The sequence below is a fragment of the Mytilus edulis genome, chromosome 2, assembly GCF_963676685.1.
Source record: "Mytilus edulis chromosome 2, xbMytEdul2.2, whole genome shotgun sequence".
NCBI classification, from domain to species: domain Eukaryota; kingdom Metazoa; phylum Mollusca; class Bivalvia; order Mytilida; family Mytilidae; genus Mytilus; species Mytilus edulis.
This window is the reverse complement of record NC_092345.1, coordinates 88,651,131-88,709,904: the sequence shown is the minus strand read 5'-3', so window position 1 is coordinate 88,709,904 and position 58,774 is coordinate 88,651,131. Positions and strand designations below refer to the sequence as shown.

Below are 58,774 nucleotides of genomic sequence, written 5' to 3'. Positions count from 1 at the left end.
TTTGGTTAAACAAGACATAATGATGAGTTAAATTTTAACAGTTCCATTGGACTGTAAATATTTATTTAGCTACTCTGTGTGAAAAGAAAAGAAAATATAAAAATCGCCATGATATTCAAAGTCAACATGGAAAATATCTTCACATTTTAAAATATGTTGGAGCTATATATATGCTATACAAAGTGAAACAGACACATTACACTCAGTTTCGTATCGATTTAAAATAGTTCTTTACTGATACTCCAATACTTCACTTGCCTGTTGTCATCCATCATCGACACTTTTTGCAAGTTCCGTTTATACTGTTCAAATTTGTCAAAAAATCCTCCATATAGTTCTATATTAGTTTATTCATATATTATAATGGGGCCGGATCGACTTGGGGCCGGATCGACGTGGGCCGGATCGACTTGGGCCGGATCGACTTTGGGCCGGATTGACTTGGGGCCGGATCGGTTTGGGGCCGGAACGACCGGATACCCCTTATAAGGCCTTATAACTAAAACATGGAATACTAACCCCAATCTTCAAAAATAAAGGGTTGTCAACAGATGCAAAAAATTACCGAGGTATCACTGTACTTCCAATTATCGGGAAAATACTAGAAATACTCCTCAGACAGCTGATCCGAGACATTATTGATATTCTTCAAAATCGTCTACAAAGAGGCTTTACTCCCGGAGTTTCTCCACTATACAGTGCTCTCATACTATTAGAATCAATTGCAGAATCCATGGACCAAAAACTACCTATTTTTGTTGCTCTACTGGATGCTAAGGCTGCTTTCGATGTCGTCAACCATGATAGCTTGCATCGTAAACTCTTCTTATCAGGAGTAGGTGGAACACTCTAGCTCTTAATACGCCAACTTAGTACTTATGCCATAACCTCCATCAAATGGAATGGTTTAATATCAAATCCATTCCCTGTTCACCAAGGAGTACGACAAGGTGGAATTCTCAGTACCGAACTCTACAAAGTTTATATAAACGACATTCTAGACCAACTGGAAAATAGCGGTCTGGGTTCCTACATTGGGAATATATATTGTGGTTCGCCGACCTGCGCTGATGATGTCGCCCTGGTTGCAAATTCACCTTCAGATCTCCAGTCAATGATAAGTACAGTTGAAAACTACAGTATTCAGGAAAAATATAAACTCCAACCCACCAAGAGTCTTGTACTGAAAAATGTGCCCTCCACACGAAATACAGACTTTGAATTTGAGATTAATAATACAGCTATGCTTCAGCCAAGCTCGGCTCTTCATATAGGAATTAAACACAGCTCTGACTTAAAGAAAACAATCAATATTCATATTGAAGGAAATATATCTAAAGCCAGACGGACAATGTATAGCCTAATGGGTGCTGGTCTTCACGGAAAGAATGGTCTCAACCCAATTACTTGTCTACATATCTTTCAAATATATATCCTACCTGTCCTTATTTATGGACTAGATATATTACTTCCAGACAAAAAACACATAGAGCCATTAGAAGTATTCTATAGGAAAGCAATGAAACAAATCCTATCACTGCCAAATAATACTGCAGATGCAGCTGTCTATACTATGACAGGAGTAATTCCAATACAAGGAACAATACATAAAGCTGTCATAAATATTTATAACAAAATATGTGGAATGGAATCCTCAATAGAAAAGGAACTAGCTGAACGACAACTACTTATGTCTGGTTTCAACTCTCAAAGCTGGTTCTCAAAAGCAAGATGCATTCTAGCCCAATATAATCTACCTTCAGCTCATGATCTAATGCTCAATCCGATCAACGCAAATCGATGGAAAACACAAGTAAAAAAAGCAGTTGACAGTGTCTGGCATGATCAATTGAGAACAAAAGTATCCCTATATAGTTCTCTCAATTATCTATCCACTAACAATATACTCTGGCGAAACACTCATCCTTGTCTTGCAAGTGTAGGCACATCATCTCAGGATATAAGTCGTCTTCAAACAAAACTAAAGCTCCTTACAGGCACCTACTATCTTCAAAGCAACAAAGCTTCATTTAATCAAAATAGCGTAGATCCAACCTGCTTACTATGCAAAGAATCCGCAGAAACGGTAGATCACTTCCTTCTGGAATGTAAGACTTTGCATGATATCCGCATACCATACCTGCATGAACTTGAAAGCTTTCTTTGTAGCTTTAGAAACTGTACCAAATGCTTTAATCTTACTAACGTTGTAATAGACGCACAGCTCATTTTAGATCCGAGTCACTTATTATGTGCTTGTGGTTGCAGATGCAAATGCACTGACAATTGTTTCATGGTAGAATACATATCCAGAAAATTATGCTATGCGTTACATGCCAAGAGAAACGAACTCTTAAAGACCTTACCGTCTAGCAAGAGCAAGAGTCAAAGACTGTAGCCAACGTACACCCCACGCGGCGTACATTTATATTTATATTTTTTATATTTTCAAACTAAGTGTGTATAGACATATATATTCATTGTGAAGTGCTCCTTTGAAGGAGGGATTTCCTAATACAGATACAGATACAGATACTGGCAGTTTTAAAAATGTAAAACGGTTTTGTTTTCTTATATGATTCTCAATGTATGTCTATCTTATGTGTTTGATTGTATGCAATGTGATGAAAGCTCCTTAAAGGGTCCTTTAATTGGAAAATGAAATTTCGTATATTCTTATTCTTATTTTCATATGCATAGTCAGGCTTGTAACGATGATGGTTAGATGTCCAATGGAGGAGGAGGGAGTAACAGCACTATATATAAAGAGAGCAGAAGTGCCATGTAAGTGGCCTGACATTAGGTGAGGTTTGACATGATAAATGAGTGGTATATTGTAAGTGTAGAAAGTGTGGTGAGATGAGTTCCAATTTCTTTTTAGTACGTTTAGTTGTCGTGCAGCTTTTTTGAAAATATTTGAAATGTGAGTGTTGAAATCCAGTTTGAAGTCTGTTGTTACACCAAGAAGTTTCACTTCGTCGTCACATTTAATATTGAATCCATTTAGGTTGAAGACCATATTTTGAGTGTGTGTTTTCTTACCTATGGCAATTGCCTGGATTTTTTCTGGGTTTGCCTGCGTTTTGTTGAAAGAGAACCATGTGCATGAGATAAGGGAGTTACTATCTTCCTCTAAGGGTTTAATTACTGATTCCAAAGTAGTATCTGTTTTTGATAGGGTGTTATCATCAGCATAGTTATATAAATCACAGTGTTTGACAAAAAGACAGATGTCATTTATGAATACATTAAATAATACAGGGCCTAGTATAGCCGTATCCATGAGGAACACCTTTATGAATATCTTGCATTTGACTGATACTCAGACCTAAAAAAAATATAACAATTAAGTCTACAAAAGACAGTTGTGGTATTTTTCTAAGATTCTTCAGAGAACTTGGGAAAATATATTTATTCAAAGCAGGGCTATATCTACCTTAAAAAAAACTTCTTGTTGGTCTCGCAACAGTAGTCAATGAAGACAATTTGCTTAAAAGAAATCAGCACAATATAGTTATAGGTTGCTATATATATATATATGAATTAATTAGACCGATTTGTTTCTGTCTCCTATGTCCAAATTCTTCCCACATTTTATTTTCTTGATTTTGCCTTTTTTTTTAAATTTTTGCAAATCGAAAAAAAATCAATCAAAATGATAAATATAAAATATGAAATGGCAAAAAGACACACGAAGAGACATATTATTCGGTCTATATACACTGTATATGTGCATTTACTGTAAATCCTGAGTTATTTGATTCATTAGAAAGTCCAATCTAAAGCTGTGTTGTAGTGAGGCTTTGGAGGTGTTTTTTTTTTATGTTTCAGCAGACAATTCAATTTTGAAAAAAAAAATAGATCATAAAAGAAGTTTTAGATGTTAATTGCAAAGTAATTAATGCTGCGTGTAAAGCTGAACTTGGCAGGTTACCATTGCATGTGGTAAAACAAATCTCATATTATTGTATTTGTATTGTATTTTGTTTGCCATTATTTTTCCAGTCTCTGTTCGTTTTGTTCGTTTTTTTTCCTTTGAAAACCTCCGCTTCTTTTATTTCAAGTTTCGAGCTTGGGATTATACAATTATCTATTAATATCACAGGTTTCCATTTGATATTCTCGTCATAGCTGGTCATAGCTGACAGTATAGGCAACCTAAGATGTCTTTCCAAACACACCTTCTTTTGACCTTTTTACGGACAAGTAATCACTGTTAACTTGATATTCAAAATAATTTTTGTGATGATTTCTGCACAATCATTTTTGTTTCTAATTCCGATTTAGACTATTAATCATGATGAAAACCCATTGGACCGAAGGAAAATATAAATCTTGACAATATTCGCTTCCTTCACCGACACCGATTTATAATTTCTATCTCTTCACAACATCCTGTCTTTCTTGTCTGTGCTTGTGTAGTTGGAAATTTAAATTTTATCAGATTTCTATCGAAAAAATGGACTGTAGGTTATCAAGTACAATACAAAAACTGTAAACCTTACTATACATATCTATTGAATCAACTGAATACGCTTTTATATACCCCAAATCCAGTATCAGTATGCATAAATCAATGTAGCCATATGCACTACCTGCCACATAGGCAGTTTCGTGAGGTATCGGGTCCGTTCGCCATGATAACTTGTTCGCCCTACTTTGAACCAAAAATATTCAGGGCATTAGTTTAGTTTAAACATATTTTATTGTCCCAAACCATTGACAATAGGATTAGACACAAGTTCAGGGCATTGAAGTTGAATAAACTTGTTCAGATACAATGTATTTATCAGGGCGAACATGTACATTTTTTACAAGGCCTAAGGGTGAATTAGGACGAATGCACATGGATTCGTTTTGTCTGTTTGAGATACACAGCAGCAATTCTTATTATTTAATTTAACAATAGTCTACAAAACAACACAGTAAATACATGGTGTTGAATGCATTGCCTGTATCCATGAAATACATTCAGTCAACAGGCCATTCATCTGTTCGTGTGCTTTCAAGACATAATGGACTTCCATGTTGTTCATTCAATTCATTTCAAATCAAACCTAAATATTTATGATTGGCATGTCTCATAACAAATGAACATTAGCTCTTTGAGCTGTTATTTCCGACAAATACATGTACACTGCACATGTACATACATTTACACAATAATCATACACAATACTAATATTAAAACATTGTAGAACATACATTTCATGCACATTTAGGCTGAACTAATTTAAATACTATTATATTATATACATGCACGAGCAATAAGCTAAAACATTGTAAAACCAACATAAAAACTAAAGCACAGCAATCACAAATTATAACATGTATAATAAGCTAAGCGAACAAGCAATCTGAGAGTATTGCATTGCAATACAAGTATTACTGAAAAATTATTACACCAGGGTTTTCGATATCACAAACTAGTCAAAACATTTACTAAATTTTATCATCGGTATAAGGACATCATTCGTAAATATAGCTCAACATGCAGACTTCTTATACGTTCAGGTATTTCACATCTAATTTTTTATGGAAATATTCTTTTTAAAGCACAAAGGTGAAAGTATTCACCTCAAAAACTAACAAAACCTTTGAATAGACTTATTAAGAAGGGATATAGTTACGATACTGTTGTCAGGTCATTAAAGATTGCATATTTTGGCGTTAATATTGATTCACTTATAAGGTCTTTGCATCGGAACTAAACACATTTATCATTGTTTATTCAAAAACCAGTTGTTGGCATGACACAGGTTATGATCTTCTCATATATGTTATGATGGTATGATACTAAACCCCTAACGGGAAGGATTGTGCCTGATGTTCATATGATGAAATCATAATCTTTCAGTCAGTTTAATTGAAGTCTGGAGCTCGCATGTCAGTTAACTGCTAGTAGTCTGTTGTTATGTATGTATTATTGTCATTTTGTTTATTTTCATGGTTACATCTTCTGACATCAGACTCGGACTTCTCTTGAACTGAATTTTAATGTGCGTATTGTTATGCGTTTACTTTTCTACATTGGCTAGAGGTATAGGGGGAGGGTTGAGATCTCACAAACATGTTTAACCCCGCCACATTTTTTGCGCCTGTCCCAAGTCAGGAGCCTCTGGCCTTTGTTAGTCTTGTATTATTTTTAATTTTAGTTTCTTGTGTACAATTTGGAAATTAGTATGGCGTTCATTATCACTGAACTAGCATATATTTGTTTAGGGGCCAGCTGAAGGACGCCTCCGGGTGCGGGAATTTCTCTCTACATTGAAGACCTGTTGGTGACCTTCTGCTGTTGTTTTTTTCTATGGTCAGGTTGTTGTCTCTTTGGCATGTTCCCCATTTCCATTCTCAATTTTACATAGTCCCCTACCTGTTGAAATTAATTGTACTGGAACAAAATGTCAACTTGATCTTTAATTAACTTGTCATGGTGTTAACTATTTAATTAATATCAAGGCAATATCTTCAAGCATTACGAAAAAAAGGGTGGAAAACTGTTTTTTTATGTGAATTTTTTAAGTCCACGTGCCAATGGTCTGTAACTTGTCACGATAAAACTATATAACAATTATCAAATCAGTATCTTCAAGCATGACAGAAAAAATGTGGAAAAACTGGTTATTTGAGTTCAAGTCCAAGAACAATAACTCGGCACAAAATTATCAGACTGGTCTGGAACACAACTCGCATTAGAACTGTAACTTGTCATGATAAAACAAATTGTCAATATACATGATATATACCAAATATTAAATAAATATCTTCTGCACATACACCTTGGAACTTGTATGAAAACAATTTTTAAATGGTATTACATGTACACCTAAATAGGCAGCAGTGCAGCTGTTAACAATGAGTCCACTATAAAAGGCCCTAAGATTAGAACATTAAAAATGTGATTGTCATTTATTCAATCATTCAATGCTATAATTTATGTAATATTCATTTTTGTTATCATGTACACAACCTTTGACACAAATTCTCATTTCTTGATTAATAAATTGAAAAAATATAACAACATCTTAACATTATTCATGTTATTTGTAAAGATTTGAAAAACAATCAATACATGTTTTTCTAAAACAATTTGTATTTGTTTTTTGTAGAGTAAGGCAAGAACTACAGTCTTAAAGGAAAGTTTCAAAACTTGTAATTGAAACTGACAAGATTGATTTCCGGCAAGACAAGTGATGCCACAATACACAACAGAAGTATTAAAATGAATAACGATGAAGATGATGAAGTTAAACCAAGTGTATGTGAGTTATGTGATAAGTGTTTTTATGACAGCGCTGAACTTGACAAACATTACAATGAACACACACTAGATACTACAGAATATAATGTAGAAAATCAGAAAACAAAACCAGAATCATTGTTTAAATGTGGAATTTGTGGCCAGAATTTTAATAGTGGTGAAGAATTATCAGACCATTCAGTAACACATATTCCAGATGAAATCTATACATGTGATATATGTAACAAGCCGTTTTTGACTAAGGAGGATATAAGTAATCATTACAACACAGCTCATGATAATGATAAACCTTATAAATGTGAAATATGTGGCAAAGGTTTTATACTCACTAAAACTTTAGAAAAACACAGGCAGATACATATCACTGGTAAACCTTATAGATGTTCAGAATGTGGGAAGGGGTTTACAGAAAATGGAGCATTGCAGAGTCATTTGAAAATTCATTCTGGAGAAAAACCTTATAAATGTCAGGTTTGTGGGAAGGCTTTCCGTGAGAGTGGCACTCTAGTCATACACACACGCATACATACTGGGGACAAACCTTATAAGTGTGAGCTGTGTGAGAGAGGATTTGTCACCAGTAGCAGTCTTAAAGCTCATAAAGAAACACACACTGGAATCCGCTCACACAAATGTGAATATTGTGGATTGAAGTTCAGACAGAGGGCGGGTTTAAAGATTCATTTGCCAAAGCACACTGGTGAATATCTTTATCGTTGTGAAGTTTGTGATAAAGGTTTTGCCCTGAAAGGTAGCTATAACATTCATATGAACATGCATAAGGGAGCTCTGATTTACAAATGTGACCAGTGCGACAAAGCATATGCTGCTAAACATATGCTCAAACTTCACCAACATATGCATACTGGGGAATTCCCATATAAATGTAATCTGTGTGGAAAAGGTTTCCTCGGAAAAGGAAATCTAACATGCCATCTACGTATACACAGTGGTGAGAAACCTTTCAAGTGTGAATTCTGTCCAAAAGCCTTTGCCATCAGTGGTAACCTACAGCAGCATGTCAAGATACACACCCGTGAAATGATGTTTAAATGTGACATCTGTTCTCACGAGTTTGTCACAAGTGTATCATTACGTAAACATGTGCGCGTTCACACGGGTGAAAAGCCTTTCAGATGTGAAATCTGTGGAAAAATGTTTGCACAAAATGCAAATCTCAAAAGACACAAAATTATACACACAGGAGAAAAGGAGTATAAATGTGACATCTGTCATATGGAATTTAATATGCCAACAAATTTATACAGACACAAACGTGTCCATTCAGAAGAGCGCAAATATGAATGTACCCACTGTAATAAAGCATTCAAAAGTAATGGTAACCTTCAGCGCCATATGAGAATTCATACAGGGGTAAAACCTTTTCAGTGTAATACATGTGGAAGAGAGTTTGGCCATAGTGAAAGTCTACAGCGCCATACAAGAACCCATACAGGTGACAAACCTTATAAATGTGACACTTGTGGGAAATGTTTTGCCGATAATGGTTGTTTGGCCAGACATAAATCCGTCCATGATCCAGCAGGCAAGAAATATAAATGTGATATTTGTCATAGATACTTTGTTCTGAACTCTAGTATGAAGAGACACAAGAAAGAGGTCCATGGTGTAGCTGATGATTCTAGTCTAGAAGATCAAACATCAAATGGTATCAGTTATAACAGTGATGCTACTACAGAGGATGAAAATGAAGAAGATATTCTCAAATACACTTCTAAAAAGATATTAAATTTTAATGAAAATTCTATTAAAGTTGAACCTGATAATCATGATATTCACGATAATCATGATGATGAGTAATGTGATTGACGTTATACAATAAAGATACATGTACAATGATGTAACTATAGGATTATAAAAAAAAATTCAGCATAAATCATGTATACATGGTATATGTGTATCTAAAATTATTTATTTATTAATTTTCAAGTTATAAATGAGTTTTGAAAATTGCACACATTTATTTGTAACAACATCTTGAAGTTAAAGAAATGGTTTAAAGATTTTTACGTCAGCATTTTAATAAAATATTTATTTAGAGATTGAATCTTATCATTATCATGATTATATATATATAGTCTTTATCTACTAGAAGCTGTGTACATGTACATGTAGGTGTCCTAATTAATTGAAGCCAGTGCTTGCAAAGCCTTTCAACAATGTTCAATGATTACTTTCTAGGCTGTTAAAAATACAGACATGAAAGATATTCATTATTTTTCGTCAAACAAGAGTTGTTTCCCATGTGTGAAGGATTGCATTCTTCAGCCATTGTATAATTGTATTTGACCTAAGAATTTAACCATATGCTTATAGGGGGAAATTATATAGATTTGAGATAATTTATAAAAGAATAATGAATAGTTTTCATACTGTCATAAAATGCATCTGAATTCTGGTTATGAACTAGCTACATGTATAGATCATTATCGCTTTTTCATGTACTTAGTGTATTTTTCCTTTGATCTTTTGCTATGATAATTTTTCATGTAATATGCTTTTTGCTTCAGATCAAAAATTATTGCTATAAACCAAAAGCCCACATGATGTTGTCAATGTTAACATCACAATATCATAGGCAAAATAGAGATAACAAATGATTAATGGTTGAAGGCCGTACGGTGACCTAATACCTATAGTTGTTAATGTCTGTGTCATTTTGGTCTTTTGTGGATAGTTGTCTCATTGGCAATCATACCACATCTTCTTTTTTATATAGCAAACTTGTGGATGTTTCGGTAGGACTGAGGCTGAGAAACTCCCTCTCTTTATAAGAAACCATTGATAATCTAATCATATTAAACATGTTAAATACAATCCTGAAGTCTAAATAAATTAAGGGAAAAGTGTCCAACATTTTCTCTATAAACTACATGTATATGATAATAACAATTGCACATTATTTAAGAAATAATTCATGGGGGCTTGAATATATCTTGATTTTACCACGGGTTGGCCCTTTGAAAAATATTTTACTCTGAGCGATAGCTGTGGGTAAAATATCGGCATAAAAGGACAACCTGTGGTAAAATCTTGATATATTCAAGTCCCCATGAATTATATTGATTCCATTAGGACAAATACAACAATTCTTTTAGATTGAAGCGCTCCAGGCGGAGGCAAATATTTGCCGTTCACATGAATAAACGCACTATTAAATTGGCGTAAAGGAACGGAGCAAACCGAAATAGTGACATGGTCAAACTATTTTCAATAAGATAATTTTGGATTACACCACATTTAAGCATCATTTGTTTACGTTTCTTTGTTGTGATGATTTTCGGTTTCAAAAGTGTGAATTTTCTGTAAAATGCTTAAATTCTTACGTCATCATAATATGACTGCGGGTAACTCATTCTAAAAAAAGCATATCATGTGGGAGTACGATTAGAACAGCCAAGGCAATATATTCATATTTTACCACGGTTTGTACTCAAATCGTTTGAAGGACGTCATGTTAGAATTATGATTATTATTAGGGAGCTACCATTTGATTTTTATGGGAGGGCTAGGATGAAATTTGAAAAAAATAGGCAGGACAGGAGTTTTGAGTAAAAAAAAGGCAGGATGAGACACTTACAAAAAAAAAAGTCAGGACGACAATTTAGGTAAAAAAATGTCAGGATAAACTAAAAAAAAAAGGCAGGACCGAACAGAGTGAAAAATAAAAAGGCAGGACAGAGATTACAGCTAAAAAAAATGCAGGACAAAATTTTTCATCCTAGCCCCCCCCCCCCCCCCCCCCCCCCCCCATAAAAATCAAATGGTAGCTCCCTTAGATTATTCTGATAGATATTTGTTGTGCATTTATATTTATTGTTAGAATATAGGAATATTGAATTTGTTGATTGTAGTCATTGTTACAGATTGGATTACATATTGAATCTTATACATGTTATATACTAGATATGCATTTTATTCATGTTATAGAACTACATGCAATGAAAATATTTTATTTACATTTATTAAATGCTGAAAATTTTATGGGTCATACCTGTATTGGTAACATTTTAGGTGAAGCTGATTTGTATATGTTCAAATGCATATTGGTGTTTTTAACTTTTATGAATGCATGCAAAGTTTGAAAGTTGTGTGTTTTAGTTTGTTAAGTAAAATATGTTCTGTTGCTAGTTAAAATTGTCTGATGAATCACTGCATCCTGCTCCTTTTAATATCATGAATATTAGTTAATTCAATGTTGAACATAATGTCTACTGTTTATTTTATCTTATTAGGTTGTGCTTCTTTTTCATTAGAGCCTTTTTATCATTTTTATTCATTAATAATGCTTTCAAAAATGCATGTTTATGTATTGAAAATACATTTTTCAACTTGTTCATTTTGTTTTTATTGTATTTTGATATTTGTACATTAATTACCTGTTATCTTCCATGTTGCACATGTAATACATAAATACATGATGAATGACTTATTCAAATATAACCAATATCATGAATATGTTTTGAGAAGTTTTGATACATTTACATGTAGGAACATTTGCAATGCACAAGTTCTATCAATCATGTTAAGCAACAATGTTTATTTCATTTTCATGTATTAACTCAATCATGTCAATTATTACAACTTTTTAAACAATGAAAGAGGATTAAGCATTCCTTAATTAATTTAGATATAATGGATGTACATGTATCTTCATTTCTATCATATATGTAAGCATGTGAAATGTCTGACATTTTCATTAGAAAAAGAAAACTCAAAAGACAATGATTTGTCAATTCTTACAAAATGTCTTCAATAGATATTGATGCAGATAGAAATCCGAAAACTTTTTTTTTCATCTTTCATCAGATTTTTGAAAATTTATAAATTTCTAAATTTGTCAGAAATATATGGATTTATATTCTATGTCTTCTTTGATATCAAAAACAGTTTTTCAAGTTTTCTTACCAATATTATCATTGAATTGAAAGAAATATATGCCTTTTGTTTCATTGTTTGTTGTCTACACAAAAGTTAAAGGTGATGGTTTGCTTATTTTGTTCTTCAGTTTATAATATAAGTTATAAGTGATCTTCCTGCTCGTTGCTTGTAGTGATTGCTACTGTTTCCCACAAAATAACTTTATCAGCCTATGGGCATGTACAAGTAAAATTGAGAATGGAAATGGGGAATGTGTCAAAGAGACAACAACCCGCCCAAATAAAAAACAACAGCAGAGGGTCACCAACAGGTCTTCAATGTAGTGAGAAATTCATGTACATGGACTACTGTATATTGAGAAATTTTCCAAGCATGTAATTATTAAAATAATATTGTCATTCTACTATGAGGCAACTTTAAAAAGATCTTCTTTTATTTTTGACAGAAAAGGTGAAATAACTACAATTCTATAATCAATAATGTCTCATTTTAAGTAATCTAAATATCGAACGGAATAACAAGGATAATGAATATAAACCATTAACAATATTTTTTTCTATTTGAAAAGGGTTATATTCTAACTTAAAGAAACTCATTTTTATGCAGAAATACAAGCTAGATTGCAATAATTTGTGATAGAATTGTAAAAAACTTGTTTGCAAAAAATGTGTTTTTTCTCTGCTTTTTTCATTTTAAACTAGAAGACTAAGCATTGGTTTTTGTCTCGTTTTGATGGAGTCAAAAAGCGAGACATAGGTATGTTGTTTCCAGTGTCGGGGACAACTTCACACAATGTATTAGTTTGTGATTAGGTCTAATTTAAGGTGAACCACAAGTGGTAGGTCAATCATATTAGATATGCAGTTGTATAATCATTTGCACATCTCATTTCCATGGAGATTATTTGGCCCTGCCCCCTCAGTCATGGTCTATTGACTTCGAAACTTTTGCTTATTTTACATGTATTTGTTTGTGAATAGGTCAGTTTATGGGGAACCACAAGTGGTAGGTCAATGATGTTTGGTATGCAGTTGTATAAGCATTGGTGTATCTCATTTCCATGGAGATAATTTGGCTCCGCCCCTTTAATCATGGTCTATTGACTTTGAAAATTTTTGTAAGTTATCATGTATAAGTTTGTGATTAGGTCAGTTCAAGGGGAACCATTACATGCATTAGTGGTAGGCCAATGATAATTGGTATTCAGTTGTATAAGCAATGGCACATCTCAAAATTTCCAATGAGAATATATGGCCTCGACCCTCAGTCACAGTCTAATGACTTTGAATTTTTGAAACTTATCTTAGTTTACATGTATTAGTCGGTGATTATATCAGTTTAAGATGAACTGCTAATGTTAAATCAATGATATTTGGTATGCAGGTTTGCAAGTATTGTTTCCATGGAGATTTTATAGCCACCATCCCCCTCTTCATGCTTCACTGACCTTGAAACTTTTACATAGTTTACAAGTTTATTTTTGTATTTAGATTTGGAAACGACTTATAATAAGTCCATGGTATTTGGTATGCAGTTGTATTAGCATTGGCACATCTCATTTACATGGAGATTGTTTAGCCATGTAACTCAGTCATGGTTCATTGACTTTGAATGTTTGCATAACTTGTGTAAGATGTTAAGGTATTGCTATTTTGATTTTACCATTTGCATAATCAAAATTACAAAAAGGCGAGACATATCTCTGTGATAACAGTTTATTATAAAGTTTACATGAAATTTGAAGGGGAGATTTTCTTCAAAGACTTGTAATAATTTTTTTAGAATTTTAAATAACAAGACTTCCTCAATTATTAATTGATGATTGATTCTACAGTTATCCTTTTAATACATTTATGTTTTATTTCCAAATAAAAGTTAAAGGTTAAAAGCAATCCTGTATAATGTGTATTAGGAATATGTCCTTGTTTTCTATTTATTTATTGATTTGTAGGTTAAGAAAGTTCACAAATATTTATTTATATTAATAATGAAAGGATGTTGTTAATGTGTAAAGCTTTAGATGTATGTGATTGTTATAAAGAATTTAAATAGAACTATTAAAATATGTTCAAATACAAGTCTTTTCTTTTTGTATAGATCAACAGATCGCAAAAGATTATCAGAACTTTGGCATCAATCATCTGTTCTTGTAAACACATAAAAATAAGGAGATATGTTATGATTGCCAATGAGACAACTTTCCACAAAAGTCAAATTAAGGTGGATGTAAGCAGTTATAGGCAATAACACAGCCTTCAACAATGACAAAAACCTATACTGTTTTGTCACTTATAAAAGAACCCTGACATTTGAAATATTGAACAATTCATTTGAGAAATCTAGCAGCCTGATTAACAGTAAACAAGTATGACAGACATGAACAAAAGACAATCACTGAACTAAAGCTACCTTATGGTAACTATTGTAGGATGTTCATACCTTTGTCTTATTATTGATAGAAATAATATATGGAGGATCACAATGGTTTATAAGAAATCTGGATTTTATTTGAAACAGACAAAACATACAAATGGCAAACACTGCCTGGTAAACTTATATCAATGCATTTTAAAACGCATTATAATGGATGACCAGCTAGAAATTATTCTTATTGTTTTATCAATGAATGCTAGAGAGGCCTACTGGATATCCAAATTATGTGCTTATCTAGTGCAATGGTACCACATACATGTAGTTTATATTGAAAAGTGAACTCTTATCTTCTTCCTTCTCAACACATGTGTAAGGGTACAATAAAATAACATGCAAGGCCCTCACGAAAGTCGGCCAGTGTGTACCAGTCAAAACATAAACGAGTTCGGAATACTGATTATTTCATAGACAAAGGAGAATGTACGATTCAGACCAATTTGGCCTTAAATTGTAAGTTGAGATCAAATGTAATTAAAATCTGATTTGCAGAAGAAAAAAGTTTAGTCTCTGAATACAACACAATTGAAAAATATTCCTCATATATGTGACCAAGGATTTGTATAGAAATACAAATCCTTGATGTGACACCACTATTATGATGCCATTTTCAAAGTGTGCCATGAAAAGTATCCTTTTCTGTAACCCTTTCTACTTACGATTTAAAGGTGTGATAAGTAATGTTATTCAAACAACATTTTTTGTGTTTGCTGGTCGTTGGTGTTTATAGGTCGCTATTGTGTACTATAATTCCCATTTATTAAAAACATAAGATTATGTCTCCGTTTTTCTAAAGGTCTTAGTCAACTCACAAGTTAAAAATTAACCTACCGTAGATATGTAAAAAAAAAAAACGTCCAAAAGACGACGACACCAGTCTACAAAACACAACATAGAAGCAAGAGACTGAAAAACACAAAACCAAAACAGCGGTGATTTCAGATGCCCCGGAAGAAATATAGATCCTTCATAATAATAGTCCGAGATTACTCTGACGTCCAACGGCTGTTTTGCCAGATAAGCTTGGGACGTAGGTGGATATAATATATCCTCCTTAAAAATATGAGAATATATAATATATACAGATATGAACAGTTTTCAAGATATATATGATATGAGGGACCTTTTCAAAAACCTCTGGTGACAAAACCTAGGTTGAAAATACCGGTGTATCTAGTTTAGCCTGGTATGAGTAGTATTAAATAGAAACTTCAGGAATAATTTATGATGGTAAAACAAGTATAACAAAATACTGAACACCAAGACAAATTCATAAAAGGGAAGTCCATAAAACTGACAAGATCAAACGGTACAAAAATACCAGACTAACCATTTAGTGTAAACACGCATTTAGTATACCCGATAGATGTTAGAGACATTGAAATAAAAACAAGAAAGGCCGGACATAGATGAAATTAATTAATATGATTTAGCGTTTGGCATCGCAACAGTTTTTAATATATTTAGATGTACCAAGTATATGAAGGGGAAACTTTCTGCAAAATTTACAAAGAAATATAAATATTAGGTGTCGGGAATGACCCCTAATGGCATATTTTAAAGTGCCATAGAAAGGTAATTCCATTGTAAAAAGAATATATGGTTTTCAAGCGTACACAAACATGTGTCCCAAAAATCAATGAGTCTACTGTTAAATATTGAAAATGGTACAGCTCCCATCGCCTTAGGTCGATATACACAAGTGAAAAATGACTTAGCTTATGTCGAAGCCTTGAACTAGCTTGTCAGAGAAGTAAAACATCACTTATTCACTTCGTATCCGTTTTTCGAAGGGAATGGATACATATTCAGAAAAGAAAACTGATGAGCAGTTTCAGAGCCTCTGCTTCAGTATGGACATAATTTAGATAAAGGTTAATATTATCTTACGGTTGTTTTTTCTCTCTGCTGAAGCAAATTTGGGTTTTGTTTCACACGCATATATTGATAATTTGTAAAAGCAACAGAATAAAAAACTTACTACAAATACTTTTCATGATTCAATGGAAACTCATCAAAGAAACGATGATTATATTTTGGTACGTCAAACACTCCTACTGTCTTCAGAAGACGTAGCTTTAGCGCTTAAATCAAAACATTTGAAGAAGAGCAAAAATAACCCCATACTACGAAAAATTATGCCCAAAACGTATAAGGCATTCTATACTTGATGATAGAAAAACCTTAGAGCTTGAACATTTTATGTTTAGTAAATCTGCAGAATATGAACGCATTAGTAACATTTTGGATATTTTTTACATATAGCTCTTCAACGATTTTCGGTACTAATACACCTTCGGATTCAAATGTTTGGCTTTGATCGTTCCTGATGAAGGTAAATCCAGAAAAGAAATTATTAAACGTGTTGTTTTCAATTTTGTGATGTCATATGCTGGTGATATTCTGGTACACGAAACGTCCACCAGCAGTAGCATCGACCCAGTGGTTGTAACATCTCATCAAAGATACATTATTTGTAGTTTGTGAAATATTAACCTTTGATTGGATATCTAGTACAATAAAACGAGATAATGTAGATATAGTTATTTAGCGTGACATATGTTCAATATAAATATTATATTTTATCTATTACTTTTGTCTTACATGTCAGTCGATATTTTCCTTTAGTTTTAACTGCTGACAATTGATAATTGAAAGAAATGAGTTTTACTGTAACTTTTGTAAAAATTGTGTTTATAACTGGTCTTTTTGAAGCTGTGGAAATCATTTACAACATGTCGATTAAAAAAGGTGAGACTATGGAAATATTTTATTAATACATGTATATAAATAAACACAACAGGGGAATAATTTAATCGTTAATAAAAACATTTTATGTGTTTTCTTGACTTTGAAGTGATGACGTTCCAAGTTTTGTGCAATGCCAAAAAGGACATCTGATATCTTAATCTTATTTATACTTGTTTCTTTAAATAAATATTAAGGCATGATCATGTAATAATGAGTACAGAAAATGTTTGAAGATAGGTTGAAATATACCATGAACATTAACAAATACGCTGTAATCCACAAAACCATTACAAATATATGCGTAAAAGTAAAAGAGGGGCGAAAGATACCAGAGGGACATTCAAACTCCTAGTTCTAAAATAAACTGACAACGCCATGGCTAAAAAAGAAAAACACAAACAAACGAATAATAATACACAAGACACAATATAGAAAACTAAACTTAAGACTAAGCAACACGAACCCCACAAAAAAACTTGGAGTGATATCAGGTGCTCCGGGAGGGTAAGCAGATCCTGCTCAACATGTGGCACCTGTCGTGTTGTTCATGTTATTAAAAACCCGGTAAATAGTCTAATTAGGTGAGTCATATTCGTGAAAAAGAAACGGGATTGTAGTTACGACATAACGAATATATCCGATATCATCTGTGAAACGAATACTTCATAATGGTCAACCAACTCGTTATAGCGTCTGTAACGTTATGATTTCAACTTCCCAGTTTGACACTCTTGGTTTAAAAGCTTCCTTGTGAGAAGCAACGCTCTATCATGGAAATCATGATAGAAAATAAAAGCCCGGGATAATGTATCAATTGATAGATATATAGTCCGAAATCAAGCACCTTCATAATGTCAGTTTCAGAATTTTTTTTTTTTTGAATCAGAGTGCTTCTTTACAAAGAAGAATGTACCCCACTCTAAGACGAGATACTTGTATTTACGTTGGTCATTCTTTTTTATGAAACACAGTAATGCCAATTAACTCTTTCAATTTGTCAATTTGTAACCAGTGTGGTGATTCTGTTTCCGTTGTGATAGTGATAGTTGTGTAATACATTCGTAATTAGCAGACTAGGAAATACTTACCCATTTAAAGTTACCGTTTTTTTAATTGTTTTCTGACTTTCTTAATTTCTCATCCTCTTTTTGTTCGACTTGATTATAGTGTTTGAAGAACCAGGAGTAGTAGTAGTATTACACTTGTAATTTAGTTACTATTCAATTTATTTCATTTAAGACATGATTCCGCTTGAAGATAAGGTTGAGGAATTGTGCAAAACCTGGATGGATTATTGTACAACTGAACAGTATACCGCTTTCATGAAGAAAACATGTCCTCTGACGTGCAAAACAAGATATAGTTGATAGCGACTCCGAGTATAGGTAATCCAATATTATAACCTTAATATAAATCAAGAATTTATATAGAACATGATTGTCAATGTTTTCAAGTTAGATCTATATATAAAAAAAAAGCTCAATAGTAGATGCTTCGGTCTGATATGGTTTTAACATATGCCTTTATACAAATCTCTGTTGATACTTTTAGAAATTCTTTGGAAACTTGGATTTCAATTCCATGAGACAAAGTTCCTGATATAGATTTAGTTATTATTCTCGGGTCCGATTTACATCTTCAAGTGTTAAAATATTATACACCCTTGTATGTCAAGTTTAAGATATGCGTAATCGAGGAATGTTAATCCAGAGGCTGCTTCCGATGCTCAAAATGTATAAAGTGTGATATTTATTATACTTTATGTTCTAGAAGTTTCTACTAGACAATTTTTAACAAGACACACATTTTTTAACGCCTGAAATTTTTAATGGGTCATTGCTTACTCTGGTCCACGAGAATATCACAAACATGGTAGAAATTGCTTTTGTGCTGACATGACATATCATAGATGTGATAATCTTTTTAAAATTTACTATTTATAAAATATTGAAATATTCAAAGTGCTTTTAAATTAAAAGTAATACTACCCCATGTATAGAATTTAGTCGTATTTGGCACAAGTCTTCGGAATGTTTGGTTATTTATGATCTGCATATTTAATGTCATATATATATATATTAGACGAAACGCGCATATGGCGTACCAAACTATAAACCTGGTATCTTTGGTGAATATTAACAACGGTTGAAATTGCCCTCTTCATCCAATCTAAGTATCCAGAGTAAAATTTAGACAATGTTATTCCCATAATCTGCATGCATCAACTTTTTATAAATGTTATATTAACGTCTAAGGTTAATATTAATCCTAGTAATCATTTTTGTACCTTCATTGGGGGATCATTTACGGAAGCTTCTTCATAATCATCTTGAGTAATTGTTTTTTTTTTATTTCAATCTGTATTTAACTTATGAATGGTCTTACTTCTTTTTATAGATCAACATTTAGGAACAGTCTATAAATGATGTTAGAACTAAAATAACTTTGACAGACCTTCTTGGAATTTTACAAGTCCTTATAATCAAAATAAACAGGTGCCAAACGTTACATTGGCTCATTCATAAATTTGTTTTGTAACCTACCTAAACAATGTTGCAAAAATAAATATTTGACAAGACAGAACTTTTTATAGTTGATTCAAAATATACATATATGTTTTTATGAAAAGCCTGTATACAGTGAGTAGGGATATTTTTTAATTGGTGTATTTTAACACGTACTATATTTGTGTATGTTTTTTATTTAGAAAAGAATTGCATTTCATTTGACATGGTTATTTATCTTCAATGTTGTGCGGAAAACCAACAAGCATCACACGGGCTATCTACAATCTTCATTTAAAGAACGAAAGCTCAGATTTTATTCGTGAAAATTATTGTATCATGTCGTACGAAATACACAGAGTACATATAACTATATCTATATTTATAGCAAGATGACTCCACCTCCGTAATCATCCCAAGTCATTTCACAAAATGTTATGTAAAAACGAAATTCAAACAAGTTTACAATGTGTCAATCTATTATATATGTTTTCACTTGACCAATCCATTATATACACATTCACTTGACCTTTCCTTTATAAATGTTTTCACTTGGCCTATCCATTCATGTCAGTCTTCCTCCTCACCAACATTATACCATCTCTTACTGGTAGCAAAACCTGTTGATAAACAACTAAAATCGGTACTCATCTTCATTTACAGTATATTAAATTGTTTTTATTAAAAAAAAATTGGGTCTCATTGAATAATGTCATTAAAAAGTTGTATTCTAATAGAGTTTCTTCAAATGTGTTGATTTATTTCATAGATTTACGAATAAGCGCTAACGTCAATAACATCGACATGGTATGCTTGTGCAGATAGTTCAATTATCAATTATATACCAATATTATAAAAACAATTAATAATTTCAATTATCAATTATATATACCAATATTATAAAAACAATTAATAATTTCAATTATCAATTATATATACCAATATTATAAAAACAATTAATAATTTCCATTTACCACAAAAGATACTTTATTTATCACCAAATCATTGTTTCAATCCTGTGTAAAGATTTTAAGCAAAATTCACAACACTTTTTCGGCATAATTCTCTCAATAATATTTAAATTGTAAAAACAACATGGAACGTTAAATTCGTGTTATTGACAACTATTTGAGCCAATAAAATAAATGAAGTAGAAAGCAAAATCACGGAAAAAGTCCTTAATCAAATGGCAAAATCAAAAGCTCAATCACATCAACTGTCATATTCCTGACTTGGTACAGGCATTTATGTAGGAAATGATGGTATTAACCTGGTTTTATAGCTAGTTAAACCTTTCACTTGTATGACAGTTACGTCAAATTCCATTATATTGACAACGATGTGTGAACAAAACAAACAGACATTTTGGTAAAAATGTCAAAAATAGGGGTACTAAAGACCTGTTGGAACCTAGCTAAATGATATAAAACTTTCATGCTTCACGTTTCCTTTTCAGATGCTACCTGGATGAATGTCTAAAGATCAGCAGAATAATGGAGCTGCAGTTGTTGCAGATAAAGGAGTACATTTTTACATGTCCTTTTCGTCATCATTATTGGGTGTATTGTATTATCTTCATCAACAGTTACTAGGGTGTTGAAATAAACAACTATTGAATTGCATGTTTTGACTGTAATGTGATTTCATTTGTAAAAAATGTAATTATTATTTTTTTCCTTTTTTTTTTTACGTATACCACCATGTACAGTAGAAGAAGAATTTGAATATCAAAAGTATACAGAATAAAGAAGTATCTGTAGAAAATATTTAATTAAATCGCCGTTTTATGGGGGAAATAATGCATTGACATACATGATATATGTCTTGTCTTTGTTTAACCGCCTCATTAAACTGTCTGGTATGGTCTCCATACATTCCACGTGGTTTCGTTGCGTAAGCTGTACCATAAAACATGGCATTATCAATTACCATCGTTCCTCCTGGTGCTAACAATGAATCCAAACATATCTGAAATATTCCTTAAAGTTATATATCGGTGATGTTTATGGTGGCATATATTTAGATATAATAGAAAGATGTTTATTTATACATTTGTTTGTTGTTTTTCTTATTAATCAGTAGTATTTTATAAAACTTAATTACTTTCATAAGAAAATGCCTGTACCAAGTCAGGAATGTGACTGGAGATGTTATCCATTCGTATTATGTGTTTGAACTTTTAGTTTTGCCATTTGAGTAGGGACTCTCCGTTTTGAATTTTCCTCGGAGTTCAGTATTTTTGCGATTTTACTTTTTATATCATAGAAAATACTGATTTATAAACCCATTGGTTTATACATCTATGCATATTTATTATTTTCAATTTGGCCCTGCATTCTACGGCTACTTAAATTAGATTTTTTGCATTTCATACGGGCATGTTTTTCTTATCTTGCTAATGATGATTTACACTTTAAAAAAAGCTGTAAATTTTACAATGATGAAATTACTTAAACAAAACGTGGATGTGATATGTTTAACTTAAGGTTCCACTAAAGTCAAGATTAAGGACAATTCATGAATATCTAAACTTTGCTTGTATTTTTCAACATATCATGAATAAAGTCCTAAACTATGAGAACATATGTTCATTTAAACATACTGTTAAACATATATATACTGTGTAAATTGTAAATAAACTTGAAATCGTTATGGTGTGGCTAAGCTGGTTCTTGGGGCATATATTCGCAATTTTTTTATTGTACCTTTGCTATTCGTTCACCTAGATACACGAAATTAACTGAAACTCGAAAATCAATACATGAGCTTGCCCTGCATTAGATATAACAGTATTCGTCCATACCAATTTTAAACAAATCAAGTCGTCTCGCAGGCCTCCAGATTTTTTACTTTAGTGGAAACTTAATAATGGAAGGAAGAATGCTTATCATGTCAACAGATTTTTACAGCTTTTTTTATTTGTATATTCATAAAGTCACTCTTTGAAATTTTGTGACGATTCGAGCCGAGTAATATGTTTCCTATCTTAATTACTTAAAAAAATAAAGCTGAATGAAATACTATATTTTTTTTTAAAAGAACACCTTGAAATAGTCTACATATCTTTTTTTGTCCGCGTCAATAAATATGAAGTCGAACTTTGATCCCTTTTTGGCTAAATCCGGTAATGTTTCTTTAGCATACCCTACAAAATAGAACATTATATAAATCTGCTTTATCACCCTCTCAGCTATGTGTTATATAATTTATTATACTGAATGTCCTATCATTATTGTCTTTTACAGATTAATTTTATTTTAAATTTAGTATTTTCTATGACGCTACGCACATAACAACGTTACGGGTATTAGAAAAAACAACAACAGTTAAGCAAGATGTTTTTTTTTTTATCTTTATCATTCATGTCCAGCGTACAAAGTAGTACTGATATTGTCGACAATGTCGACGCAATACTGTACAACGTTGTCGATATCGTTTCATACTCTTGTCTTCATCGTTGACATTGACGATATCGCGAAGTAGACAATGTCGACACGATATTGTACAACGTTGTCGATATCGTTTCATATTCTTGTCTACATCTTTGACATTGACGGTATCGCAAGGTAGACAATGCTGACACGATATTGTACAACGTTGTCTTTATCGTTTCATACTCTTGTCTACATCGTTGACATTGACGATATCGCGAAGTAGACAATGTCAACACGATAGTGTACAACGTTGTCGATATCTTTTTATACTCTTGTCTACATCGTTGACATTGACGATATCGCGAAGTAGACAATGTCAACACGATAGTGTACAACGTTGTCGATATCTTTTTATACTCTTGTCTACATTGTTGACATTGGCGATATCGCTAATACATAACTCGTGTTTACATTGTTAATTTTGATTACAATGATGTCGACATGGTGTTGTGCTACTTTGTCGATATCCTTTCATCATCTTTTCTCTGCATGGTTGGCATTACCGACATCGCGAAAAGACAATGTCACAACACTGTTTTACAATGTTATTTATAATGTTAACATCGCAAAGATGTTGAGGAGGAGAAGGAGGAGGAGGAGGAGGAGAAGGATAGAGATTTGCTAATAGTAAAAAAATGTTCAAATAAGTTCTACTATTGAGAACATCGACACAGGCATAATATAAATACATTATTTGAAATTGAAATTGATAAACTAAACACTTCTTTATTGAAAAAACATCAGTACAAAAAACCAACTGCTTTGACATATTTTACATTTATTAGTTATCAAATTATTAATGCTATGCCTTTATGAAATAATTACTTAAATCCGCAAATTTAGTGCATACAACATTCTTTACAACTATACAATCATACAGATGGACAAACGGACAGAAGGACAAACCTAGCAACACACACGACCCCTCTTTAGTCCCTAATTTAGTTACTGTAATTGCGTTCAGTACAGAATTATTCATAGCTTTGGGGTGAATAAAACCCAGAATTATTAAAAACAAATAATAAACCAAACAAAAAAAACCACGCACAATCAAACACACTTTCACAATTTACGACGAATGGGGACGATGTAGACAATGTCGTCACGATGTTGTCAACATCGCGATGTCGGCGATGTCAACGATGTAGACAGATAAGGGGGACGATGAAGACCATGCAGACGATGTTGTCACGATGGTGTCAACATCGCGATATTGGTGATGTCAACGATGTAGACAACACGAAAAACTATGTAGACGATGTCGTCACGATGTTGTTAACATCACGATGTCGGCGATGTCAACGATGTAGACAGGAAAGGTTGACGATGGAGACGATGTTGTCATGATGTTGTTAACATCACGATGTCGGCGATGTCAACGGTATAGAAAAGAAAGGGGGACGATGTAGACGATGTTGTCACGATGTTGTCAACATCGCGGTATCGATGATATCAACGATGTAGACAGCAAGAAAAACGATGTAGACGATGTCGTCACGATGTTGTCAACATCACGATGTCGGAGATTTCAACGATGTAGACAAGAAAGGGGGACGATGTAGGCGATGTCGTAATGATGTTGGTGATGTCAACGATGAAGACAGGAAAAGGGGACGATGTAGACGATGTCGTCTGGATGTTGTCAACATCACGATGTGGGCGATGTCAACGATATAGACAGGAAAGGGGGACGATGTAGACGATGTCGTCACGATGTTGTCATCATCATGATGTCGGCGATGTCAACGATGTAGACAGGAAAAGGACGATTTAAATTAGCGATGTCAACGAAGTGGACAGCAAGAAGAACGATGTCGTTGATATCAACGATGTAGACAACAAGTAAGACAATGTTGCGAGCAGGTTTAAAATCATGAACGAGGTTGACAATATCGGCGATATCGTCACTACATCGTGCACTTGACATACCTCATTTTTATTTTGACAGTCAAATTATAAAATCTGAGGAAAAACGTAGAACATACGCATAATACTGTATTCAATTACTTTATGTAAATTCAATTCATTGTCTTTAAAATTATCGATTTTTGATTGGTATAGACGAGAGGGTAGCATTCAAAAAAATTGGCACCCTCTCAGCCAGGTGGTAGAGTAAATAAACAACCTCGTATTAGCCAATCAAAATTTGGCATTTTAACGTGAAGTATAATAAAAAAACAAAGTTACCTTCCCGAAGAATAGTGGGCTGTCCACATCTCAGATATGAACGTAAACGATAACGGGGTATATATAATATTTATATAATAATGTTGTGTTTAACATTGACTATGCGAAAATAGTAGCCAGGGTGAGAGACAATAGTGCACGACCCGAAGGGGAGTGCACTATTGTCTCAAACCCTGGCTACTATTTTCCATAGTCAATGTTAAACACAACATTAATATCATTATTATACTGACTGTTTACTTTTTTAATAGTGACAGTAGTGTATTTCAATGTAAAACAAAAATGCCCTTTATGTAACTCTGCATATACATAGACAATAAATGTTTAGTGTCTTTAAATATCAGCCGTATTTGTACGAGGCTAGGAAACAAGGTGTATGCGAGCTTTTAGCGATCTATTACACCTGTTTCGAGCCGAGTAAAACTACAGCTAATATTTAAAGACACTAAACAGTTATTGTCTTTATCCTGCAATTAATTCTGTATACTATTTGTGTTTTGAAAGATACAAAAACGCATGTTTTGCATTTATTTTCGATTTGAAATCCCCTTGGGGCCCATGTAGTAATACGATACAATAATCATCAATTCAGCTGAAGACGGGTTCGCAAAAAAAGAATCTCGAATGGTCAACAGTAATACATCGGTCAAGGTGAATAATTATCTCTTTGTACATATAACAACTAATTTCAACAGTAAAAACAAATGACAAATAACAAAACATTGTCCAATTTGATACAGGAGTGTACGAGTTGTCCTACGCTTCAGACTCAAAATTCACTAAACATGTATGCTGAAATTGACATGGATGTTTTTGTTTCACAATCATACACATTCAAGTTTTGAAATCGGTAGTTATCATCGTAGAAAAGACTACTGTTCATGGGTGTATGTTATCAGAAAATTGTTGTGATTTTTATTGCTCTAAAGAAAACAAACAGAACGTATAAAAGTAATCGTTAATTCGCAATTAATACGTCATTGGAATGCAACTGCAATACACATTCTTAGATCAAAAAGGTTCATACAATACTCAGTCCGGCAGTTGACGGAGCTTTACAGCGATATCTTTATAGCATACAGCATAGCGATATCTGTAGGGCTGTATCTGTATAGAATAACACCCAATTGCAGAATAAATAGACAATAATAGTGCATTGACTTGACATATCAACGATATAAGGATGAGGCTTAGAAACGGGGAAATGCGAGGCTGTGACGAGCTATTTCCCCGTTTCGGGCCGAATTCTTATATCGTTGATATGTCAAATCAATGCACTATTATTGTCTTTATACTGCAATCTAAAAAAAAAAACCATTTTCAATTGTTGTTTGATGCGTTAAGGTTAATTATTTGATTTAAATATTTGGGGAAATTCCCTTTAAAAAGGCCTCATATCATGCTCACGGAGAAATTTTCAACACAATGAAATGTACATTTACCTGTTGAAACCCACACTCGATGATGAACGAAATCATTTGAGTATGGACTAAAATATCAACCATAAGCATAACAAATTAATGATTTATAGGTTGCAAACAAAAATATTAATAAATGAAATATGTTTTTCCAATAATTGCAAAAGAAACAAGGTTGAGTCGTTCCACGCATCGTTGTATGCATTGGAACAGGTTGAAGAGGTCGTATGAATAATTAAATGTTATTTCGGCAACTTCTACTTAAATATTCATGAGGAAAAGTGATATCGGGTCAGTGACTGTATATGACATAGAAATATACAGTCAACGCATTTTGACTGCTCAGATAGAACAAGTGCAGTATAAATGTATTTATACTGCAACGAGTTGTGTGTATTTCCTAAATATAGAAGCGTAGCTATATTTTGTATAATGTCAATTTCATCATGGTACACTTTCTCCACAATCAGAGGTCCATTAAGGGATAAAAACAAGTTTGACATTTGTGTTACGATTAAAAAAGCTATCATTTTATTAATTAAAGTTGCAGTATAAAAACAATACTCATATAACTCAATAACTTACAAAAAAAACCAATGATATCGAATCATATGATAACTATTTATCTTTAAACAAATGACTTCTAAAGTATTCAAACAATATTGGCTTCAACGGCAGAGAGCAGAACTAAACAAAGAACAAAAACATTCTAACAGAAATTACAGTATTTTAGAATCTCTTAAAATGTCAGAAAAATTAAAATTAATATATTTTTTATTTTCCCCTGATTGCTCAAATGTATATACAATATTAGGTCAATGAAAGAAAAATATAACTATTTTTTTATGAGGCTGAGAAACTGGAAAGAGCGAGGTTCTACCGAGCCGTTTCCTAGTTTTATGCCAAGTACAAACAAATTTATATTTTTATGACATTGACCTAATATTGTTTTTATACTGCAACATAAACTTATTACATTGATAGCTTTTTAAATCGTAACACAAATGTCAATCTTATTTTCATCCCTTAATGAACCTCTGATTGTTGAGAAAGTCTTCCATAATGAAATTGACATTATACAAAATATAGCTATGTTACTATATTTAGGGATAAACACAACTAGTTGCAGTATAAAATAGTTTATTAATTGTTATGCTTATAAATCCAACCCACTTGTTTGTCAAAGCAACTAAGTTCCGCCTTTTCACGTGAAAATGACAATGATTGACATGAAAATCAATAGTCTGTTGCAACAGCAAGACATATTATTTTCGCATAGTGCAGTTAACGCTATATATTTCTTTAAAAAAACTATGCAAAAATAGAGCAATTTTACTATAGAAGGACAATCTTACAGGAAGTCTAATAATCAGATATAGTGTACACTTTTAAGAAACATGACTGTAAACGTCTTGCTAACGAGAGAATATCAAATGTTTAACTTAACTATTCATACATCCAGGCTTATTATAATGTACATGATCTGAACATTAATGTCATGATTTCTTCTATTTTGGAATAGGACTTACCATTATTACTTAATTTGAATGCATTTTGTATTTTAATTGGCGTTTGAAAATGTGATCATATAATACACTATGTATAAACCACATAGTTTGATGATAGTTTTTGCAAATAATTGTGATCTACACATTGTTAAAAGGCCACTGTCCAAAAGTCATAAATCGATTAAGAGAAAACAAATCCGGGTAACAAACTGAAACCGAGGGAAACACATCAATTATAAGACGAAAACAACGAAACAAGAAAAAACAAACCACAATGCAACATTCATAGAAACGAACTATTAGATAACAACTGCCATGTTCCTGACTTAGTACAGGACATTTTAAGAAAATATGGTAGGTTGCACCTAGTTTTGTGACTAGCCAAACCCCCTCGCGTTATGGCAATATTAAATATACCGCTAAAATGACAACAATACATGACGGGAACAGAGTACAAAAAATTGAAAACACAAAACAGAGAAATACATCAAAACATCCAACAATATAATAGAACATTGCGACATGTTAACCACAGAACAACAACGAATAACTTAAATAATTTAGGACAGTACACAAAACAGCTTAAGGAAGTTGGCTGATCATGTTTTGGATTTCGGAATCCTCTGGTTTTATTGGTTTTTCTTTTTATAAATCTTTTACCTGTATAATGATAAGCCATCTGTAAAAGTCTTATAAAATTTCAATTATTTTAGTTTTTGAGAATTTAAACTTGTTAATAATGAAGCTATGAAAAGTCAAGAGAGAACATTTTACTGCCACAATATCAATGGCTATTATCCTCGAAACAAGCACATTGACCTATCTATTTTATTTTACTCTTATGATTCCTTTATTAATCCCCTATCAATATATACTAGTGTTTTGAAAAGCTTATTATTTTGAAACTGAGGAGCTGGTACCCTTTATACAAAGTGTATGCAGAGTTTTTATTCCCGAGGGCACCACCAGCCCAGTAGTCAGCACTTCTGCGTTGATATGAATTATCATCGATATAGTCATATTCATAAATTAACTGTTTACAAAACATTAAATTTTGGAAATACTAAGGCTTTGGTTCGTGTTGCTTAGTCTTTAGTTTTCTTTGTTGTGTCTTCTGTACTATTGTTTGTCTGTTTGTCTTTTTATTTTTAGCCATGGCGTTGTCAGTTCATTTTCAATCTATAAGTTTGACTGTCCCTCTGGTATCTTTCGTCCCTATTTTACGTTAGGAATAGATATTCTTAGCTGTATTTGGCAAAACGTTAAGGAATTTTTGGTTTGGTCATCAATGCTCTTTAAGTTCGTACCTTATTTGGCATATCTAACTTTTATGGTTTTGAGCTTCACTGAATCTTTTGTAGACGAACGCGCATCTGGCGCAAATATAAAATTTCAATCTATGATGAGTTTTTCTGTAACACGAATGGAACACCGCCACAAAAAGTTACATCACAGGTAAATTTATATATCTTCATTACCTGTCAATTCTACACTTAATGATACATGTCTTGTCACAGAGCCTCGAACAGACCTTTATTAGTTCCTTCAGGAAAATGTATCATTTGCCTTCAATATGTAATGCAGAGTTCATGATATATCTAGTAATAACAAATTATCGGTTACAAACAATCGGCTGTTGACCGATCGGGATTTACCGTACTCAAAATTCTGAAAAACCATGTTGTTTTCATAAAAGGGCTGCGTCCACGCTTAGCAATGGTGTTGTGTAACCTTCATGTGTCAGTCAAATCAACCATTTTCGAATATTATTATCTGGTTGAGAAAGAGTAGTAGGGAAAATGCCATGTTACAAACTTTTTTTATGAGCCCCTGATAATTTAAGGTATTTAAACATGTGCATGTTATAATAAATAGATCATTTCACTAAAATCAAACACGTTTGTAGTATCATATTCATCAAACATCTGTCTTGTGCAAGATGCTTGCACACACTGTAGTTGGTACATATTTCCTTACGGAAAATAAATTAAATAATTACACCACCTTTGTACTACATCAGGCCTAAATTTTCTTTTTGAAGAAAATGACAACCGTAAATTGATCAATGAAAAAGGAAAACAGGAGGACCGTACAATATACCAAACACACTTTCAATACCCGACTACTCTGAAAAAATCATTGGTTCATGGACATAATGTGTTAAGGTCAATCCAGTAGGAGTAAAAGAAAAGGAGGAGGAGGATATTGCTGTATTTAGAATTCGGCAGTATCAAAATACACATAAATCTACTTTATATATTTGGGCATCTCATAATTATTAGATTTTTACCTAATAGTATTTCAATCTTAGTGCCATGAGGGGATGTGTTAATCATATTTCTTGCAAATTCTACGACATATGGATCGAAGTCGCATGTGGTAACTTTACCATCAGGTGGCAGAACTTCTGCCATTCTTAAAGCACTGCATCCAGTAAATGTACCAATCTCTAACACATTCCTAGCTTTGGAAGAACTGACTAAAAACTGCAAAAAACAACCTGCAAATATATTTATACCAAAGAGTTATTACTCATATCAAAAATATTGTTGGATTGTTTTACCATTTAATCATATAAGACACACGAAATACTGAGTGGTAACTATCCCATATGCTATGGTATAATAATGTTAATAGATGAACTACTGAAATATAACTGAATTGAAACCACAAATCAATCTTACAAATTATTTATCTACAATTGTTAAAGCTCGTTTTAAACTAATCAATAATACTTAGACTTTCTCACTATTCCGTTATATATAATAAACTTCAAAAATATCCACATGAATTTAAATCCAAAAGACTGCAATACTGAGGCACCGTTTTAAATCATGTATAATGTCCACATACCTATTTTGTCCAGGATAGTTGTTAGATAAATAAACAATCGATATGAATACATAACAAACCCACAAAAAACGTAAGAGTATGAGTTTTAGTAGCATTCCACGAGGATCCCAATAACGAAATAGTAAAAAAAAATACAGGTTGTACAGACGACGAACTCTAATTAAACTGTGTGTAACTCAATTTTTTAAATCAAAATTTACTTGTATAACTTCTTACCACCTCAAAAAAACTAATTGACTTGATTAATATAAGGCCGTGTTCACACCAAACGCCGTGTACAGTAAACATGTTTACATTTGGTTTAATGTAATGTACACTAGTTTGACATTAAATTTGTTCACATCTATACACCTTGTTTAGCTATCTGTACATAAGATTTGTTCACACTTGTAAACTATATGTCATTTAAATGTTCATTACGTAGAACCGAATTCAAATTTTCGAACAACTGTTCTAGCAGAAAAAACTGACGGGGGATGGATTTTTCCACAATATGATTTAAAAAAATCGGGTCATTCAGATGATTAGAATGGAATAAATATTCTGAATCCAAAGTTTCCCCAAACATTATAGTGTTAACTATTGAATTGGTATTATCGAAAAAAAAAACTAATTATAAACTTTCGCCTGAGAAAAAAAAATTGACTCAGAAACCGACCCCCCTTTTGTTGAAGTAAAGTGGTTGCTCCTTTAAGAAAGTCATTTTGGATGATTTGCAGTAGTTTAAAGATGTCTCGATTACGCATTTAAAACGTAAGCTCGACATCAGCGTGCTTACAGACGAAGAAAAAAATTTGCGATGTTAAGGATCACTACATTTCTATCTTTTCTGTTTGTTTCAAATGGTATTTTTTCTCCAAGGAGTATTTCTCAAAGGGAGGGGGTAATGTTTTTTCAAAATGAATTTCTAATTGTATTTTAACGGATCTGAGATACTACACAAACAAAAAATTAACCTCACCCTTTTTTCAGTAATGTATTTATGAGTGAATCGTTGTTTGAGTATAAAGACCAGTGGCAAATATTTCTGTCAGTGTGTACGTCCAATCGATTCGGGAAGACCTTTTCAAATGAATTATGTGTTCGGCAATGATGATGGATGAGTCTAGAAAAATATTTCTGTAAAGAACTTTATCAATAAGTGTTATAAGTATCAATTTTATATAAAAATTGTTTCTTTTTTAAATATACATGGGAAAATTAAAGTTCTGAATGCCTAGTTTTGTGTACACTTGACCTACACAAGGCCTACATCGACTATCGACTGCATGTAGACAAAAAATGATTTAAACTACATGTAAACAATGAGTTTTATCAATGGGAACGTAATTATATAAAAAAAGAAGATGTGGTATGATTGCCAATGAGACAACTATCCACAAAAGACCAAAATTACACAGACATTAACAACTATAGGTCACCGTACGGCCTTCAACAATGAGCAAAACCCATACCGCATAGTCAGCTATAATAGGCCCCGATAAGATTAGTTTATGTGTGAGTTACCCTAACATACCACCGAGTTTAGGTCAATGTGAACACGGCCTTTAAGACCCTTGTATGTTGTTTTTTTTGGATGGGAGTATCAGGTAGATTTTAGAAAATGTGTGGTGTTGGCTTTGTCAGAACAGAAAACACATAACCTACTCAAGGACGGGATAAAATTTCTCCACAAAATGCAGGAACGATTTTGTACCAAATGAACATAGAAAAGCCAGTCTAGTAACAGATTGAATGCTAGCTAATAGTTAATCAAACTATATTTAGGAAATTGTAGGGATGGTTCCTTTCATTTCTTTTTTTTAAACATTTTATGATTGAAAACAGAAATACATCTTCCTAAATTAAATTAGATTTTTTTTTCATCTAACCAAGGATATTACAAATACTTCGGATTTGTTAAATGTAAATAACAATTGATACCGAATAATGAAAGTCAATAATGACTTGTGACTTGTCTGGTTTTTATTGTCTATAAATAGTTTATTATGGATCGAAGCGCCTATGAATAGAAACTGCGTAAATACCTGTGACATTTCCAGACATCATTGAAGTTTTCATATTGAATTTTATTTTCCCTTCCTGAAACAGATCATTCCAAGGATGATTCAAAGTCGCTTTGGCTATAGCTTGCACTTCAACGCTGCTGTCTGATGTGTGATCAGTACAAAATTTTTCTCTAGCCTATTGTCAAAATAGAACCATGAAAATTGTACATGCAAGAATTGTTTTACAAAAAAACCACTACTGCCTAGTTCCCTTTGTTTTCAAGGGGGACGCTAGCACGATGTTTTCCGAGAGGGATGCAAGCACGATTGAGCAGACTGGTTCGTAATCGTATCGAGCCATCGACAAAAATCTTTTTTGAATTTGAAATTATATAGTTTTTGTTTAACTTATTTGTCGACTCCGCGGGCGAATAATATTGTATATTTATGTTAATAATTTGTCGTTTGGTCACCTCCTTGACTAATATCCCACATCTACCTTAATGAAATCAGTATGAATGTAAAAATACATATTTTAATTGCAATAAAAAAGAATGAAATCATTTTCATCCCTTAAAAAGAAAATATCTAGGTTGCAATAAAATATCTTGATTTCAAGACAAAATATAATTAACAACAAATACAATAATTAAACACGTTTCTCGACTTGAATTCTACTACTTAGTTGCTATTCTGAAATTGGATGTTTATTGTGTTTCAAATGAGATATTTACACGTGTCAATGTTATCGACTCTGTTGAAGCGCATGCTCAGACGTTTAAGTTGAGATATAAAAGTTTAATAATTTATCATGTACAATGTAACTTCTGTCCCAAAACCATTACTAAGGGTATCTTTCATTAAATATTACCATCATCAGCTCCTCAATATTCTTTACTCTTTCCCTTATATCTTCTGAAATATTAAGTTCTTGTCTGTTTAACTCGGTTCTTAGGTCTTGTATTTCAACGAACACTGGATCATAGTGTGACATCTTCGCTTTTTTTCTAAAGTTGAATGGTTAAGAAAACGAAACATGAACATTGCTCATATTCAGATTGACTCGTTCTTTGCTTTTATTTTGTCAAGTGCATATAGGTATATTTATGCCATAAATTTATAATCATATTCTTTATTTTCTATTACAAATGAACATTGCAATTTCTATCGTGCAATTTACAGTCTGTACATTGAACATGTCTCGAATACTTTGAAAGTAAATTGACTATCGTGTTGTCTACAGTCTGTACATTGGAGCTATCTAGAATATATTTGTGAATAATTTTTCTGACGGGGGGTGTGCAGTCTTTAAATAGAAACTGTCTTTAATTAGTTATCAAAGGTACCAGGCTTATAATTAAATACACGTTATATTTTTATGCAATACACGTGTTTCATCCACATATAATTAGACTCTTCAAGGGATCTTTTGTATTTCTTTTATCAGGGTTCCAAAAAATGTAAACAAACCATGAAGTTCAACGTTCCTTGCATCAGTGTTTAGCAATATCAACCTTCATTTGGAATGCATCAGAGAAAACATCTTTAGAACACAATTAGAAATATATGAAGAATGAAAACAAAATATCTAAACTTAGCAACTATATAAATCTACTGATTTCACTTAAAGGGATAAAACATATTTACATCAACTTACCAACTTTAATTATATAATCACTTATATAACGTCAACCATAGATTTTAGGAAATGTATGTAACAGTTCTTGGTTTCAATTTTGTTTCTTTGCGGATGTGCATGTTCTATATATATGATACATAAGTGCTACAATCCTGTCATTAAGATTTTTATAAAATAGAGAGAAAGGAAAATATACTTAACATCATTACATATATTTTCAAAAAATCATTTACAAAATGTACAGGCTTTTTCTGAAAATCTTTGATTTGTGAAATGAGATCAACATGCGTACTATGAAGATTTAAGCGTTAAGGACCCTTTTGTGGATGTAACAGTAATGTTGAAACCCTTACATTTGAACTCCAGGGATGTATAAGTGTGTAAACAAACGTTAGCAGTTATAAAACAAAAAAGGACCCAACTAGAAGAGCAAACTTATCTAAAGACAACATTTCTATGTAGCAACATTCCTGGAGCGCCTTCATGTGGAGTATATTTCTCCCAGTTATAACAATATTCCAGAGCTTCATTTCTTATCATAATTTCCTTGATAGAGTGTTGCTGCTAATAAGAAAGTTATCTTACCAACAGTTCTTACAGGTGAAGTTTAATGTAATTCATTCACAAATTTTATGGACGTCATCATCAGTTGGTTGACAATTATTGAGTACCTGATACACAGATGATGATGAATATGTTTCAATTTTCGTGACCCAGACCCGACCACATTTCTCTTAGAATATGATCTACCGAATTATTTTTGTTCACAAACCGTGTACTTACATTATAAGGAACATGATTGGAGCCACGTATAGTAGAATTTGCATCCCTTCTAGAGCACCTTCGGTTTTCAGTGGGAGTCTTTTAGTTACGTTTTTAGTTCGCTGTCTTGTTTTTATAGACTGGTGTGTTTTCTTCAGTTTTTTTTATGTTTTAATTTTTGTCAGGCATTGTTAGTTTCTATTTAATATGTCAAACCTCTTTTTAAAGTATGGGGGTTAAACATTAGTTTATTATTAATAATTTGAAAAATTATCATCGGGGAATTCCACAAAAATATGAATCACGTCAGTACCGTACTACAGACTACTGAGCTGATGCTACCTGAATAATGTACATTTATATATATTATGCTTTATAAATATTTCTTTGATTATTTGCTTATTTCATTGTGTATAATTAAGAATTGAATCACAAAGAATGTTAAAATAGCAAATGTACTCTTTTGAATAAACATCAATTACGATTAAACCTAGTATTTCGTAATTTTAGATGGAACAAAACCTTTTAGAAGACATTTGAGACAGTTCGACATTGAAAAACTTGTAAGATACGGCATGCTTCGAAATAAAACACCTTTTTATAGAACTGTGTAGATACCACTTATGTTGTCTGTTATTCCCTGAGGTATTATCAGCTTTCTAACTAGTATAGACATGGAAGTATTATATTAACAATATAAAACTTCCCCGGTATACATTTAGAAGCTTTTACTAGTATAAGCAATTATGGTTCCAAAAGAGGGACGAAAGATACCAAAGGGACAGTCAAACTCATAAATCTAAAACAAACTGACAAGCCATGGCTAAAAATGAAAAAGACAAACAGAAAAACAATAGTACACATGACACAACATAGAAAACTAAAGAATAAACAACACAAACCCCACCAAAAACTAGGGGTGTCCAAGATACGTGATGTGTGCTTGCGAATGTTAGATAAGCTTTAACTATGTTATTTATGTATGTATCATTCGTTTCATACAAGAGTACTATCTTAATCAGCAAACTTTAGTCTGTATCTCAGGTATACAAGTGGAAAAGGACACACAATAAAAAAAGCTTGTGAAACATATAATAAAACTTTATTTATGTAAGAGATACATGCATGACTTCTGCCCGATTCTTACCGAAACTTTAGGGAATTTGCATGTTAATCACGCTACCTTCGTGCATCACAAATTTTAATGAACGACTTGATACAGGAACTTCTTAAGAAGAAAAAATAGAAGTTAGCTGTATCCTAATGCTCTTCAGTTTTGTACTTGTTTGGCTTTACAACTATTTTGATCTGAGCGTCACTGATGAGTCTTCTGTAGACGAAACGCGCGTCTGGCGTATTAAATTATAATCCTGGTACCTTTGATAACTATTAATTGTACTTTCCGCTTTAAAGATTATATTCTCTCACTTAACAATTAAAACATTTGTTGACTATGTCGAACGTAATTATCCCATCGAACTTGTGATACATGTTACAACAGAAACAGTTAAGTTTGCCGCATATCTTGACTTAAATCTAGAAAATGACAATGAGGGTCGGTTAAAAAAAACCTAACAACAAAAGAGATGATTTTAGCTGCCAAATTGTGAACGTGCCATCCATTTCTATGTAGCAACATTCAAGCAGCGACTGCATACCCAGCTGTTACGAAATGTTTAGAGTTTGTATTTTTTTATCATGATTGTCTTGAAATAGCTAAGGGTTGCTTCTCACAAGAAAGCTATTTAACCAATCATTCTTTCGTAAGTTCTACGGATGCCTTCACGAGGTGGTTGAACATTATGGAAGACCCGTTTCACAGATGATAACGGACTTGTTTTCAATGTAGTAACTACAATCCCGTCTTTTGTCCTGAATTTGACCTACCGAATTAGACTTATTACAGGGGTTGTACTTACATAAGCAACATGACGGGTTTCACATGTGGAGCAGAACCTGCTTACAAACCAGGAGCACCTGAGATCAGTTTTTGAAGGGGGATTATGTAGCTCAGTCTTTTGTTTGCTATGTTTTATTTTGAGAACAATTGTCCTATTGGCCTTTTTTTTCACCCATGACGTGTATAGTTATTTTTTTCTAATTTTTGATAATCATAGTAAAACAACTTTTACTTGTTATGTATTATATAGATGTTATCTACTATATTTTGAAAGGCAAAAGTCCTTAACAACTATTACTACGTCTGATGTTTAGCCACTAACTAAAAGTCTATCGCACTCCTTTTAATGTGTACTTAATTATTTGTACATGTTATATCAATCATAGAACCTTTGTATCAAGTATTTAACTTTCCAATATTTTAGACAACTGTCGAAATGCGCATCTTATTCAATAAAATTTGTACTTTTATAGGTATTATACCATTCATGCTTAGTTCAACACTTTGTTAACATGATAATGTTGCTAGCTATTATATAAAGGTTCTGTTTTATGTCAGAAATTAAAAAAAATAATGCATTTGACCTTACTATGTTAAAAATAGTTTTGATGAAGTAACATCATTTTGTCAGAATGTTTTTCAAAATTGATTTGTGGCCATGGTGATATAATGGAGTGAAGGACATTGATTGGTAGAGGGATCTTACATATGTAAAACAAAAACTATAAATACAGTCAAAACAGATTTGAACACACATAAGGAACATATTTCTTTATATGAGGTCGTTATATATATGCAAACGAAAAGCAACGTTTTTACCAGTAGTGGGATTGCATATATAATCTTCAAGAAATACATCTGATTGCAAATACATTTAATATACATATATATATAGTTATTTTAGTCAGTTCACTCTTGTTCTTTTCCGGATTTTCTTATGTCCTGAAAAGAAATAAGGTTGTTTCAATAAATATGGTTTTCAATTATTCACACCAATTTATGTGTTAAAAATAAGAATAGTTCCTACGGCAATAATCTAAACAAAATCATCTGATTTCTTGTACAGATTAATAATGTGTCGAAGTTTATAGAATTTAAGATAAATAAACTACTTATAACAATGACGTTAGACAATACATGGCTTCTATAAGCTGTTTTTTAATTTTGGCTTTCGTTTAATTCGAAAATTATAAAGAAGATACTTACAGCACAATGGAATATCACAATACTCCCAACGTGTTTCCTTCACAAGTGTGTAACACCAAGGCTTGCTTGAGCCATCTGGATTACGACAGTAGTTTATTTCTGCAGCTAATCTACTGATACCATGACGATGAGGTTCCTGAGATCCCCAAGCTTGACATATTTTACCAGATGACGTTGTATTTTGATGGCCATTGTAATCCGATCCTCTATCATCTTCTTTACATTGTTTTACCTCTAAATTTACCAAAGAAAATATATCACATAGTAACCATCAAACGGTGTACGAAAAATAGTTATTTCAATACTGTGTTTTTTGGGTTTTTTTTTTAATATAAAATGTAATTAGAATCCATCTTTAAAGTACAAAGCTCAATTTGTATTATACTCCATAAAACGTGAAAATTACGTAAATGTGTTAGTTCTAACTGTACTTTACAAACTTGGAGTTAATACTGTACTTTTTAAGATCCTTAAACAGCATTAATCAAAACAATTCTTACTTAAACTAAAAGTCATTAGAACAATGCAGACTGGTCAATCCAGTTTAAATTACACTCAAATTTAAATAAGTGCTGTTTTGTTTTAAACATATTGATATATGTATATGTTGAAGCAATTCAAGTAAGACGATGACTTGCCAGACCAGTAAAGTAGAGTTCTTTACTGTTTAATTCGTTTGTCTTTTATCCTTATGTCACAAACAAGTTGTACATGTTAAATAACGATAACAGAGTGTCTATTCAACCATACAATATTGCCTCTGCATTGTAAGTTATTGTTGGTATACCTACTACAAAGTGGAATGTCACAATATTCCCAACGTTATATGACCTACCGAATTAGACTATTTACCGGATTTGTAATCACTTAAGCAACACGACGGGTGCCACATGTGGAGCAGGATCTGCTTACCCTTCTTGTTTTAGATTTATGAGTTTGACTGTCCCTTTGGTATCTTTCGTCCCTCTTTTATTCGGATCAGATGTATAACACCATGGCTCTTACCGGATTTGTAATCACTTAAGCAACACGACGGGTGCCACATGTGGAGCAGGATCTGCTTACCCTTCTTGTTTTAGATTTATGAGTTTGACTGTCCCTTTGGTATCTTTCGTCCCTCTTTTATTCGGATCAGATGTATAACACCATGGCTCTTTAGATCCATCAGGGTTACGGCAGTAATTTTTATGCTTAGCGAGTTTCTTTGAAAATCTGTGTTTATGAGGTTCAGATGCTCCCCAAGTTTGGCATTCTATTCCAGAAGTTGTTATTGATTTGTGACCTTCATAATTTGTCCCTTTCTTGTCAAATTTGCATTCTTTAATGTCTGTTGGATAAAGAAATTGAAAAAAAGAGCACGATTTGAATCATAAAACAAACAAAAAAATGTTACTCTTTAAAATTGTAAGATAAGGTTGTGATCGTTCGTAGTAATGACAAAATTGTACTTGATGAAATTATTAACTGCCAGTGGAGACTCTAAAGTTATATATGATGATATAAGTGTTTGAATCCTCATGTCGTCGACAACAGCTTCCTAATCGGCCAATGGACTTTTTCTATTACTGCGTGGCTCTTTTCCACCACATCCTTAACCTGTCATGCCTCACTCTACAAATGGCTTATTAACTAAATGACGTGTTTCAAGAAATCTGATTATTTTTTCTGGATTTCCCATTGTTCTGCTTCTTATAAACCTCTATGAGTATCATTGCTTAAAAGATGCCACATATAGAATTATATTTTTTTCAAAAATATGATGTTATATTAAGTTTATTTTTATCATTTGTACTCACATTTAACATAATTAATACAAATAAATCAAGAACCTGAGGCGTACATACCACATTTTGGAATGTCACAATATTCCCATCTCTTTGCCTTGTTTATCGTGTAACACCATGGTCTATCAGAACCGTCCGGATTTCTACAGTAATTTGATTGGTCACTTAGTTTAACGTCAAATTTGTGCTTGTGGGGACTTTTTTCTGCCCATGCTTGACAGTTAATGCCGGACTCTGTAATACTGGTTTTGCCTTTGTAACCAGTACCCCTCTTTGTCAAGGTACAGTCTTTTTCTTTAGCTGAGAAGTAAAATGTGAAAAAAATCTGCAGGGTTTAAGAAATGAAATAGTCTATATGATTCACATAAATATTTACCAACAATCATTCAGATGTCGATAGTAATTTCTAGCTAATCGGAAAAACAAACAAACCGTCCTGGCAATAATGGTAAATTTTTTTTACAAATATCTGATAGTAAACTTTAAAAAATGAATAAATCATATAGTTTTTTTAGTTTTTTTTAAAAATCAAAGTCAATTCCGTTGTACAATGTTGATTGTGATAAAATTAATTGCGCTATTTATTGAAGATAAATGACAGAAGATGTTAAATAAATGTGACTAATTCACATAAACAGACATGTGCAAGTTATTGATGATCAATTGGGAGATAATATTTGAAGTCAAACAAGTTGATGGATTCCTTTGAACTAAAAAAAAAAGGACTAGACTTGGTGCGACGATAGGGAAAGCATCTCCAGCTACAAATTAATGTTTCAACGACAATATGGTGAAGATTCAGTTAATATTGTAAATGTTTTGTTTCTTATTGGTTTTTCAACGCTTCAATTAGGTTCTGTTTTCATTCAAATATTTTTACTTCGATCATCACTGAGGGGATACAGATGGTCGAAATGCGCATCTGGTACAGAAAATCGGTTCTGTTTAATGTTATAACTACCATTTGGCTCGCTGGTAAACTGTTTTAACTAAGGATATACATGTAAGTCCACTGTTTTATACGCTGTTTTAGAATTTATTGCAATTTGGGAAACATTATCGAAACCGTGCACCAAAACTAAACAATGAGATAACTTATAGTCCTTTATATTCGAAAGAGACAAATTACTGACATGATAATACGGTTATGGTTTAATGTAAATATGCTGTTATAAGAGTGTGCGATCACTTAAAATTAAGAACTTTTTCTACCTTTTGCATATTTCTAATTCTTCTAAAAAAAAATACCGGGGATTAAATTTTGTATTTACGCATTTGTAAATGTGTGGCAATATTTTATTTATTTTCGGAAGACAACGTTTCTTTTAGAGTCCAGATCAACACTGAATCGACATTAATTGTCGGAATGTGCACCTGATGCAGTAAACATGAGAAATAAATCCATCGGTAAACGCAAGCTACGTCAACTATACTGTTATATGATAAAATATAGTTTTCAATTAATCAAGTTTCTCAAAATAAAAGAAATGTTCATAAGCTGTAGCTGTACTGGAAACAAATGGTTTTTATTGTTTCGATGTATTTGTTATAAAACATATGACAATAATTTGTTGTGTCTTTTTTTTCAACCTTTAAGCTTACATTTACATTCTACGATTCCATCTCCTTCATACTGGGGTTTACATCTACATAAAAGATCTCCCTCAGCGTTCGGCTGACAAACTGCATTCTCGTGACATTTAGTAGCTGCTTCTTCAATAAGATTTCCTGTTCCGTTGATACGGATACATTTGTAATTCTTTGTACAATCACCTGATAAAACTTCGTCGCCAAGCTGAAATAAAATCAAAAGCCAATTTCGCAAACCCAGATGCACTTGATTTATATTTTTATTAATTACAATTACTATATAAATGAATTCTTATTGGACAACTTTTGCCTAAATAACATTCAATCATCCTGTGTGAAACAGACAATATAGTGGCTGATCATTAAATGTATTTAAGAATCATTATTCTATACTGTAACGTTTTAAAAATCTTACACCAATATACCCGACATCACTACTGCATCCACAATCATCAGCCTTGACACATTCTTTTCCACTTAGTATATATCCTTCTTCACAAGCACAACCTTCAGTGAACGATAATTCACATGTTTTATCACTGTTCCTGTTGACACAGTTAGCTTGGCAGCCACTCACGTGATCTGAGTATACTTCATTGATACCACAGGATAAAGCTATTGAAATATATGCTTACATAACTAATATATTGAATTTTCCTATATGGAAAATAAAGTTCAAGCAGGACGATATAAAAACTAAATTATGATTAACTATAAACTTAACTTATTTTAAAACATTGCTACATAATGATAATATATTGATACTCCAGTATATGTTATGTTTATGTCAATTTGTCTTATTTGTGGTATTTTAACATCAGTAAATTTGCATTTTGAACTATTTCATGAATACTGTTTGTATTGTGTTTTTTTTAAATAATATCAAACACCTATAAACCTCATTACTCAGAAAAAATGAGAATGGAAATAAGGAATATGTCAAAGAGATAACAACCCGACCAAAGCTAAGTTTCAAATCTCTGTAAGTAAAGTTGGCCTTAGTATTACTTGGTTACTTGTTAATGTCCTATTTAGTGTTATAGGTATCACTAATTCTAGCTATTTATGTATCCCTTCCATTTTAAATGTTTGCGTTTGAGCATTCACGATGAAAGTCTATCCGGAAAAGGGCGTAATACACCCAAAATTTATTAAGTGTTATTTTCATTTTCAAGTTTGCTCAACTTACGACAAAACGCATCAGCTCTCCAGTTTACTTCAATAGATTCCTCTGCACAACGAAGGGCAAATGATTCCAAATTGTCACAAACTGCTTTCCCCAGTTTATTTGTGTTGTAATATAATGATACATCAGAGACACACATGTTGTAATGTTTATCTGCTTGTATAGTGAAACTTTCAAGACACTCTTGAAAAGGACTGGTACCATTTTCTTTCAAAATCAGATATCCACAAAATTCTGGGGCTTTTGCAATTTCATTTATGTCACCAGTGGTTGCCGGTATTTCAGACAAAACTCCACATCTACAATAATATTAACAATTCAGTTACGATGTATTGGTAAAATAAGACAATTCTTCTTATAGCCATGCTCAAATTGCGATTGTTTTATTTTTCAATTGAAAAACGTTTTGATTTAAAATTTTAGGATTGTCATTAAGAAGCGATTAGTATTTGATTTTTTATATTGAATCTTGCATACATAGCAACAGAACAGCTCAATGGATATTGAAGGGGCATGTTGAACTCACAGTACTATGATCAACGCATTTACCACCATTTGCAGCCATTTTCACCAAACAGGAAAACCTTAAAACTTGTTTCAAATCATGAATACCATGTGAACATAAGCAGAAAACGAATTGTAAAGAACATACGTGTCGCCAGCTTCTCTTGCTTCTTCTGCGAGTTCAAATGTTTCAACTATCATTCCAATTTTTAAAGGCTCGTCTATTGGTTTACTGTCATTTGTGGCACTAAATTCATTTCGTATTCCGTCACAATCTCCACATATACCTGTCATACGTTTTGCAAAGGTGTCAAGTGCTGCAAGTTCAAGATTCTTCGACCCATCCCATTCTAAAATTACGTCACAGTTGGTTTGTACCCGTACATATCGTCCACTTACAAATATATTAACTGAATTGTCTTTCGTATTGTATGGTAAACTGATCTTGGTACCATCAACCTGAAAGAAGCACACACAACATAAGTCTAATGTTAAATATCAGAATTTGAAAATGGAAATCAAGACTAAAATTTGTTTATTTCATCTTGCCATTTTTTTACAATTTTTTTATCTATCTGCTCATATCTTAATTGACAATATTGGTTGAGCAAACAACTTTTATCTATAGTTTCATAAAGAAAGAACATAGGTTGAAGAATTTATTCGAATTACATGTTATTTTTTTTCAGTTGTTGGAAAGATGATGTGATGAAATTCAAGTTTTTTGACAGAAACAATATCGTTTAATATTTATCCATGAAGGAAACAATTATTCATCAACTTCTATGATACGAACATTGAAACTAAGCATAACACAATCATTTGAAATGCCGTTTTTATAACAGTTGTAATTAATCAGTCTTCGGTAGAAGATATTCAAAATGTGTAACTGAAAACAAACACTTCGTTGCAACAAATTTTCAAACTTCTGTTTGTCCTTGAAAACCCTAGATATCAACATGATCATCAATTCCAATTTAGTTTTGACAGTTTTTTCAGTGTTAAATAATATAAAAGTTTGACGCCGATTACGCCAAATAATCGCGTCCTTGTGAAAAAAAGTATTCTGTTTTATAAAACAAACAGACGTAAAAATATGATGAAACATATTTTCTTTATTAAGATTAATGTCTTACAAAAGAATTGCGTGCTTTCAAGAAAATTGCAAATGTCATTAAAGATCTTGATCGATGGTTATCTGCTACTTTGCAATCCAAGATTAGATCACCAAAACAAGAAAACAGACCCAAAATCTATGTAGTAGAAAAAAAGAATAAGTTTATTTATGTACCAAAACTACTTTGTCTGGAAGAAGACGAATCGTGTAATCTTTTATAGCTAATTCTATGGTACGTGTGTAAGGAAGCTCTGATGTTTGACTAGCTGCCTTATTGATTACGACGACAGAGAAATGACAATCAATGTCGTCCGGAGCTGTCTTGGCCAGTAGATAATGACAGGATCCCATAAAATCTATCCATTGTCCATCAAATGTTCTGTAATGTGTGTCACCAACTGTGCTACATTCACAATAACCTTTATAAAAGATAAAATGTGGTGACAGTTATGACCAGGAGCTTGTTTGTAAGAAAATTGTACCAGGGATTTCAAAACACATTTTTATGCTCTTCAACTTTGTACTTGTTTGGCTTTATAAATATTTTGATATGAACGTCACTGATGAGTCTAATGTAGACGAAACGCGCGTCTGGCGTACTTTGTTATAATCCTGGTACCTTTGATAACTATTTAATAAATGTGAATAAGTTTTCATTTCCTGATAGAAAAATTAAACACAAACAATTCAAAAACTTTACCTGGACATTCCTTTATTTTGCACTGCTGTGTTCTTTTATCCGTGCTATCACCGGCACACTGTTTCCCACCATACTCGGGTTCGGGATTTTCGCATAATCTTATGCGAGAACTTTTCTCTACTCCAAAACCACAGGTTTCCGAACAGGTCGTCCATATCGACCATGACAAGAAATCTGTCCAGCCACCATCAACTAATGCATAAAAGATGAAGTTATAGTCTCAAAAATAATTGAATGATTTATTGTTGGTTGCCTAACGTACAAATGCAAGTCTATCATATTTCTGAACTAGCACTAATGAACAATTTATCCAGGGGTGGGTATTGCAATTGAAACGATAATGGTAAAGGGTTGTGTTTAAAAAGACTTCAAAAGGAAAGATAATGTTTATGGAGACCATCAGATATTTTTCAACCAACAAGCCATCAAAGGATACAAAGATTGTGACAGGGGGAATGTCACTATCTAAACATGGTGATTTAACAATAGGACTGACATTTTAATGTCCTTTTAAATATATGTGTGAATTTTTCTTAATAAGATTATGAGGCAAAGTGGTATATTTTGAAGAAAAATGAAAACTTTATACAGATTCGAAATCAATTATATAAGAATGCAATTTATCAATTACTTACAACAAATGTTTGACGCTCCAAAAGTGATTAATTCCACTATTTTCATAGGCCGTATATGAACAATTTATAACCATTTACCAAGTATACTAGTAATTTGAAAAGACACTTTAGTAGTGGAACAATAGCCTGAATACGAAATAAATCTGTATTTGTAATTAATACCAGAGATCTGTAATAAGCCTAACATTTTATTACTAAGGACTATCATATACGACGTTTCTTGCATGTATCATGCATATAAACATGTGTCAAAGTTGAATTATTTTTTTTCAACAATTCTGTATTGGGAAATAGAATATCAAAATACATTTAAAAGACCGAATCAGAAATTCTTGACAACAGAACTCAAAGACTACTACTTGTCTGTTTGTCTTATCTGTTTGATCTGTTTTAGCCATGGCGTTGTTAATTTATGTTCGATTTATGAGTTTGAATATCCCTCTGATATCTTTCGCCTCTCTTTTAAATTGAATACTACTATTTCATAGAATGCTTGGTTTATTTTGTATTCAACGTAATATATTTGAAAGATAGTATACCTGGACACTGTATTTCTGTGCATTCTAGTGAGTCAACTGTTACTGATTTTCCCGTACATGCCGTTTCACCGTATTTTGGTTCAGGGTTATCACATGATCTTGAACGAGTCCTCGTTTTTACACCGTGTCCACAGGTTACAGAACAACGTCCCCATTCACTCCATTTTGAGAAAGCTCCCCATTTCCCATCAACTGCATGAAAAAGGCTGGTTTATTGTTTATCATGTACTTTCATTCAAACTTATCATGCTAAATATCGGGTAATTTTCATTTAAACGTTAACTACTGTTTGATATATACCATAATTGGTCTTAAAAATTAACAAATAATGGATACAAACATTTGTATAACTCAATAAAATGCAAAAATTGAAAACATAAGTGTATAACATTTCGAGGTAAAATTACGTACTTTGACAGGGTTTGGTATTGCATGTCTGTGAGGAAGTCATTGTGGACTCTCCCGGACATGTCTTGCCACCATACTTCGGGTATATGTATATAGAGAGAGCACAAGTTTATTGTTTTTTTTGTTTGGTATTCAATTAATATTAAGATCCATTTGTAAAATCTGATGATCAATTCATTTTTGATTCGCCAATGGGAGACAGCAGGGTTTAAGAACATCAGTTGTTCGACCTGTCAGTCAAATGCGTTTTGCTAAAAAAAACTTTTTAACTTTTTTTGGCCTTTTGGAGAAAAAAAATTGTGTCGTATCATCCCGAGACACCAATATCAGCCCAATGGCATTCAGGACCAAGGGATGATATTGGTAGAGGGTGATACGGCATGTGGTACGGATTTTGCCATGTTTTATACGCTTTATCATATATTTCAACAGGAGAGTATTATATTATATAAACTGTTTTCTGATCCATAGCACTGGGTTACCTTTAGTTCTACTTTTGTCTTGTTTTAAAAGCCTTCTAAAAGAACTGTTCAATTACTTATTCGAAGCACCTGGGTTACCTTAAGATTTGCGTGCTGTTGTTTTAAAAATATTTTGTTTATTATTGTATTTTTTTGTGTGTTTTGTATTTTTTATAGCTACATTTCGTGACGTCACATACCAAACAGTGACGTCATTCAATAAATTGCGTCACGCCCGAATGACCGTTCTTTTGGACCTATTTTGAGGAAAAATATTTCTAAAGCTTTCATAAATAAAAACGAATTTTGAAAAAAAAAAAGTCGGGGTGTGATAAAGGGTGTGATAAAGGTATGCGATACAGGATGCGCATCAAAGTTGCGCGATATTGATTAAACAGCAGGCTATTTATCAAATATTCAAAACTACTGTATTTACTACTAAACACATGATAAATGTTTATTACACGGGGCCGTCATTATTACCAAAAACCCCACATGAATTCTTGACTGATAACTAGCTTAATGAGCTTTTGATTTTCCATTTAATAAGGGGTTGGCTTTTATTTATTACCCTTTCAATCGATTTAATTGATAGAAAAAAAATGTGCATTTCAATACATATGTGGATTCTAGCAGCAAGAACAAAATCATTAAAAGCTTCGTACATGGTGGTTTTGTTCTTATTATTTTTGTTTTATTCGACATACCTGCTGGACAATTCTTCAAACAATTGAAGTATCCTGTTTTTCCACTTTCTCTAATAAATAAAGAGATATTTATTTGTAAACTTAGATGATGAACATAGCAAATATGAACAAATAAAGCACACTGTATTATTAAATATGTATGTTATTTTATAATGATATTTTGAACTCAAATTTTTGACTCGTCAAATTCAATCCAATGATACAGTCAATGTGACTCGTATGGTTAAAACAGGTCCCAGTTAAAAGGTTACGGTTGTGTATGTTCACACTAAATAGACTTCATTGACTACCGTGTGCTCCTTAAACACAATAACCCGTGCTGAGTTATGAAGAGGAACGACTGAAATCGACACTACATACCTTTTGCAGTCATCATCACGGATTGGTTGACCAATATAATGTGTCGATGTCTTAATTTACTATCGATATGTTAAAATGGTCTTACATCTTTAGACACCAGTTTAACCATCGAGTCAGTAATTTAACCCATTGTGTCCTGTTTCCGATTGTGACATTTTGACTGAGTTTTAATTCGCATAGCTGGCGATGCATGCATGTCAGGAGTTACTTACCTTTTCGATATACCCGATCTTACACCTTTTTATCTTCATGCTATTTGCTGCTTTTTGTTAGATACCTCGACTTGTCCCTTTTTAATCGATTTACAAGCTTTGAAAATCGATAAATTACAGTCGCCTTATTTTATTACTATATATTGTAGACAATTCATGTAAAACAATGTGACTTACATCTGTGGTGAGTTACATAGTTAGTAAGTAAGTAGATTGGTTAGTTAGTCAGTTAGATAGTAAGTTAGTTAATTAATTAGTTAGTTAGCTAGCTAGTTAAATTTTCTCAAGACTTTTCGAGAAAAAATACATGTTAATGCTTTAAATCCATACGAGTTACAATTTATGACAAAAATAAGCAAAGACCCATCGAAACAACATCTGACAAACAAATTTAACAATACTTTTAGATATTTGGATGATATTTTGGCTCTCAATAATGACGACTTCAGTATGTATATTAATGAAATTTATCCTGTTGAACTTACTTTAAATTAAGCTAATACTAACAATGACCACTGCCCTTTTCTCGATCTTGATATCTATATCACTAATGGAAAGCTGAATACTAAAATTTATGATAAAAGGGATGATTTTTCATTTCCTATCGTTAATTATCCGTTTTTAGATGGTGACGTTCCCTTGTCACCATCTTACGGTGTTTATATATCTCAACTTGTACGATTCGCTCGTGTATGTAACAATGTTTTAGATTTTAACGAGAGAAATTTATGTATTACTGAAAAATTATTACACCAGGGTTTTCGATATCACAAACTAGTCAAAACATTTACTAAATTTTATCATCGGTATAAAGACATCATTCGTAAATATAGCTCAACATGCAGACTTCTAAAACGTTCAGGTATTTCACATCCAATTTTTTATGGTAATATTCTTTATAAAGCTCAAAGGTGTCAGTATTCACCTCAGAAACTTACAAAACCTTTGAATAGACTTATTAAGAAGGGATATAATTACGATACTGTTGTCAAGTCATTAAAGATTGCATATTTTGGCGTTAATATTGAGTCACTGATAAGGTCTTTGCATCGGAACTAAACACATTTATTCTAAAACAGTTGTTGGCATGACACGGGTTATGTTCTTCTCATATATGTTATGATGGTATGATACTAAACCCCTAACGGGAAGGATTGTGCCTGATGTTCATATGATGAAATCATAATCTTTCAGTCAGTTTAGTTGAAGTCTGGAGCTGGCATGTCAGTTAACTGCTAGTAGTCTGTTGTTATTTATGTATTATTGTCATTTTGTTTATTTTCTTTGGTTACATCTTCTGACATCAGACTCGGATTTCTCTTGAACTGAATTTTAATGTGCGTATTGTTATGCGTTTACTTTACTACATTGGTTAGAGGTATAGGGGAGGGTTGAGATCTCACAAACATGTTTAACCCCGCCGCATTTTTGCGCCTGTCCCAAGTCAGGAGCCTCTGGCCTTTGTTAGTCTTGTATTATTTTCATTTTAGTTTCTTGTGTACAATTTGGAAATTAGTATGGCGTTCATTATCACTGGACTAGTATATATTTCTTTAGGGGCCAGCTGAAGGACGCCTCCGGGTGGGGAAATTTCTCGCTACATTGAAGACCTGTTGGTGACCCTCTGCTGTTGTTTTTTATTTGGGCGGGTTGTTGTCTCTTTGACACATTCCCCATTTCCATTCTCAATTTTATTGTAATAAGTACATCTACCCAGCCAAATATTCCACAAGATCTTGTCATTCTTTCCTGATAGTATATGTATTTGGTGCAAGTGGCCTGGTAATGCCCACTGCAAACTCTGAAAAACGAAATATTAATCAAATTGATCATTTCAATTGGTTTTGATTCAAGTGATTATCAATAAGTAATGTTTAAAGAAGAATTTCTTAAAGAGATTAATTATATTCAATTATAAGAAAAAAATAGGGGATATTTAAAGATGTGCGCTTCCATTTTACCAATTCGTAAGATTTGAAAATACTACATACAAAACTGTTACGGGAAACTTCTTGTTCACAAGAAAGTAAACATGTTTACGGTGACCTATAGTTGTTAATGTCTGTGTCATTTTGGTCTTTTGTGGATAGTTGTTTCATTGGCAATCATACCACATCTTCTTTTTTATATTAACATATTTCTATATGCTACGATCTGGCAGTACTAGTATATGTTTTTCTACTGCCCATGACCGACTGGAAACTTTTTTTTTATAGCAAATTAGTGATTCACTTATTCTCAGTTCTTCATTAGTCAACTAAGACTTCTTTCTTCGTACTTGCCTTCGATATTGCTATTGTAGCGTCAGTGAGGAAGCGACACTTTCTGATTGTGACTCTTCACAGAATCGGTTAAGCTATTAAGTAGATCGTTTAAGTTTTATACATATCGTCTTTTGATAAAACTTTAGAGAAACAGATTCCGCCAAAGCATTTCGCGTTTACAATATTTCTCTATCTTGATACTTTAATCTAAGGCATATGTTTAAATATGTTGAGTGGATAAATAGAGTATCCCACTCAATGAGTGAAGAACCTTATGTGTGTGTGTGTGTGTGTGTGTGTGTGTGTGTGTGTGTGTGTGTGTGTGTGTGTGTGTGTGTGTGTGTGTGTGTGTGTGTGTGTGTGTGTGTGTGTGTGTGTGTGTGTATTTATCGACTTAAGGTACCCTTCAGTAAACTTTACATAAACAGCTATTAACGATGCTACAAGAGCAACCGTTACCTGTCCCATTTTGTTGGAAACAAAGATACTTAAAGCGCATGAGAATAGTGGTCAAGCATTTATATATGAAACTGACCCCTTTACATGTCACAGATGGGATCTGAAATTATACACAACTAAATCATTATGTCAGTTGGAGGTCAAATCAGACGGAAAAAATTCAAATCATCGTCATCTATATATATTGTATTACTTCATATGAAACTTTTTTCGATTGCTTTGTTTCTAGATGTTCCTATTTGCATTTTTATTGACCATATCACGTTTTTATATATATCATGTTTTGATTTAATTATTATCTATCATAACAATTTGTCCTTATCTGCATTTCTATCAGTTAGAGCACTTATATATCAAATGATGGAGCAACTATTTAAAATATTGTAACTATCCGATATAAAAAAAAACAGGGTTAGGCTATTGTTAAAACGTCTATTGGTTTGAATAACAAAGGCAACAGTAGTATTGCGGAGTTCAAAGGTCATAAATCGATTAATAGAAAACAAAATCCGGGTTACAAAGCTAACCTCAACTATAAGAGGAGACAAGCAAACAACAGGAATATTGAAGTGCAACAACAACCAAAAAACAGCTAACATACATAGAAACGAACTAGTCGATAACAACATATATATTCCTGACTTGAAACAGGACACTTTGAGAAAAACTGGTGGGTTAAATATGATTTACTAGCTACCCAAAACTCCCGCTTTATGTTAAAAAAAAAAGACTGAAATGACCACAGTATATAACAGAAATACAGCACATACATACGAATGAGCATTTAACAGAGAAACGCACAAAACAAATTACAAAAATATGATAAAAGTCGACACAACATGCCAACTTCAGAACAAAAACGAAAATATTCCATCAACGACAAACCCACAGGATAGAAAACAAAACGGTGACGCATCATTATCAATGTTATTAAATTTGATGCGACTGTCGTACAAGTGCGAGGTTTAGCGCTTTAAAACCAGGTTCAATGCACCATTTTATACAGTTGAAAATGCCTGTACCAAGCCAGGAATATGACAGTCGTTGTCCATTCATTTGATGTGTTTTATCTATCCTTTGATTTTGCCATTTGATTAGGGACTTTTCGTTTGTAATGTTCTGCTTTTGCAATTGTATTTTCGGTTTTGTTTCTTTGGTTTCTTCAGCCTATTGTTTTTGAATGCATATCTACCTATTTCTTTAGTTATAGTCAACTTAAAGATACTGTTCTTTGCAATGATTAAATTCTATAGGCCTCTTATGTTGAATTTTTAACTACCTTAAAACTCTTTTAGAGTCAAGATATCGATCGAAAGATTGAGTTTCCTAGAAAACTCTGTATTTATAAGCATCGGGAATAGCATCTTATCAATGGGAAGAGAAAGAGACTAGAGGGACATTAAAGTTCATGACGAAATAAAAAGACAACGGCGTGGCTAAAAAAGAAAACAAAGACCAACAGACAAGCATCAGTTCACAAACAAAACATAGAAAACTAAAGACTGAGCAAAACTGTGAGGTATCACATGTTAACTTTTTCCATTGAAGTAGAGATAAAGGATACAACAGATACAGTTAAGTCGGCCTCATATCTTGACTTACATCTAGAAATTGACAATGAGGGTCGATTGAAAACAAAACTTTACGACAAAAGAGATGATTTCAGATTTCCAATTGTGAACTTTCCATTTCTAAGTAGCAACATTCCAGCAGCACCTGCATACTGTGTAAATATATCCCAATTGATACGATATTCTCGTGCTTGCATTTCTTAGCATGTATTTCTTTATAGAGGGTTGTTGCTCACAAGGAAGCTATTAAATCAAGAGTTCCAAATGGTGAAGTTGAAATCATCTCTTCGTAAATTTTACGGACGCCATTGGTTGACCGTTATGGAATAACCATTTCACAAATGATATCGGATATGTTCCTTACATCGTAACTACAATTCCCTTCCCTTTCATAAATTTGACCTACCGAGTTAGACTATTTACCGGATTTGTTATCTCATAAGCAACACGAAGGGTAACACATGTGGAGCAGGATCTGCTTACCCTTCCGGGGCACCTCATATCACCCCCAGTTTTTGTGGGGTTCGTGTTGTTTATTCTTTAGTTTTCTATGTTGTGTCATGTGCACTATTGTTTGTCTATTTGTCCTTTTCATTTTTAGCCATGGTGTTGTCAGTTTATTTTCGATTTATGAGTTTGACTGTCCCTCTGACATCTTTCGTCCCTCTTTTTATAATTATAAACGTCTAGCTGTAAATAGATGGATCTTACAAGCCCTATAAATAAGTTCACTTATTTTTTCACGGTACAACTCAAACTGTTGTTAACTTTGTGGTGTTGATAACAAAATTACCATCTGCGTTTGAAATATTGGTGTTTATTACCCCTTCGTTTGTATTGTATTGAAATGCATATAGGATATTGAGATAGTAATGATATTTTCTAAATTGCTACAATGAAAATAGTTCACTTCAAATGATGTTTCATATCATATAATTCTTCGAATATGTTTTTCCAATTGGTGATGACTTTTTTTTTTATTCTAAATATGAAAGAAACAATCAATACGTCGATGTAATCTTTCCAGTTAAATACTCAAAATGAACTAAATCAAGCCAAAGTCCTGTCCTATTTCTTCAAGGAAAGAAAGTATAAATAATGCAACACTAGTTATCGATTCTTAATTCTCATAAATCGATAGAGAAGACATTTGAAATTAACAAACACTATAATAACTGAGGGAATTGCATGAACTCTAACAGCAGCCAGACCTACTATCCAGTTGTTTCCTCCTTATTTACAAAATAATGATTTGTTGCTACCTCTAACATTTCTATTTCACTGACCGGTACTTGGACTTTTTTGACGTATTTTTCAACAAACTATCGGCATTTCAATGGAAACCAAATGTGCCCCTCTTCTTGTCGACTTGTTCCTTTATACTTATTAGACTGACCTCATACAGGAATTTCTTTGGAAGGAGAAAAGTAGTTAGCAGTATACTTTTACTATACTTTCCTCTATGAAGATTTCGTTTACTCATTAAACAATTCAAAATTTGGTGACTGTGTTGAACGCATCTATTCCATTTATTTAACTTGGTAAAAATGATAAGTTGGGCTTGCCTCATACCTTCACTTACATCTAGAAATTGATAATGACGCTCGGTTAAAAACAAAATTTTACGACAAAAGTGATAAAAATATAGCTTCCCAATTGTAAACTTTCTATATCAATGTAGCAACATTCAAGCCGCGTATATATATCTCCTAAATGATATAATTTCCCAAGGCTTGTATTTACTATCTTGATTTCCTTGATAGAGGGTTTGCGGTTCATCAGGAAGAAATTAAAACAAGAGTTCCAAATGGTGAAGTTGAAATCATCCCATCGTCAATTTTATGGACGCCATCACGATTTAGTCGACCGTTATGGAATATCCGTTTCACAAATGACAGCGGATACGTTCCCAACGTCGTTATTACAATCCTGTTCCCAATTAACAAAGTGAACTACCGAATAAAACTTGTTACAGGGTTTGTTCCAACATGAATAACACGACGGATGCACAATGTAGAGCAGGGCCTGCTTACCACTTCGGAGCACCTGAGATTACTTTCAGTTTAGAGTGAGTTCGTGTTGCTTTGTGTGTAGTTATCTTTGTTGAGTTTTATGGACTATTGTTTTTCTTTTATCTTTTAAGCCATTACGTTGTCAGTTTATTTTCATTTACGACTTTGAATGTCCCTCTGATATCGTTGCACCCTCTTTTACAATTGAGTTTTATTATAGGTCGTTGAATGTGCATATTAACTACAGTTGTAATGTTAACTTGAAAGTAAAGCTAGTGACGGTATCATATTAAAAACATACAAATTAGTTGAATTTGATGACTTGTTCCATTTGATAAATTTTGCAACTTACATATGACATGTATTTGCTGTCTTCGGTCTTTAGACATCAGTATTGTAGGGTTGCCTTTTTTTTTTATTCTTTTTTTTATCAAAGGGAAACATCTTTTTGTATTTTTTCTGCTTGTTTTCATTATTATTATGGTTCTTTGACAAACGTTTTCTATGTTTTCTACGTATTCAGGTTTATTCAGGGGTATTATAACTTCCATTGACAGTATGCGAAAAACATTATTAGCTACATATCTGAGACCACAGCTCCTAGTTTTATGAAGTCACTGAAGACTTTTCAATGTCTGATGTGTGTTTTTGAAGATTTTCAATGTACGTAATCTACGTCTATTTTTACATATGTTCTACTGTTCGAAAAGAAAGACTTCTCAACAATTGACGTTTTGATCTAGTTCCCTTAGTTGTTTGTAAAATGTTTGTTTTCTTAAAGCTACAATAGTTGTTTTAAAGGTTCGATGTACAAAGAAATGATGTCCCTTCATTCTAACAGTGACATAATTTAGTTTCAGCTTTAATTTGTTGACATTTGTCAGTTTAACCTTGTTTTTTAAATGCTCCGTCGATAGATAAATAGATAAGAGACTACGATTCTAAATATCTTAGACAAAAGTAAAATCTCAAAAATACTAAACTCCGAGAAAAACTCAAATGGCAAAATCAAAAGCTCAAACACATCAAACACATCAAACGAATGGATTAAAACTGTCATATTCCTGACTTGGTACAAGCATGATCTTCTGTGGACATTAATTTCAAATGAATTTTGTTCATAATAAAGCTACTTTATTATTCATAACTTCTCGAAATTCTATCAAATGATACGTTTTCCTAAAAACGCACTAATTTCATAAAAGTGTTACTTTCAGATTTAAGTTATAGTCTGACTGTCACGTTCATACAATTACTACACATTGAATTAAATAAAAACTTTAAAAAAAAAAAAGAAGTTGAACTTATTGAAAATTATCTGTAACAATCATTTGTATATTAACTCCTTGCATGTGTTTGTCAATGCAAATACAAACTTAAGTTTTAATAACAGTTTGAACTAATGAACAAGGCATAAACATTTTTGATCTTAGATATAAAAAATATGCGTAATGGTTTGAAGGAAATAATGAACAAAACATGTGTATAAAAACACTGGCTGAATGAATTTTTATGATATTTAATATTTCCTTTTCGAGGCACACGGCTGTTTTATATTAGTCAAAACGAATGATTCATTTATCTTATGCTAAATATTATAAGATATTTCATTGAATAAGGTACTTAAATTCTAATTTATAGACACAAAAACCAAACACGCTCATAAGATTAACAGAAAAAGGATGATCGCTTGTAGTGCTGCTCTTCCTTTAAAAGTTACAGTGATGCCTTTTCTTTTTTTCCGGACCTTTTGTCATTTTCAGCAGTTTTTTACTTTTTGTAATAAATTACATATTTTTACTTTTAACATATTATTAGAACTTTCTAGTCCTTTATAGTGAAAATCGGAGTTTTGATTAAACAGAATATTGCTTGATGAAGTAAATCTAAGTTGTCTACTAATTTTAGACAAAAATCATTTACTTTGCACGTTTTCTTTCTAGTAAATCATTTACATTGTTGTTTCGGATTGATTACTTCTGAAAGTGTAATATTTGTTTGTTTAATCAAAGAAGACATTATTATATTATTTCTTTTTAATGAGATTCTAAATATCATGCATGAAAGCAGTGTTCTAGAAGTGCGAATCATGAAATACCGTTTTTACCGTATCTGTCTTAATTTCTTGGGTAGAATGATAACTAAAAAGACGAAAACATGTGATTTTGTAAATGAAAGAGGAAATAAGGTATCAAATGTATTGTTATAAAATGATCATGATACAAGTAAGAGTTGTATACTGGTTCATATCGCTCGCGCCAACAGTAATCCATAGGAGAAATCGATAAAAAAAGAGGTAGATATTAAAAATATTTCACAGACAGAATGTGTAAAGCAGTTAAAAAAATATTATCGGAAAACATATACTTTTTATCATAATTTTTTATGTTGTAGAAATGTAAAATCTTTATCATTCTGTTTGATGATATTGAGTTAAATTACACTATGCTGCTTTTGATGTGCGATTCATGTTTTATTTCGAATTATGACACAATATTATCAGTTTCACTGAAGGGCAGCTAGGGTGCTGTTAATAGAACGTTTCCTCATCAACCACACCCACAACTCTGTCTTTCTCTGGCTTCATACAAACTGCAATCTGAGTTATGCTGTAACGAACGTGTCACATATATTTTGTTTGAATTAGAACAGGGTTTGTTTACCAAATCAAAAAACGTCGTAAGATGTTTTTCAAATTTCAAATATTTTGAATTAGACGTTTCTAAAGTCACAATAATTGAAGAAATGTACATCTGTTACTGATCTGGTTTTTTTTTTGTACAGATATTATTTTTTACATTTGCCTATATAAAATGAAATAATTAACTTTAAATGATTGTATGTACTTTAACATGCATTTGGTAAAGTTGAGTATTCACATCTGATTGACAACACCCTTAAAGTAGTTTCAACAATGGTCAATTCACATTCCGTCATTAGTTGTTGTTTATCAGTGTTCAATTTATCTGCTTGCATTTTATTTTATTTAATTCTCAATGTTTTAAGTTTTGAGATTTTAGTTGTCTCTCCTTCTTCCATAGAGATGGTTATTTATTTTGTTTATCCTTATATTTGTCTTTTCTGTTTAACGTTTGTAATTATCCATTATTTAGGCCTCGAGATCCACTGTCGACAAGCGTTTCTTGGTCACTAAAATAGGTACCGTTAAAGCTATTATAGTTTTCTGCAGTTTGTCAACAAGATTATGTTGCTATCCATCATGCTGAGGTTCTGTTTTATGTCAGAAGTCTGAAAAATACCTTCTTCCTTTGATATTCGAAAAACAGTTCTGATGACACAACATAATGTCGTCATAATTTTAGAAGATTGCTGTCCATGGTGATAAAAAGTAAAATCACAAAAATACTGAACTTAGATGAAGATCAATTGGGAAAGTCCATAATCACATGGCAAAATCAAATAACAAAACGCATCAAAAACGAATGGACAAAAACTGTCATATTCCTGACTTGGTACAGGCATTTTCAAATGTAGAAAAGGGTGGATTAAACCTGGTTCTAT

The 58,774-nt window shown here is 32.5% G+C and overlaps 3 protein-coding genes and 1 long non-coding RNA gene across 4 annotated transcripts; 2 read left to right on the top strand and 2 right to left on the bottom strand.

Annotated features, from left to right (window-relative positions):
* Positions 1-4,341: 4,341 nt before the first annotated feature.
* Positions 4,342-9,324, top strand: LOC139513346 (zinc finger protein 227-like). The gene is made up of 2 exons (XM_071301747.1): positions 4,342-4,466; positions 7,110-9,324. The coding sequence occupies exon 2, from the start codon at positions 7,223-7,225 to the stop codon at positions 9,080-9,082; it is 1,860 nt and encodes a 619-aa protein (XP_071157848.1). The 5' UTR covers positions 4,342-4,466; positions 7,110-7,222; the 3' UTR covers positions 9,083-9,324.
* Positions 9,325-17,225: 7,901 nt separating this feature from the next.
* On the top strand, positions 17,226-21,665 carry LOC139513318 (uncharacterized). Its single transcript, XR_011662427.1, has 3 exons — positions 17,226-17,344; positions 18,584-18,729; positions 21,305-21,665. It is a non-coding gene; the product is annotated as an uncharacterized lncRNA (long non-coding RNA).
* LOC139513317 (O-methyltransferase MdmC-like) lies at positions 20,142-35,026 on the bottom strand. Its single transcript, XM_071301710.1, has 7 exons — positions 34,894-35,026; positions 34,108-34,243; positions 33,276-33,432; positions 30,686-30,895; positions 22,893-22,993; positions 21,661-21,816; positions 20,142-20,468 (listed from the first exon to the last, which is right to left on the bottom strand). The coding sequence occupies exons 2-7, from the start codon at positions 34,228-34,230 to the stop codon at positions 20,406-20,408; spliced, it is 810 nt and encodes a 269-aa protein (XP_071157811.1). The 5' UTR covers positions 34,231-34,243; positions 34,894-35,026; the 3' UTR covers positions 20,142-20,405.
* A 4,778-nt stretch (positions 35,027-39,804) lies between these two features.
* LOC139511070 (zonadhesin-like) lies at positions 39,805-47,285 on the bottom strand. The gene is made up of 10 exons (XM_071297641.1): positions 47,210-47,285; positions 46,799-46,990; positions 45,625-45,816; positions 45,099-45,343; positions 43,956-44,266; positions 43,307-43,602; positions 42,533-42,732; positions 42,130-42,322; positions 40,588-40,827; positions 39,805-40,070 (listed from the first exon to the last, which is right to left on the bottom strand). Exons 1-10 carry the CDS (start codon positions 47,247-47,249, stop codon positions 39,805-39,807), a joined length of 2,175 nt encoding a protein of 724 aa, XP_071153742.1. The 5' UTR covers positions 47,250-47,285.
* Positions 47,286-58,774: the final 11,489 nt, after the last annotated feature.

What these genes read in the sequence shown, in the direction of transcription:
- LOC139513346 (XM_071301747.1), top strand. Translation starts at nt 7,223, where the DNA reads ATGAATAACGATGAAGATGATGAAGTTAAACCAAGTGTATGTGAGTTA.
- LOC139513317 (XM_071301710.1), bottom strand. Translation starts at nt 34,230, where the DNA reads ATGTCACACTATGATCCAGTGTTCGTTGAAATACAAGACCTAAGAACC. An exon ending in ATATTGAGGAGCTGATGATG is followed by an intron (nt 33,433 to 34,107) that starts GTAATATTTAAT and finishes TTTTGACAATAG; the next exon opens with GCTAGAGAAAAATTTTGTAC. An exon ending in AAAGACAAGACATATATCAT is followed by an intron (nt 20,469 to 21,660) that starts GTATGTCAATGC and finishes GTTTATCAACAG; the next exon opens with GTTTTGCTACCAGTAAGAGA.
- LOC139511070 (XM_071297641.1), bottom strand. Translation starts at nt 47,249, where the DNA reads ATGACTTCCTCACAGACATGCAATACCAAACCCTGTCAAA. An exon ending in CAATACCAAACCCTGTCAAA is followed by an intron (nt 46,991 to 47,209) that starts GTACGTAATTTT and finishes TTTTTCATGCAG; the next exon opens with TTGATGGGAAATGGGGAGCT. An exon ending in TGGAATCGTAGAATGTAAAT is followed by an intron (nt 40,828 to 42,129) that starts GTAAGCTTAAAG and finishes TTTACTTCTCAG; the next exon opens with CTAAAGAAAAAGACTGTACC.